The sequence below is a fragment of the Camellia sinensis genome, chromosome 2 (genome assembly GCF_055761805.1).
Source record: "Camellia sinensis isolate YWXY chromosome 2, ASM5576180v1, whole genome shotgun sequence".
Taxonomy (NCBI): Eukaryota; Viridiplantae; Streptophyta; class Magnoliopsida; order Ericales; family Theaceae; genus Camellia; species Camellia sinensis.
The window spans coordinates 23,465,105-23,537,193 of record NC_138962.1 but is presented as its reverse complement, the minus strand read 5'-3'; the positions used below and the strand labels follow the sequence as shown (position 1 = coordinate 23,537,193).

The window sequence follows — 72,089 nt, the reverse complement described above, 5'->3', positions numbered from 1 at the left end:
GCATATTGACTTGAAGACAGTGAAGTCAAAGAGTTGCCAAGACCTTGGAATACTTGCAATTTGAAGTTTTTCTATCATTAGATTTTTTGTTTTAAGTTTCTTGTTATTAGCCAAAGTAATAATAAAGTCTTAGCTTGATTTTTAAACTTGTGTAGTATGACTGACCAGTCACTTGGCGATGTTTCTGATTAAAACATGACAAATAACTTAGACTTATTATATGGCAGAGTTGAATTATACTTGTATATAATAGAGTTGAACTAAGTTGGCAATGTTTCTGATTGAAACATGACGAATAACTCAGACTTATTATATGGCAGAGTTTCTACTTGCATATAATAGGGTTGAACTAAGTTGGCGATGTTTCTGATTGAAACATGACAAATAACTCAGACTTATTATATGGCAGAGTTTCTACTTGCATATAATATAGTTGAACTAAGTTGGCGATGTTTCTGATTGAAACATGACGAATAACTCAGACTTATTATATGGCAGAGTTTCTACTTGCATATAATAGGGTTGAACTAAGTTGGCGATGTTTCTGATTGAAACATGACGAATAACTCAGACTTATTATATGGCAGAGTTTCTACTTGCATATAATATAGTTGAACTAAGTTGGCGATGTTTCTGATTGAAACATGATGAATAACTTAGACTTATTATATGCTAGAGTTTCTATTTGCATATAATAGAGTTGAACTAAGTTGGTGATGTTTCTGATTGAAACATGACGAATAACTCAGACTTATTATATGGCAGAGTTGAATTATACTTGCATGTAATAGAGTTGAACTAAGTTGAGTTAACCCGGACTTGCTATATCAGCAAAGTCAAACACAGATTGAAACTAAAGGAATTTTGATAAGATTAAACAGAAGAACCAAGGTTGGTAAACCTCGATCAGTCTTTGTTTGAATGTTACCTCGGCGACGAGGTCAAAGCCACATGCTTAATGAGAACCCAAGTGGAACTTAAGTTCACATTAGGGGGCAGAGGGCTGGAGAATGATGCTTGGGAGTTGGAATTTACAAGCTAAGATTGGTTTAACACTTGTTGAAATTTTTAAGAAAAGTTTAAAAGTTAAGCCAAAGTTGTATTGAAAGAAGTACTTATGTATTTGCCAAGATTACCATAATACCAAGATTTGGAAAATAATGAAAAATGGAAGTCTTGATAAAACTTAAAGTGAAGTGGCATGTTTTAGATAAACACTTGTGAAAACTTTCTTATAGTGTTTTTCAAGTGTCAAGAGAAGGCCAAGATAAACAAGTCAATGGGTATATCCGAAGTATTTTTCCCTGAAAAGATTGCACAGTTAAGGTGTACTTTGAAGTACATACAACCATACAAGACAGTAAAGGAAAGACAAGCATTCAAACACTTGGTCAAAAAAAAAAAAGACTTGCATTCAAAGGAAAAAACAAAAGACGGCACTTCGGCCTGACAAAAAGATTACTTGTTTGGGTTACAAAGGTGGCACGTCGGCCAAATTAAAGCTAACATTGTTTCAAAAGTAAAGAAAAAAAATACAAGGTACAAGAAATAAAGAAAAGCATCAAAATAGACTACTCGGTGCCAATAGTTGGTTGTGTTCCAGCCTCAGAAGACAATTGTGAGCCATTCTCAGCCGCGAGCTCGGCATCGATCTCTTGAAGAGTCTAGTTGATGCTCTTCTCGACGATAGGCGCGTCAAATGTTGTCTTCTTAGGGGTAGCGTCTTTTAAGACCTCATCCTCCTCATCCTGAGTCAAGTTCAAGACTTGCTCATTCAGAGTTGGAGACTTGGCCCCAGCAGCTTCTTCATTCTTCTCGGCCTTAGCCCGATCCTCGGACTGAGCGCCGTCTTCGGATTGGCTTGAAGAGGGAAAGAATGGCAGGACGAGGTTGCTAGCATTCTTGAGAGGAGAATCCTCGGGGACAGCCAACTCTTTTAAAACAGCCATCCAACCAAGGGTGAAACCTTTGTTGCATGCCTACTTCACTTGCCTCTTGTAGTCTTCTTTGACGTCGGCCGCCCCCTCGGCATATGCCTTCTCATCCGCCGCTTTGATCTCGGTTTCTTTTGTGGCGAAGGCAGCAATGAGCTCGGCCTGGACCTCGGCGGTCTTCGCTTTGGCCTCTTTCGTTTTAGCCTCAAGGACCTTAGCGACGGCTTCAGCAGCTCCTGCCTTCTCCTCGGCCTCTTCTTGGGCCTGTTTGGCTGCCTTAGCCTGATCCATCAGTGTCTTCATATTGACCTCAGCCTTATTGACAGTTTTCAGCAAACTTGCAGCCTCCTTGGTCTTGTTGACCAACTCCTTCTTGATGTCAAAATCTTGCATTGCAAAGGAGTGGGCGTGCTGGATCGCCTAGAAAAAATGAATAAAACAAAAGTTAGTAATTTTTACTAAGTACGGAAAAACAGAGGATGAAAAATACCGAGTGTTAAGGGTTTACTTGTATAGAATACTGCAACATCAGAGCAAAGTTCTTTCATTGACCTCGACGTTACGCTCGAGGTATTTTGGGAGGAGCAAGGTAGTAGAGAGGGCAACACTGACTTCGATGTCAGTCGCGCAATTGCCGGCTCTAATTGGCTTGTCCTCGATTGTTATTGGAGGGGCCTAGGGGGCATTCGATTTTAGGGACCCCGAGGTTGTAGCAGACTCCGACCTCGGCCTCTTTGACCTACTGGATTCGGATGGTTCAGCCTCGGCGGGTCTCTTTTCGGTGGAGGATGAGGTCTTCTCGCCCTCGACCAGCTTTGAAATCGACAAGTTATCCTCAGTATCAATCTGAGTTACCGTTGCCTTGGGTTGGGCTTTCTTCAGCCTCTTTGGCTTTGGCTTTGGCTGAGACTGGGATGGTGAAGATTGTACGGTAACAATGTTGGGGATGTCGGCCAAGAGGTCTTCGGTAACAGCCTTCTTGCGCCCCATCTCATCAGAGGTTGCAGCAACTGTAACCTTTGTACCGAAATGAATTGCTGGTAGAGCTGTTGGTAGGTTTGTTGGGTCGAAAGATGACGTCTCAGCACTTCGGCGTCTTCGACTTCGAGTCCTGCCTGTTGGTGCTTACAGTGGAGCTCAACGTTGGCGTTGGCGTTGAGAAGGTGGAATCAGCAGTGGAACTGAGGTCGATGGCTGTTCTGCTAGATCAGAGGTGAATCACTGATCTGGCCGAGGTGAAGAGATTGTTGTAGAAGTTGTAACAGAAGAGGGGGACTTGCTCTTTTTGGGGACGTCGAGCAATTTCGGTCTGTAGGTTGGGATGAAATTCAGTAGCAGAGGAGCCTTTCACTGGTTAACAGGCAAGTCCAGCAGCTTCTTGAAGTCCTTACTGGGGTAGAAGTTTTTGCGGAAGTCTTTCGGGGGCTGAGGAAGAGCTACAAAGACAAAACGAATGCATATATAAGAATATCAAAGTAAGAAAGACTTGAAAGCAAGAAAAGGTGACACTTGGCTCTTACCATCTCCCTCTTTGAAAACTGTTCGGCTTAGGGGATAGAAGTAAAGATCATCATCTGGTTGAAAACTCCCAATTGCCCGAGACGATAAAGTAATCATCTCCAGTACTCTTGTTTGAGTCTGCGAGGTCGGCAACAAGTTTGTATTTCGTCAACCTCGGCTTAACGTAGTAGATATAACCTTTTTCTGACGTAAGGCCATACATGGTGTAACAGTACTGGATGTCGACGAGGCTAAACCTAGCATTGTTTCTCTTGGCTAAGGCAATTATACCATTGATAACTCGGTAAGAGTTGATGGCTAGCTGCATTGGGTTTAGTTTATAATAATGAAGGACTTCTCGGAAGAGAATATCGAGAGGAAGCCTAAGACCACACTCTAAAAAGGCAACCGCTAGGAAGGGCATGGAGTGGTCCTTGGACATGATGGAGTCTTCCTCCCCTGCCAACCTAAGATGAACGTCGGCAGGTATAGCAAACTCCTACTTAAAGTATTCTAACTTAGTTAGGGTGTTTACCCTCTACTTGAACATACCCATGATGTCGGCTAGAAGGACAATGTGTCGGATTTCAGAAGGAAGTATTCTTTGTCTAAGGTTTAAAGGACCTCGGCATAACCTAAACATATGCTGGGGCAAAGGTATTTGAAGATCTAAATGGAATTTGTTTCAATTTTTCCTAGAGTTTGGAGTTCTAAAGCAAATCCCAATCCTAGAGTTACTAAAACAGAAGGGTCAAATGCAAGAATCTGGAAAAAAACAGCAAGAAAATAGAAACAAGAATATGATTCAGACTTAAGAAAACGAGCAAGAGCTCAAAAAACATTGAGTAAAGCTTGTGCATGTGTGCAAGGCCAATAACAGTGACAAAGTGGAGCGAGTGTGTATGCAATTTGTACATAAAAGTCGAGAATCAAGAACTAATTGGACAAATACGAAATTGCAAGACAGAACATGCTCAAAAATGATGAAGTTTAAATCACAGATACAGACTGAAGAGCATGAATGTGTTCGTTATGTCAAGTAAACAGAGGCAATAGAGTATGAAAAACTAAAATAATAACTCACCGAAGAGAACGGAGCCGATGTGAGGTATGCCGAAGTTGAATGCAGGTGGAACGAGTGGCAGAACGTCGAAAGCCTCGTCGGAGGGAAGGAATGAAGTAGTTACAGAAAGCTTGAAGAACAAAAATGGAGGATTTGGGAGAAAAGGTTAGAAAGAGAAAGTTTTAGAGAAAACAAAGATGTGAAGTGAAAAGACGGAAAGAGGGAAAAGTCTTTTTTTTATCAAAACACGGAAAAGACGGCAAAAATGTTATTGAATGTGCCTTGGACGACGTGCCTATTAGGCGACATACGCAAATGTGACGCGACTTGATAGCGCGTGTCAGGTACGGTTCGATAGGGAAGGGACGCGTGGCAAAAACGGTTAAAATACCTTGCGTGACATCTTATACACGTGTGAAAACTCTTGGAGTTCTTGATTTAATGAAGCAACGATCTCGGTTAGGAGGATGATCTCGGCTAAATAAACTTAAACAAACTTGGTTCTTGGTTTCTAAAACATTGATGCAAACACACAGAAGTGTTTATCATATGGAGGTCGATGTGTGATGACCTCGGTAATGAGTGATAGAGCAAGTTTATCTGACGTGCTATAGGTTCAAATGATATAGGTTCCATCACCTCAGGATGCCGAGGTAATAGAACCTAGGGGACAGTTGTGGGGACATATTTTTTGGATAGCAACACATGGCCAAGGTGGCACCGAAGTACTAACCGAGGTGCCACGTGTCCTTGACTTGACGTCGAGGTAATCTCAGCTAGGCCGAGGTTATCTGCGGAGATATTGGAATCCGAGATGAGTGAATGAGTTACAAGAGTCCTAGAATGAGGGAGGACTTCAACCTGGATAAGGATAAAGCTCTTATAAAGTTTATCTTTATCTATTTGAGAGTCCTGGATAGGCATTGAGCCAGATTCCATTGAAGTTAGGCTTCTACAGGGATCAGGTCAGTGTTGGTTATAAAAGTAAGACGCCCTTGTAGGTCTAAGGTACGCTTTTTGCATTCTGAATAGTGAGTTAAGCACTTTTGCTATCTTTGAGAGATAACTGACTTGATCGTCGGAACGCTCCTGGATGGACGAACCACCGCCAGAATCTTATCTTTCTGTGACAGGTTGTTCGGGCTTAATCTATTCTGCCGGTGCTCTCCAGCTGAGTACCTGTTTGGCCGTGTGGTCGGAAATTGACACATACAGAAAATATTTCCCAATTTCTATATATTGGGATGGTATTCAACTGTGACTAAATTGAACAAATTTAAGGATCGGGTTAGCCTTGAAAATCCATTTAGTTGTTAAGTTTATTGAACATCTGTGACTGAAACCTACACAAAAAGAGAAGATAACTGAGAGAAGATACATTTTTAAGATATTTTTTCTACCTGTGTTACTCCGTTAGTCTTGTACTAAAATTTCTGAGGCCATAACTCATAAAAATCTTGCCAATAGAAAATGTCAATGATTCTTTCAGCTTAACTTATTTCTAAGGAATAAAAGAAGAAAATACAAAGGAAAAAAAGTGCATCAGCAGAAGGCAAAGAGATAGAAATGAAAACAAATTTGGAAATTGATGATTTCTTCTGAGGTGCATCACTATTGACAAAGTAGATAGAGTTGAATCTGCTGTTCTGTTGATTTGATAAACTACCCTAGAGAAATTCTCTCAGTCCAGAGAAATTACTTTCCAACCCAGAGAAATTTACAAAAACTCAGAAAAAATTCCCTTCCAACCTAGAGAAATTAGCAAAAATTCACAAAAACCCAGAGAAATTTCCCTTACATGATTTCCTCAAACATTACGAATATATGCCTCTGTTCCAAGCTATTTTGAGATAAAAGCACATAAATTAGGATTGCTCACCACAATCTAGCGACGCTGAGAATTCACATGTCAAGAAAGTTAAAAACAGCTCACATGACTTGTTTGCAATATATGTTAAAAGAGTTTGAATTCAGTGAAATTTCAATTTTTTTTGCCCTGTTTGAAATTTTCTTTATGATGTGTCCAAAGAAATTTGAAATTTTATCTGTGATGTATCCAGAGAAATTTTGAATTTTCTTTGTGATGTGTTTAGAGAAATTTTGAATTTTCTTTGTGATGTGTCCAGAGAAATTATCTGGGTCGAATTTTTGCTGAATCAAATTTTTTCTAGATCAATGTTGAGAGACCTTAGACATTATGAAAATATTGAGTGTCTTTCATGCCATAAAATCTTAATGCCAAGAACCTCAAAAAAAAAAAAATCCTCCAAAAAAAAATTAACTCCTTGACTTATTTTGATCACATTAATTCTCTTTCCCCCCATAAGAAGCCAATAAGCAAAAATAAATAAATAAATAAATAAATAAATGCCATTTTCCAAAATAGCCACATTTTTCCTTTTGGGAACCAAACAAGTCATGACCCAAGATTGTCAAAATAATCATTGGAAAAACAATCATTGTGTTTGGTTTTAATTTTCTAAAAATTAAGTCTCTTATTTTTCATATTTTTTTAAATTTTTAGTAAATATTTGTAAAATTTTAAATAAATTTTTTATTTTTTTAGGTGCACCTTACTTATATGTATCTAAAAAGTAAATTTTTTTTGTAAAAAATAATATTTTAAAAAATCAATAAATACACAAGAATACGAAAAATGTACTTAATTTTATTTATTTATTTTATAGTTTTGGTAGTTAGTGGTTTTTTTAAAAACAATTACAAATATTATATTTTTTAAATGTATTTGTGTTAGGTGTATCTAAAAAAAAATTGCTTAAAATATTAAAAAAATTCAATAAAAACAAAAAATATATGAAAATAAAAGTTTCAATTTTGCTAAAAAGTAAATTAAAAAAACTCAAACTTAACAAATTGAATAGAATTTGCCACTAAAAAAAAAGATAAAATGGTAATTTCAAGCATGTGCACGAGGGTAATATGGGATTTCACAATATTTACAAAGAGTGTTACTATTAGCACCTCATGAATTATTTTGAACCCCCATCTATTTTATTTTTTTGTAATTCTATTTTTATCCAAATATAAAGTTACATTTTTACCCTTATCCTTAAGATTCTAACCTTAATTTTCCAAACCCTAACCCACCAACATTTTCACCACCATCTCCACCAGCGATCACCACTGCCGCTGTCGCCGACGACCTCTGTCTCTCTCACATCACTCCTTCATTTGTTGCGAATCGCCTCCTCATTTATCTAGGGTTAGGGTTTTGCAGGTCTCATAATCTCCCCAACAATGGCAGCTCCTTTCCTTTGGTTGAGTTAAAAAGACCACCATCTCCATCGGCAATGAGAATCCATAGATTTGATCATACGAACTAAAAACAATCAAAAAATACATTGCATGATTCGTTTTTATGATAATCTAATCATCGATTTGGCTCGGTGAGCTCACACTGTGGGAAAATCTGTATCAAAGATCAAGTTTAGACAAAGAAGAAGAGATTGAAATCAAACCTCGATCGTAGGATTACCACAACCGTCAAAGATCTGTCATGCATGGATAGGCTGGATCGTCGCCATAGATCGTAGTTTAGATATGTTGAGAAAGAGAAAGAGAAACCAGATTTGGAAAAAAAAAATGAAAAAAAGGGTCGCAATGGTCGGAGGTTGTGGAAGGGTGGTCGCCGGTTGGGGAGGTGCTGGGAGGTCGCCGGCGGGGTTAGGCTGCCGGTAGTAAGAAAATTACAGAAAAAAAGTTGGGGTCAAAAAAGATAAGGGGCATAATTGGTATTAAGGTGGGGGTTCAAAAAGAAAAATGGGGGATTCATTTTGCTGGGTGGGGGTTCAAAGAAATTGTGGGGGCCAAAGTAAAGAGGGAGGTGCTAATAACAGCACTCATTTATAAATGATGTCACATCATATTATTATAATTTACAGAAAGTCAAAAAAAAAAAAAGCACTTCCCAAATAAATTTATGACAAAGGTCCACACACAAAAAAAAAAAAAAAGCAAAAAAAAGCAAATAAGTTGCTGTTGTTGTTGTTGTTTTTTTTTTTTTAATAAAAAAAATCTTCCCAAAATAGGCCTTTATGCATAATTAGTTAGGGGCCTGGCTTCCTTCCAGTCTTAGATCAGATTGGAGGGTATTATTAGATCCATGAGTGCCCATTACAGGTTCCGTTTTGATAATTCGAATCGTCAATATGTAGAACTTTTCGAGTATCATATACCTGTAAAAAATCACATTGATCAGATATCGATAGTCACGTGATCAATTTAGTTTTGTATAAAAAAAATGGATGGTGAAAAAATAAACGGTTGATAGAAATTTGATTCGATTAAATAGCTATCGATATTCAATCAACGTGATTTTTTATAGGCATATAGTATTCGACGATTTCTATACATTGAACAATTTGGATTATCGAAATGAAATCTGTGGTGGGTCTCCATTGGTCCAACAGTACTTTGCAGTCCGATTTGGGACTGAAGGAAAGTCAATCCTATTGGCTATAAGTAAAAGTTATATCAAATATGCATAAGTTTTAAGTAGAAATTATATCAAACAATTTGACGTATACTCCCAAAATAATAAAAAAATTATAAACAATTAAAATAAACTGCACTTAACATGCCTTATATATATTATTTTTCAAGGAGCATAGATATTTAGAGTAATTATAGAATTACGTGTTGTATGATTGAGATTCAAATTAATTCTAAAAATTCATTAAAAAAACCTAAAAAGTAAAAAACTATTTAAGAAAAGTTAAAATCACCCGTTATTCACGTTTTTTTTTTTCTTCATATAACTAAAAAAAAGTAATTTTCAAACCCATTAGCTTTTTATAATCTCATAAAAAATCAAAAAATTACTAAAAAAAATAAAAGCCCAAACAAGATCTATAAAAGATTTTTTTATGACAATTATAAAATACAAATAAAATTACAAATATAAACGATACAAAATGTCAATATCTTAGCTAAATAAAAAAAACACAAATGCTTTAAACCCTTAAAATTTTATTAAAAATTTAACATAATACCCACACATTTAAATCTCACATAAGTAGTGTGTATAAATTTTAATAATTTTTTTGAGATCCTTAAAGTGGCTAAAAAAAATAAAAGGGAAATTATTAAAAAATTCATGGCTTGACCATATGTTAAAAAATAGTTTTTTTTAAATTTTTTTTTGTATTTTATCAATTTAAATAGAAAAATTTTGATTTTTTTTAATTTAAATAATTTATATGAAGAAAATTTGATGAAAAATGATAGTTAATAAACTTAACGAAAGATGACAATTAGATATTTTTTTTATACATATAACGAAAATATAAGTTTTTAGTCAATTTTACTTAATAAAATACAAATAATTTAGATTAAAAGTAAATTAAAAGATTAAAATTTATTTATTTATAGACAGTAAGATTTGAGTTTAAATTAAAAAAAATTAAAATAGAGGATTTTATTTGTAATTTTTAAATATCAAAGTAAAACAATACTCATTTCATTCCAAAATATTAATCTCGTTTGGGAAATGAGTTGTTTAGAATGATCTAAATAAGTATATTTTTTAACTTTTTATAAAAAAATGTGCGGAAAAATAAATAAGTGATATAATCTGGGAAAGTCTACAATGTGCACTTTATAAAAGGGCATATGATATGCACTTATTGTGTGGTCCATATCGTGCCACATCATAAAAAGTGACCTACTAAGCCGGTCATGTAACAGGTTCCAGAAAGAATCATGACTTTTTTTCAAATATCATAACAATATTACAATGAATCATAACAATATCATAAGACACTATAAATCATAACAATATAATGACAACTCATAACAAATATAGTTATTTGTAATTAATTATCATAATATTTGAATCGTAATATTTTTTATTATGATTCACCACGACAAATCATAACTTTTTGTAGTACAAATCATAACTTTTACTAATGAATCATAACCCCAACTTTTTTCTCCACAATCATAATAAGATTAACAAAATGTCATAACTTTTACTAATGAATCATAACCCAACCTTTTTCCCCACAATCATAATAAGATTAACAAAATGTCATAACTTTTACTAACGAATCATACCATTACAAGAATTTTCACTTTTGGCGATTAAATTTTTAGTCGCCAAAAGTCAATTTTTAGTCGCCAAAAGCCTTTAGCGACTAAATTTTTTGGTCGCAGAATTAGTAGCCAAAGAGTAGTCGGGAAAGCTAATTGGCGACTAAACTTATTTTAGTCGCCAAATGTATTCATTTGCCGACTAAATATTTAGTCACCAAAAGGTTGGAAAAAAAATTAAATAATACATTTTCGGCGACCAATTTTTTTGTCGTCAAAAGCCTTAATTATTGTTAATGACCAAATATTTAGTCGCGGAAAATGTTTTTAGCTACTAAATATATTAGTCGCTTAAAGTAAATACTAGTGTTTTGGCTACTAAAATTTTAATCACCTAAAGTCAAATTTTTTTGGCTACTAAAATTTTAGTCCGCAAATAGTTTTTATTTTGGCTACTAAAAATTTAGTCGCCTAAACTCTCACATTTTTGGCTACTAAAATATAAAAACCAAATGTGAATAGAAAGTATTCTTTTTACCAATTTCCTCATTAATTGTTTACAAAAGGCACTTGAATAATTCGATTGGATATAAAACTATCCCTACTTATTAATGTCTGACAGTGCCATTTCATTCAGGATATTAGAACATGTGAGAAAAAAAATAACAAAAATAAAGTTCAATCACAAAATGAAATACGTAGAAATGTATGTTGAGACACCTATAAACGGTTCATCAAAGAAAGAATACCTGATATCTCATGAAGTACAAGGCCTCAGAAACACCATTCAGAGTTTGATACTTGTATGAAAGCTTAAATATAATATAACACAATCGTGTACGTTCAATAAATTAATATAAATATAACAAGGCGTATTCGGCTGTATTGAATTTTCGCCCTAAAAACGCCTTTTTTTGAGTAAGTTTTGGGCGTATTCGGCTCTAACACTAAACCGATGGGTCCGAATAACATTCCGTCAGTTGTCACAAGTCCTATTTGTAATAGGGAAGCTGCCCGTGAGAGTCACAAGGTGGTTCGGGGGTTGTTTTGAATTTTCGCCACCGAAACGCCATTTTTCAACTAAGTTTTGGGTGTATTCGGCTCTAACTCTCTACCTACGGGTCTGAATTACGTTCCGTCAGTTGTGACAAGTCCTATTTGACATGGGGAAGTTGTCCGTGTCAGCCACACGGTCGTTCAAGGGCTGTTTTGAATTTTCGCCCCCGAAACACCATTTTTCGACTAAGTTTTGGGCGTATTCAGCTCTAACTCCCAACCTACGGGTCCGAATAACATTCCGTCAGTTGTCACAAGTCATATTCGTCATGGGGAAGCTGCTTGTGAGAATCACATGATGGTTTGGGAGCTGTTTTAAATTTTCGCCCTCGAAACGCCCTTTTCCGAGTAAGTTTTGGGTGTATTCGGCTCTAACTCCCAACCTACGGGTCTGAATAACATTCCGTTAGTTGTCACAAGTCCTATTTGTTATGGGAAAGCTACCCGTGAGAGTCACACGGTGGTTCGGGGGCTGTTGTGAATTTTCGCCTTCAAAACACCCTTTTCCGAGTAAGTTTTGGGCGTATTCGGCTCTAACTCCCAACCTACGGGTCCGAATAACATTCCGTCAGTTGTCACTAGTCCTATTTTTCATGGGGAAGCTTCCCGTGAGAGTCACGTGGTAGTTCGGTGGTTGTTTTGAATTTTTGCCCCCGAAACGCCATTTTTCGACTAAGTTTTGGGCATATTCGGCTCTAACTTCCAACCTACGGGTCCGAATTACATTCTGTCAGTTCTCACAAGTCTTATTTTTCATGGGGAAGCTATCCATGAGAGTCACATGGTCGTGGGAGGCTGTTTTGAATTTTCGCCCCCGAAACGCCATTTTTCAACTAAGTTTTGGGTGTATTCGGCTCTAACTCCCAATCTACGGGTCCAAATAACATTCCGTCAGTTGTCACAAGTCATATTTGTTATGGGAAAGCTGCCCGTGAGAGTCACACAGTGGTTCAGGAGCTGTTTTGAATTTTTGCCCCCAAAACGCCATTTTTCGACTAAATTTAGGGCATATTTGGCTCTAACTCCCAACCTACGGGTCTAGATTACATTCCGTCAGTTGTCACAAGTCCTCTTTGTCATGGGGAAGCTGTCCGTGAGAGTCACACGGTCGTTCGAGGGTTGTTAAGAATTTTCGCCCTCAGAAAGCTCTTTTTCGAGTAAGTTTAAGACGTATTCGGCTCTAATTCTCTACCTACGGATCCGAATTATGTTCCGTCAGTTGCCACATGTCTTATTTGTCATAGGGAAGCTGTCTGTGAGAGTCACACGATGGTTCGGGGGCTGTTTTGAATTTTCGCCCTGAAATGCTCTTTTCGACTAAGTTTAGGGCGTATTCGACTCTAACTCCCAACCTACGGGTCCGGATTGCATTCCGTCAGTTGTTGCAGGTCCTATTTGTTATGGGGAAACTATCCGTGTGAGCCACATGGTGGTTCGGGGGCTGTTTTGAATTTTTGCCCTCGAAACGCCCTTTTTCGACTAAGTTTTGGGCGTATTCGGCTCAAAAAAAGATTATTTGATTGGATGGACTATTGAATTATTTTTTTGATAACTCGGTATCCAGCCTATTCATCTATTTGACTATTGGATTTGGATTATTGTTATTGGGTTTTCTTATCTTCATAAAACCATTATGTTGTGTTTGGATCATGAATTTGAGTAAAAATTTAAAAGAAAAAAGATAAATGTAGGTGAAATGTGAATTAAATATGATTGCATTTCACGCACTTATTCCCTTTCCTTTTACAAATCCTTAACTAAATCCATGATCCAAACATAACATTAAGGAAATATGTTGTTTTCAACGTCATAAAAGCAAAGCACATTTCTTTCTTTCTTTCTCTCTTTTTTTCTTTGTTGTCTTATTTAATAGTACAAGTTGTAGTTTAGATTGTATAAGCATATCTGTGAAAAAGTTGTATTTTAATAGCTATTTATGTCAAAAATTGTATTTCCTTCTTTCAATAGCTGTTTAGTTCAATTTAATAGCTGTTTAGTTCAATTTGTAGTTTAGATTGTATAAGCATATCTGTGAAAAGGTTGTATTTTAATAACTGTTTAGTTCAATTTTCTTTTCTCCAGTAATGTGATTTGACGTGTATCACTATTGTATAAATCATTTATCTCTTACTCTTACTCTTCCTCTTTGTCAACATAAAGCCATTGGATTTTTTAATATTATACATTGGTTATGCTGGGCATCTGTTGGTATAATAAAGAATGAATTTTTTTTCCCTAAACTTACACAGAAAATCATTGGTTTCGCCAGTCATTATGTATTACATTGAGTTGAATGTTAATAAGAACCTACTCAATATGATGGAATTCCAAACAAATATAAAATTACTATTAAAATAATATGTGCATAGATAATGCACCAACAACATCCAATCATGAGAAGAATTGCATATCAATCAATAAAAATCCTCAAATGTATAGGTAAAATATGCAACTACTAATCCAGAAGGGAAATATTACATTCAATGATAACCTAAAAGCACCATTAGCAGAAGTATAACATAAGAAGAAAAGAAGAATTAAAAACATAAACAGATTTCAATAAATAAATAATTGCAGTCTCGTATCAGTTACATGAGTACATAATTCAATTACCCACACATCAGATTTCACAAACTCAACCAAAATTTCAAGATATATCTATATATATGGAGTCAAAACAACTACCAAATCGAAAAACCATTACAAACAAAAGCTATTCATATCATCTTTTCCAAAATTTAAAATCCAACCACTCCAAGTGAGTTCACAAATGTGAAAGGGGCATTTTGAAGAATGGGAAACAAGAATTGATACAGGAAATAGGGGTTAACAAAAGGGGATTTCGAAGAAGGGAATCAAAACAACGACCAAAGTAAACAAACATAAAAAACCTAAACCTAATATTTTCTTAATTTTGTAACTCACTGGAGAGAAAGATGAGGATCTTATTTTTCTTTGTTTTACAATTAAACAAATTTGGAATTCTGGATAAGACAAAAAGTGAAGATAGTAACAACTTTCTTCATTGTTTATTAGAAAAGAAAAAAGAAAAAAAAAAGGATTAAACACTACAGGAAATTTGCTTTTTAGCGGTGTTTTTAAAACGCCGCGAAAAACCTGAAAAACGCCATAAAAAGTTACAGTGACGTTTAAAATTTTCGTCACTGATATGGCCGCCGCAATAGCTTTACAACGTTTGAAAACCGTCACTAAAACTATAATACGATGTTTTTGAAAACGCCACAAAATGTTGACGTCCGCTTCTCTTAAAAAATTTTATTTTTTTTTCACTAGAAGTTCCTACATTTTGGTAATAATTCCATGGGACTGGATGCTAAATAATCACTCCATCTGAAACAAGATGCAAAGATCCAGGCTTTGGAACAGAAGTAATCTGAATACTACTAATATTTTAAATACCAATGGAGGCCAGATGCAATTTCCACAAAAAAACAAAAAACAAATCTTCCACTAGACTAAGCCAAATACATTATAATGAAATCTAAAAAAACAAAATTCAAATTCATACTCAGAAGAAATAAAAAATTCAAAGCCATAAGATACTTCAAATAACACATGAAATCAATGGCTTTCAACAGATACCATAAGATACATCAATTCCACAAGATCCAACAGATCCATCAATATGGAAAATGACAGATCCTTATAACAGTACTGTTTCCAGTCATTTTCAAGAGGAGTACTCCAACAGATCCAACAGATACATCAATTCCACTAGATTTTTGTAGTTTTCTTCTTGAATTGGACTTTATTGGTACCACAAGACTCTGAGCACCTTAGAGGACGAGATCAATGGCTTCTAATAAGCTGCAAAACAACAATGGAACATAGATAACAAGGCAAATAGATATTTCCATCGCAAAATCAATATTTCCATCACATATGTAGCAACAAAATCAAAACAGAGAAAAGCTGAGCATGCAAATAGAATTGAAAACAAGCCAGCTTACTCCTAACAGTCAACAAGGCAATACATACCTACCTCATCAATGGGATGTCAGATCATTGCTGCCCCACACATTACACCAAAGTAATAGACACAATGAAAAGATAGACCTACCATCCAATTAGACAATAAAAAACAACAAACTACAATGAGGATGGTTTTCATGTTTAGATCTCTAAGAAAAATGAATCAAAAGAATAGCCAAAAAATAATTCTATTTAGACAAACTAGTTGATGCATAGGCAAGCCATTTGTATGCTTAAAGGTAGACACACCAAACCAGATAGCTAATCTCAAGCGGTGAAATACATGATTATCAATAATACATTCAAGCAGTGGAGAAAGCAATTACAGTGGTCTCTCCCCAAACTACGAAAAAGATGAAAAACTCCAGTGTGGGCTTTATTCTGTTTTTGCTGAGTGGGGTTTTTTTTGACTGATCTGAACTTTGTTCTCTTGGGCTCAATACAATGCATAAATGCTTTCCAGATTCCCAATGGTCTGAAAACTCAATGTATTAAAGAAAATGAACACAAGTTTTCTTGCCTAAACTTAGGGGATGCTAATTAATTTAACTTCATCATGATGTGGCAATTGCATAAGTTGTTGGTTAGTTTTGTAATTTTTTATAGATTAGTATAATATAAGAAATTAAGGGAGAGAACCCTAATGTTCTCATTCTTTCCTATTTTCATATAACCTTATATCTCTTCTCTTTTTCATTCTTAATTCTCTATTCAAATTTGATAAAACTTTCCCTGATCGACTAGGAGAGTTCACTTACCCTATATATTTTGTGTTTCCATTGGATAGGCCTTACTCTGGTTTTTCCAATTTTTTCTTACTTATAGCAAAAAAAATTGAGTATTTTCAGATCTGTCCATTGAAGCATTTTAGGAACAATTTTATTGGTTATTCATTAAGAGAGGGGGGCGACTTACACTCGGAATAAAATGTGGTTTCTCAACAGTCAACAATCATTGGCTACTTCTCTCCAAACTGTAACGCATAATCCTACCTTACAAATTACCATGGTAAAGCTTAATGGGCGCAATTATTTGTCTTGGTTTCAATTAGCCAAGTTGTTTATCAAAAGTAGAGAGAAAATAGGGTATGTAACTAGACAAATTGTGTAACCAAGGGACAATAACCCACTTTATGATTACTGGGACTCCCAGAATTCTACTGCCATATCATGGCATCTCAACTCGATAGAGCCTGAAATCAATTGTGGTTATTTTTTCATGGATACCACAAACGATATTTGGGATGCAGCTGCACATACCGTACCCAAAGGAAGGGAATATGGCACAAGTGTACGAATTGAAATGCAGGATTCACAATACTAAGCACAGTTTTGAAAGGCGAAAGCGCAAGGCGAGGCATTTTACTCTTGAAGATGCGAGTCATAAACCCTTTGAATTCTGGTTTTTTTTTTTAATAAAATATAAACTTATAAAACTAGGGAATAACAAATAAAATTCATAAAAACCGTTTCATACATATACATAAAAGCAAAAAGAATTAATAAATCAGACAATATGCAAGACAATAACACTAAAAAATAAATAAATAAAAAAGAGACCAGTTATGCAACAAATACAAGAGTCCAACCAAGGTCATTTAGGAAAAATAAATACTCCACCAAATACGGAGTTTGGGGTTTTTATGAATTTTTATCTCAGTAGCATACACACAGCAGCATACACACAACAATGATAATAACATCAACAGTAGCATACACACAGCAATGATCTCTCTGACAATTTACATATGTGTACATGAATATTTAGAGAGAAAAGCAGTGTTATATTACAAAACTAGATAGATATATCAGCGCATACCTATTATAGAAGCACAATGCATATTCGTATAAGATTCGTCTCCCGTGAGCAATTCTCACATGACATTAGTCATATTCATCTTCACTTTCGGTACCAATATTCCTGAAGTTCAAGTTGCAATAAACAGTTCAAGGTAAATAAATGACTAAGAAGTTCAGTATAAAGATAGCATGGGTAAAAACATATCAAACATGAAAAGAGATGCAAAAATTCACCATGGAAAGAGTGCTTAGGCAGAAGATTGCTTCTGTAAACATACATGATGTTAACTAGGATTTCTATTTCAAATGTTTAAGAAAGGTTACTCTGGATTCCAAAGTAATTCAAAATTGATATTCGGAGCCCAACATTTATATTAGCCTAGTGATGATGAGTATTCTGTCACTTCCATAAGAATACAATCAGTGGATATGTTTCAAATTCTTATACACCTGAAATTCTCATGTAATCCACTAATTATGAGTGTTTTTAAGGACAATTAACAAACATTTGAGAACAGAGGATCTTTCACCACTAAAATTCAGGTTGGAGAAAGGAGAAGAACAACACAACAATACCCAAAACAAAGATATTAAAATACTTGGAAAAAATGCTACTAGCAGTAGAGAAGTGGCAGGCTTTCAGCCATCGCGATTGGTCTCACAGGGAGCAGAAAATCCTTACAAATAAGACACAGAAGTATCTAACAATGTAAACCACAAGCATAATAAATGGAAATATATACAACTACCATAAAAAAAATGATATCACAGTACACGAATCCAAAAAATAAATTAAATGAACTTAAATATTTACATGAGTTGTTACAACAACCAAACAATAAATGGCTTTACATCCAATCCAAATGCAGCACACTTACTTCATGAATACCTGCAAACACAAAAGCACACCAAAAGAAAATTATATTCAGTCCCTTCAAGCAACTACCAAATCAAACAAACATTACAAACAAAAGCTATTCATATCATCTTTTCCTAAATTTAGAATCCAACCACTCCAAGTGAGTTCACAAACATGAAAGGGGCATTTTGAAGAATGCGAAACCAGAATCGATACAGGAAATAGGGGTTAACAAAAGGAGATTCCGTAGAAGGGAATCAAAACAATTACCAAAGTGAACAAACATAAAAAACTTAAACCTAATATTTTCCTATTTTTATAAACCAACCCAGTGAGTTCACAAACGTGAAAGGGGCAGTTTCAAAGAAAGGGATTGCGGTCTAGGGTTTCATAGAATGGAGATGGAGAAAGGGAGAGAGAAAAAAGTTGCACAGAGAGAGAGAGAGAGACATACCTTCAGGCGAAGTCGAGGGTAGGTCGTGTTCGCAGGGATGGTCTTCGAGGGCGAAGAAGAGTGTCTGAGTGGTGTCTCAAAAACAGAGGGGCTTTGGGAAAACAACTGAAGAAATTTAAAAAAAAGGTAACCGGTTAAAGAGGTAGTCAGGATTCCTAATCAAATTATTTAGTGACTGAGATTAATTTGTAAAAATCTAATGGCTTAAAATAAATTTGTATATGATGTGCACATCTTATTGAGGTGCACATCTTAACATCTCTCGGTATAATCTAAAAAAGATAAAAAGTGTGCTGATAAAAAAGTGTGCTACCATAGATCATGCGAAAGAAGCTTTTAATTTTTAATTTTTTTATAGCACGATTATTATACTTTAAAAAATATAAACTTTCTAAAATTTACCTGTTATTGTTTTTGAGAAACATCAATAGCAATAATTAATGAATTTAAAAGAATGATAAAATAAAAAAATTTAAATTATTTTAATTTTTCGTTTTTGAAAAGTATCTAATATTTTGAAATAATAAAAAATAGGGTAAATTACAAATACACTCCTGAGATTTGATTAAAATATAAATCGCCCTCTATAGTTCTGGGAAATTATATTCCATCCTTTGAGGTTTTTGATTTCATAATAAATCGTCCATTTTATTAATGGAAGGTGAATTACACTACCGGTCCCTATAATTTGGGGCTCGTGTCACTTTGGTCTCTAACTTTTCAATTGTGACACATTTGATCATGGATTTTGAATCTTACTCCAAATAAGAATAATTGGAGATACCATTGTTCAATTTTAAAGGCAAAATCATCAAATTGATAAAATATAAATTAATTTAACAAAAATAAATGTCAAAAAAAATATTTTTGAATTTTTAAAAATTATTTATACCCGTTAAAGGTAAAATTATGTAAATTTGATAAATCTTTTAAACATTTATTTATTTATTTATTTTACTAAATTGATTTTTATTATGTGTTTTGATGACGATCATGTAATGAGTGGTTATTTTTATTTTCATTAAAGTAGTTTCTATTTTTTCAAAAGTTAAAAATGGTGACAACTTTGATATCATTGTTAAACCAATCCATTAAATCGAAAAATTCAAAACTAAAAACATTTCATATATTAAATATAACGATTACACATTGAAAGTCTAACAACCACCTATTGCATAATCGTCATCCAAATACATAATAAAAAATAATTTGGTAAATAAGTAAATATCTAAAAGATTTATTAATTTTACATAATTTTATCTTTGGTGGGTAGAAATAATTTTTAAAAATTTAAAAATATTTTTTTGATATTTATTTTGGTCAAATTAGTTTATATTTTATCAAATTGACAATTTTGTCATTGAAGTTAAGCAATGATAACTTTAATTTCTTTATTTGAAATAAGATTTAAAATTCAGGGTCAAATGTGTCACAATTGAAAAGTCATGGACCAAATTGACACGATTTCCAAATTACAGGAACTGTTAGTGTTGTTTGTCCATTAATAAATTATCAAGTCAATTAACAATTTTTAATAATATTATAAATATGTTTCAATTAATAATTCATGTAATTTTATTATTTTATACAAGAGGGATTATGATTTTTTTTAAAAGTTAATTTTGTTAAATAAATTTTTTTAATAAAAGAATATTTATAATTTTTTAAATTATAAAAAAATAATCTATATTAGTAGAGGGTATGAGCGATATACACATCAATTTGCAAGGCGAATGCGATTCTCTCTCGATACGCGCGGTGTGTGTGTCGACTGTTACTGTCCACACGCACCAACTAATTGGCACCTGTAAGGGTTTCTCGCCTGCACCTGTTCATCACCCCTCTCTCTCTCTCCTCCTTCCCCCACTGTCTCTCTAAAAACCCCCATTTCTCTCTCCTAAAATCCCTACGCCATTGTTCTTCCTGCTTCGTTTTAGCCTAGACGAGAGAGCTCAAGCTTCGTGCTCGACAAGGTCAGTCATTCTCACTCTTCGTTGACCTCTCTTTTCACGCCAATTTTAGTTTTAGTTTTTTATTTTTTAAAATTTTTTTCCAGATTTTTTTGGTTAGGGTTTTAGTTTTCTTGCTGATTTTAAGGCTCAAAACGATGATGAACAAGCATTTTCTGGGCCTATAGTTATGTAACTCGATCCGTACAAATCATTGTCATTGAATGTACCTGATCAATTGAAGTAATTAGCTTTGTTGTTTTTGTGGAATGTAGTGATCATGGAGTCAGCATTCGGAGGCTGGCCAAGCAATTATGCCAGCCCACTAGCAGCCAAGTTTCCACCTTATAGCCCCACTGGTATTCTCACTCTTACTTACCTCTGCAATTGTTTATTTGAAATATATATATATTTTAAATTTTGTGGATCTATATTATGTTTTTTTTTTGTTGTTGTTGTGTTTTTTTTGTGGGTTGGGTGAGGATTAAAACGGTAGATGAACTGTTTAATAAATATATATATTTTTTTGGGGGAGAATTACCCATCTGAGGTATTGAAAAAAATGATTTACAAAGAAATGGTAAACATTATAAATATTAATAATCAAAGTCATTAAAATTTTCATTAATGTGTAATTCCCCCATTTTTTTTAGGTGTTGCATTTTGTTTTCACACTCAAATTACACATAAATGGGATTCATTGATTGTTATAGGGATTGTGACTAACTTACCAAAATTCTAGCAGGAGTGTATTACAGGGAACGGAAGAGAACAAGATCACCTGGTGAAGAAAAATTGAACGGGAATGTGGCACGTGATGAACCCAAATTGAAGAAAGCAAAAACTTCTTCGAAAGTTATTGATTATTCTGATCCATTTGCGGTGCCGAATTTGTTAGAGTCTCTTGATAGTGGTAAATATGGTAGTGTTACCAAAGAAATAAAGGATCTAATTGATAGGAGGAGGCAAACATTAAATACTTATTTTGGATTGGATCCGACGCTTATGGACGTAGAAGTTAACCTGGCAAGGGGGGCTTCAAAGGAGAACCTTCCGGCAACTCCTTCGGCTCAGAAGGATGTCATTGACTTGGTTGACGATGATGTTGCAAATGATGTTCCAGTTGAGAGATTGCCGATTGTAGTTATTGATTCGGATGATGAAGAGACAGGAGACCAGAAATCGTTGTACCCATATCGAGAGATTGTCTTGCCAAAGCCAGCTGGGGAGTTTCTAATGAAGGATTTTCTGGTAACTTTTTTTTCCTGCAATTTAAAATTTTGAGTATTCAGATATATAGAGATTAAGAAGTACTGAGTTCCAGACATAATGTCAAATAAATAATCTTTCTCGTTGACTGCTGAACCATATATTTATATAAAAAAAAAGTTCATCATTTGCATTGACATATCCATGTATGCAGTTACACATGAAGAGAAAGCCCTGTTGCTAGTTTCAATAGATGTTATTTGGGAAGAATTGCAAAACCTAAATAGTACTTAAAAGAAAAAGAATGGCAAAAGATAATTTTGGTGTTGTTCTTCTGCTATTGGAGGTTAAGATCTTATGGGATTTTTAGCAACAAATAATTGTAGTTTAAAACTGTATAGTGAACTAGTCTAAATTTATCACAAGTATGTTTTCTGGCTGTTTTGTAATGAAGGGAGATTTAATGGATCCTTGACAAACTTGGTACTGTCAGCTTGACAAGTACCAACCACTCTGGATATGTTACCAAAAGAAAGTCACTCTTGGTGACAATTATTTATAATAAAAGGCGGGGATATGTCATAATTCTAGTTTGGTTTAAAATGGTAGATGAGGTATAAATGGGGATTTCCAAATTAGTTTGCTCTTTAGACATCCCAAGTCGTCAAAGAATATTTCCCAATGAAGATGGGTTGTGCAAAGCCACTTCAATCTATTCCCTGCAAAAGGACCTTCATCACAATTGATAAGAATAGTACAGTGAATGAAAGGTGATTCGGAGTTTAAATATCTCTCCTAGATTTAACACAAAAGCTATGTAAGGTTCTAGAGCTTTTTATTTGAACCATACAAATTGCGTTTTAACTCTGCCCACAAGATAAGCAAAAGCTTCAACTTTCGGAGACACCTTCAAGCCCCAAATTTTTAGCTGCTTTAGATTGTTGTAGTTATTGAAAAATAGAGAAAAAAGGTTTGCAAGATGAGGTCCTAGAGGGATTACAGGGTCACATGCAAATATCTAAATGAAAGGGAAAAATAACAATGTGTTTCATAATGCCCGACAAAGAGATGATTTTTGTGTGTCTGAGATCATAAAGGTTATGGGAGAAGTCAAAATTAGATCACCCAATAGATTGTGAACCTGAGGGTAAGCAAGTAGATGGTTATGAAATTTAGTAATACGAGAAATTGTGGTATGTTGTAAAAGGGGACCTTCACCCCTCCAAGCATTCTTCCAAAAATTTAATTGTGGACCTATTAGTTACAAAATACTTAGCAATCTTCGTAACCTTGCAAGAGAATGATTACTTGCTTGTGTTTAATCGTTGTAATCTTTGTGTTTAATTTAATCTTCGTGTTGCTTGTGTAAAAAGTGGAGGAGGCAGATGATCACTGCCTTTCTTTTGGTGAGGTGCCTTGTGTTCACTGTGCTTGTTATTTTATATTTTTGGAATTTGTTGGATCATGCCTAAGCTCTTGATATGATGGGATATTGGCATATGGGTTCTGTGAGCAACAGATATAGACAGGCTTGGATGACGGTGCCCTTTGGTTGTTTTGAGGATTACTTGTTGAACTTCGTGGAAAGAATAATCGCATATTACTTTTATTTGTTTGTGTATATATATACATTTATGTTTTGGAGGTTGAGGAAGTCCTAATAGTCTTTTGTAAGTTCTATGGGAGATTTGAGTTATTTGGTAGGGAGCTTTTTTTTTTTTTTGCTGGTTTGCATCCCAAAATTTTTTTGTGTGGACTTTTCTTGCTATGGAAAGTGGCAAGGGGAACTGTTTCACTATAGTTTCTAGTGAATTTCTCCAACCAGTTTCCAATTAAGGCTTTGGTCTCGAGGAATGCATTCTGCAAAACGAGACCGCCCTAATGCTGAGAAAAAAAACTAGCAGCTTGTTTGGTTTTGGTGTTTATAAAACACTTCAGAAAATTCTACATTTTTATTTTTTGCATTTTTTTTTGTTTTCAATGAATTTTTTAATATTTTAAGCAATTTTTATACACACCTAACATAAATACACTTAAAAAGTATCATATTTGTGAAAAAATCTTTAAAAAATTCAATAAATACCAAAAATACAAAAAAATAAAATAAAATGAAAATTCAGTACATTTTTCGTATTTTTTTATATTTATTAATTTTTTAAAATATTTTTTCACAAATATTTTACTATTTAGATACATCCAAGTAAGGTGCATCTAAAAAAGTAAAAAAATTGTTTGAAATTTTAAAAATATTCACTAAAAACAAAAAAACACGAAAAACAAAAAAACTCGATTTCTAGAAAACTGAAACCAAACACATTAGTATTCCATTGCACACAACTTTGACTACCAAATGGTGCCTATTTTGAGGAAATAAAAACAAAATTAAGCTGGCTATTTTCTGTTTATTTATTTATTTATTATATATATATGCATATAAGCAGAGAACTGCCGTAAATGCCCTTGATTCTCAATTTGCATTGGGTCAAACAATGCCTTAGACTAATTACATATATGAAAAATGGCACCATATCAAAATTTTGCATAAATATCACAAGAAGTGGTAGATATTGGGTCCATGATATTTAAAATACAATCTTTTGTTTTGCAATGCACCATACATATGCTTATTTGATTAAACACTTGCACAAGTGGCTGCTCTTAGTTCAACGGCCGTCTCAAACTGGAGTAACCACAGCATGAAACAAGGATCCTTTGGTATTCACAAATCCAAACTCATCTATTTGAGGCCTAAATCATCGATAGTATGGCCAGATATGTAAGCTTACCCATTTTGTGGTTTCAACAGAAGCTATCATAGGACTTAAGCTCTGAATGCAGCAGATAACTGTAGATTCTAAATAAAGGATACTTAGTGCTCGTTCGGAAAGTGACTATTTTAGTTGGGTTTTTGATTGGGTGTTTTGGCTTTTTGGCTATTTTAATTATTTAATTTTTTCTGTGATGTGAAGCTGTAATTACCCCTTCTGTATTATTTTGGTAATGACAGACATAAAAACTTTATTTATTTTGGTGAAGATACTTCTTTTGATGAGAGAGTTAGGTTTCCTTGTTCTTTTTTCTCATGCCCTTTTTTTTCACCGTTCTATATTTGATAATTCAGCACCAAGACACACTACTTGTCATTGCCTTTTGATATTCTTTACATTTCAATGCAAAAAATTTGACTGAACTTTGCTTGTATACATTTTATATGGTGATGAGTGTTATTTGCTGGATCAGGTTAATGGAAGGTGAATATGAGATACTGATTATTATATTTTTGATGGGAATATGATAAATACTTTTGCCTTCAATTTTTACGTTGATTCATTGTTTTAATTTCATTTTATGCTATCTGGTAATTGCTTCGTGTCACTATGATGTACAGGATAGGGATTCTGCTCAAAACCGAAGTTTCAAAAAATCCAATGCAAGGCTTGCTAGTGAGGATGAAAGCACAAAAGATAAGGGTGTTCATGTTCAGGTAGAGGATGCTATGGAAGGTGAAGATGAAAGAACGAAAGATAAAGGTGTTTATGTTGGTGTTGAGGATGATATGGAAACTCAGGAAGGCAATGATTATGATGGTCTGGACGATATTTGGAAGGAAATGACTGTTGCATTAGAATGTTCCAAGGTACTTTTGTGTTTGACACTGGAAAAGTTCCAGTGTCATATATTCATTCAAATTCACTTCTGAAGAGTTAATGCTTGCTTCTTTCTACGTATTCTGCCAATTCTTTTCCCTCTAAGTTAGTTGCATGTTTGTGGTTCTAAGAATCTGTGACGCAGCATATTTCAAAATCAGTGCTATAATTTTTACTGTTTAGTTAAATCTTATATTTTAATTAGTTTTTTAATGGGCAATATTTATCAAAAAAATAAATAAATAATGGGCATATGTGTTGTTGCATGCTGTTCTTGAAACACATTTACTTACTAGTAAGATGTTTCTTAAACAGGGTACTTAGAAGGAAAGCCAGAATAGTTTTTTTGTTCGTTTTTAATATTTGTATTTTTTAAGGTTTAAAAGGTTTCTTTATGCGGATTAAATGGGTTCAAGGGCTGGTTTATACGCTAGTTTGTTGAACACCTTTAGAAAATGAAGTGGAACAGTTCACAGATTAAGGACAACTAATTCCCATTTCCGTTAAACAATCAGCTTTCAATCATGCTTTGATTGATGGGATATTGTATCACTCATGCTTTATCTTAGTTGCAATGATGTATTTGATTAAGTAGTAATTGTTTAAGAAGATGATTAGCTTCAAAGAACATGAAATGCAGCATCGAGTAAAACTTGGTAATGAAACAAAAAGAATTATTTGAAGGAGTTAGAGGCGCAATCATGCTCTAGCATGTACTTAGGGAAGAAGGGCTTTCTTTGAGAACACAAACACAATTAACAAAAAGGTCTTCTTGTGGGTTAAATTTAAAAAAGGAAATAGCCTTTTCGTGGACTAAACAAAAAATATGGAAATAAAGCAAAGTAGTACGAGAAGAAGAATCTAGAGGAGATGGACATAGCAACTCAAGTTTTCATTAAAATAAACAAGTTTTTGTTAACAATTCTAATGGCTAGTCTGGAACCAAAGAAAACAATAGAAGTTGAACCCAAAGAAGAAAACCAAAATCTACCTCGTAGAAAAATGAAAGTTCTAAGGAGATAGAAAGTTCTTTAAAAAATCAATTCTGGTTAAATATGTAATTGACTCAAATAATTCTCATTATCAATAGGAACCGGAAAATGGCGTAAGCGAACAAACTTACTAAATTGTGACTTAAAAATGATAATTTCAAGGTTACTAGATTTCCTTTTGTTAATAAAATACTAATCTGTGAATTTGGTTTCAGTTTTCTGGAAATTGAGTTTTTTGTTTTTTGTGTGTTTTTGTTTTAGTGAATATTTTTAAAATTTTAAGCAATTTTTTTTACTTTTTTAGATACATTTTACTTAGATGTATCTAAATAGTAAAATATTTGTAAAAAAATAATAAATACACAAAAATACGAAAAATGTACTGAAGTTTCGTATTTTTTTATTTATTTAATATTTTTGGTATTTAGTTAATTTTTAAAATTTTTTTTCACAAATATTATACTTTTTAAGTGTATTTATGTTAGGTGTGTCTAAAAATTAAAAAAAAAAATTGCTTAAAATCTTAAAAAATTCCATTGAAAACAAAAAAATACGGAAAATAAAAATGTAAAATTTTCAAAAAAATGTTTTCTGGAAACCAAAACAAAACAAGCCGAATAATGTTGTCATAAAAGCTATAGCATTATGCAAACTAGAAACTAACAACTCAAGCAACTCCACAGGCTATTTCTTTTACCCTAAAGACACACTTTAATTGGCTTGTGGACAATGGTCGGTTATGGTGCTTAGATATCACGACTCCTTCCGTCTTTCACTACAAGTTACGAAATCAAGGACCCTAATAACTTGACTAACATGTCATAACCCTTTGCTATGAACATTTTTTAATCAAGTTTAAACTTTATGAAGAAGTTGAACTCCTCTGTTTAATTTCTCCAATATGCATTGTAGCATAAAAGTATTCTATTCAAATTTCGTAGTTGTTGTTTTTATGTTTCTTTTGACTTTTTCTTTCATACAATCCTCAACGAAGTCTTATCCAAATGGAAGTCAGCCTGCTTTCATTTGAATGGCTGATAGACTTGTTGCAGATGTAATTTCTGTCCATGCCTGAACACATTCCTAATGTACATATTTTTTAGTTATGTTCCCACTTCTATCAAGTTTGTGCTCATGCTTTACGTCAATGTTAAATTGTATTCAATACCAGCACCTAGTAATCTTGATTCCAGTGTTTGAGGTTGGCATTTTTACATTTATTACAAGGTTGTTAAACTAAACTAGTGAATTCTGAAACCCTTATTGCAGAACCATGTGTTAGTAGATTCATATTTTCATTGACTTTGATAAAGTTTTCTCCTATTTTCAAACTTGCCGTGTTAATTTCTACTTTATTTCGTCTTTTAGGATACCGCAGACGGTCCTCCAACTGATGAACATGTAAAAGAAGATCAAGATGAGTGTGACCATACTTTTGTGTTGAAAGATGATCTTGGTTATGTTTGTCGAATTTGCGGAGTGGTTCAGAGAGGAATCGAAACCATAATTGAGTACCAGTACGCAAAGGTATTTATGCCCGTTCTTGGAAATTTTCCATGCAAGTATGTGTGCTCATCATTATTATTCTGATTCTGATGTTAGCTGCTTAAATTAAATGTATGAAAGCTACTATGAAGTATATATAATGCATCTGGCAGTTTCTGTTCATCCTTGTGCTATTATACAACATGTTTGGTCTGTTTTCACTCCCTGCCAAAGGGTGCAGGAGTGTCATAAGGTACGTGTGGTTACTGAAACTAAACTCTGAACTAGCTCGATGGAAAGATTTCATGATTTTCCATATTGAGGTTTTACATGGACATACTTGCATCCTATGTTGCATGAACTCTTCTAAAAGTACTTGTGTAAGACACTTGATACTTGGGTAAGGCCATAGGGTATGGGATATGTATTTGATATGCTAGTTGGAGAAGCACCCAACAAATATGTACAAGTAGTTGAATGCACTATATAACTATGCATAAGACTTCCATTGTACAACATAAGTATTTGAAAACTGTGAAATATAGACGTATCCTACTGACCTTGACATAAGAATCAGATTAATCTAACATTTAGACTCATATATGCACCTGGCACTCGTACTTGAGTCCATATAACATGGCTTACATCAAAGGGCTGGAAGTGACTAGCCTTTTGAGTTGTGATGGACCTTCAAAAGAGCATTTTTGTTCAAAGATCATTTTATGAAGGAGAATGCTATATATAATCCTATTTCTTGCCTCCTTTTCTCACACCTAGACACAAGTGAATGGGTCCCATGTGTATTTATTGATGTGGGCCCCATTGCTTTGTGTCTTGGAGTGAGAAAATGAGGTAAGAAATACGATTATGTATAGCATCACTCTTTGTTGGCATCTCTATTTTCATGAAGTGCATGCTTTGTGTCTTTCCTATTACTGATTTGATGTTCAAATAATGAACACTAAAAAATTCTGGGTTTATTTCATGTTTGATTATCCTACACATTCAATTTGTTATGTACGTCCTAAATTGTCTGCTTCAGGCATTGGTTTAGTGACCAATTTTTAAAGTTCTTGTAGTTAGACTTGGAGATAAGGTACTTCTAGGTTTTTCCATGGTCTATAAAGGTAGTTGCTAAAGTAGTAAAATATGCTTTATTTGCTTATTTCTTTTGCGGCTGGGAGGCAGGGGTAATGATTTTTAGTGATTGGTTTTTGGGGGCTTAGGTTAAATTGGCTTGGGTTTGGGTTAATTTTCATGATTTAGGAAATTTTTCCCATTTGTTCATCTTGGGTAATTCTTCCTTTTAAAAAAATACATCTTGTAGTCAAACTATTAAAAACAAATGTATTTGAGACAAGCCGAGCTGAGCCCTAGTTTTTAGAATTTTTGCTCGAGGCTTGAGGATTTCTGTCAAACTTGAGCTGTCTCATGTTTCTCTGACTGAAGCTTGAGCAGTCATATGCTTGGTTTAGTTCGGCTCCTTTAACATAGTATGGGTTGACCAAACCACACTTAAAAACTCTTAATTGAACCTAACCCTCAATGACATACTCCTTATTTTTAGCCAGTGGATATTAACAAGATGTCATTTCTTCCATTTATAAACCTGAATTTTTTTATAATAATAGACCTGAGTCTACGAAGAAACGACTACAAAAAGATAATTCCTTGTTAATCGAGCTAAAAATATGGAAAATAATAAAAAAATAGCAAATTTGAGTTAAGCTTAAATTTGAAGACTAGAAACTTAAAGTAATTTAAAAAATAAAGCGTTCTTAAAACAACAAAATTGCAAAATTGGGGGCCACGATTGAACCTACTCAAAAAGTGACTTACATCATGATAAAACTGAGAGTTTTGACCATCAGTTAGTTTCCAATCAAACATGGGCCTTTTTGGAGTTAATCCTTAGCTTTAGGCTGAATACTTATCCAAATAGGCCAAGGTGGCCAAAGCTAGTAGATTTGCATCAAAGACTGAGGTGTGGTTCCTTGATTTGACTTGTAAGGCGCACATCATAGTCCATGCGTGCACAACACATGGTGGGGTAAGAGATATCCACACCCTCTTACAAGCATATCTTCTTAATCACTTGCTCAACAGTGCTATAACAAAGATAGCCAACCTCCTAATACCCAAGCCCCAATCTCATTGGAGAGCAAATTTTATCCCAATCAACAAAGTGATATTTGAATTCTTCCCCAACTCCACTTCATAGAAAATCCTGCTATAACTTCTCAAGCATCTTTGCCGTTGAATGGGAATAGTATGCGAAGACATAAAATAAGTTGGAAGGCTTGATAGAGTACTTTTAACAAAGTCAATATCCCTTTGACAACTACTGGTTCCAACTTGCCAACCTCTTCTAAAATTACTTCACTACCTCGTCCCATGCCACCTTGGCCTTAAGGCCATGTTTGATTGCCCGATTAGGTTGATTGAGATAATGAGTATGGTGAGATTGCATGACGGGATTATTAGTGTGGTGATATTAGGTTGGAGGTGTAAGATAAATTACGTTTGTTTGTGCACTAGTGTGGTGGTATTAATTAGTTGGGATTAAATCTATGAAATTATGTCAAAGGCCTCATTATGTAAAAGTTAGCTTTATTGTTTTTGTAAAGTGGCGGCAAAATAATCTTTTTACCTTTGGTCCCATGAGATAGGATTAGCAATCCCACCCACCCCATAGGAAACATGATTTTTGTGGGCCCTACAGATTAGCAATGAAATCCCCCCTCCCCAAACCAGTAAACAAACATGGTGACCCCAAAGGTAAGCCAATTTATGAAATTGGGAGAGCCCGAACCATGTAACCAAGGATGGATGCGAATTCTAGCATTTGAGACTTCACCCAATAGGAACAAATTCCGACTTACTCAAATTGACCCTCAAACCCTAGACAGCCTCAAAACACAACTGAGTGCCCTTTGACGCAACTGTAATGGATCAGCCGCACAAAAAATATTTGTCGTCTGCATATAGTAGATGTGACACTGAAGTGAATTACCTTGCTCCACACCAACATGAAAACCCTGCAGGCCCCTGAACGGCCATAACGAGGATGAATAGAGTAGCAGATAATGGGTTCCCGTACCTGAGCCCCCTCGAAGTTTCAAAACAAAATATAAACTGGCAGGAGAATCATTTACCAAAACCAATACCCAAATTGTCGAAATACAAAACAATATCTATTGTCTCCACCTGAAGCCAAAACCCATCCTTTGCATCAAGCACAACAAAAACTCCTAGTCCCTGTGATCATATGCCTCAATATCGAACTTACAATTTGTTAAACTTAGTCGATGTGTTTATCATCCTCAACAGAAATGAATAGCCATCATCTCGTGGGCCATGGAAAGATATCTCTCATGTATTCAGAACAATCATATCGTATTCTAGGTAATTTTGATTTAAAAGTTTAAATAATTCGACCTTACTAGACTGCATTTTTTTTGTAAGTGGAACTTTATGCATTCTTTCATGGCTCAAAATCCATTTTTAGCTCATGCACCTAGGCCTTCTTGTATGGTGGATTGTTGCTCACATTTTTGTACAATGTAATGGATGCTTCTGTTCCTACTGTCTCTGAAAGAGAAGCTTTCACATTTGAGGCTAACTTATTGATATGTATCTATGTGTATTTGGATCTATGTCTGAGTAGTCTGACTAATTCACCTAAAATTAGCAACTGGCACTTATAAGGTAGCTAATTTTTGTAAAACCAAAGCTGGCCAGGTTATACGATATCGTTGTCTATTTATTTCTTTCTTAACTGTTAATTGGTAGGTTATGTATTATTTATTTATTTCTTTATATGTTCAGTAGCTTTACAACGTTGCTAATTTACCAGTTTCTCAATTTTCTTCATAATTTTTTTTGTAGGTTAGCTACTGATTTTCTCTCGATTGGATTTTCTTTGACTAATTTGCTCCATTTTCTTTTTGACTTAGGGCACAAGGTCTACACGCACATACTTTTATGAAGGCCGGACTATAAAGGACAAGGAAGCAACTGAAATATTTCATGATGGGGTTAAATTATCTGGACAGGATTTTGCTGTCACTGAAATTGCAGCTCATCCTAGGCACAAAAAACAGATGAAACCCCATCAAGTTGAGGGCTTCAATTTTCTACTGAGTAACTTGGTTTCAGAGAATCCAGGTGGCTGCATCATGGCCCACGCTCCTGGCTCTGGAAAAACTTTCATGATAATAAGTTTTATGCAGAGTTTTTTGGCCAAGTATCCCCATGCTAGACCATTGGTGGTGCTGCCAAGAGGCATTCTGGCTACATGGAAGAAAGAGTTTTTGAGGTGGCAAGTTGAGGACATTCCGCTATATGACTTCTACTCTGTAAAAGCCGATAATCGAGCACAGCAGCTTGAGGTGCTAAAACAGTGGGCAGATCAGAGAAGCATACTTTTTTTGGGATACAAGCAGTTTTCTTCAATTGTATGTGACAACGATACCAACAAGACTGCCACTGCCTGCCAAGAAATACTGCTAACGTACCCATCCATTCTCATTCTGGATGAAGGTCATACTCCTAGAAATGAGAATACAGATGTCCTAAACTCGCTGAAGAAAGTCCAGACGCCCCGGAAAGTTGTACTTTCAGGCACCCTTTATCAGAACCATGTCAAAGAGGTCTTCAACATTTTTGATCTCGTTCGCCCAAAATTCTTGAAGATGGATACTTCTCGTGCGATTATGAGGCGGATCTTGAGCAGAGTGCCGAGCATGAGGAGGAAGCATATGAAGGCAAAGGGCTTGGACAATGTGTTCTATGAATCAGTAGAGCGAGCACTACAGAAAGATGAGAATTTCAAGAGAAAGATTACTGTCATTCAAGACTTGCGTGAAATGACAGGCAAGGTTCTCCATTTCTACAAAGGAGATTTTCTTGATGAATTGCCTGGGCTTGTTGACTTTACTGTATTTCTTCACCTCAGCCCTAGACAAAAGCGTGAAGTTGAAGAACTAAAGAACTTAGTTAGGAAGTTCAAAATTAGCTCGGATGGGAGCGCACTTTATGTGCACCCACAGTTGAGATCTCTCCTAAAGAGTTCACCTAGAGACACGTCAACTAGAGAAAGAGAGGGGCTTGATGATGCCCGGATGGACCAGATCTTAGAGAAGTTGGATATTAGAGAAGGAGTGAAGGCAAAGTTCTTCCTTAATCTATTAGGCTTGTGCGAATCAGGTGATGAGAAGCTATTGGTTTTCAGCCATTATCTTCAGCCACTTAAGTTCTTGGAAAGGCTTGCCATGAAAGTGAAGGGTTGGACTCTGGGAAAAGAAATGTTTGTAATCACCGGTGATTCCAGTTCTGAGATTAGAGAGTGGTCCATGGATCGTTTTAACACTTCCCCAGATGCTCGAGTCTTCTTTGGATCAGTAAAAGCGTGTGGGGAAGGAATATCTCTAGTGGGTGCCTCACGAATCATCATCCTGGACGTCCATCTGAATCCATCGGTCACTCGTCAAGCAATTGGGCGTGCCTTCCGACCAGGTCAAGAGAAGAAAGTGTACACCTATCGGTTGGTTGCTGCTGGCTCGCCGGAAGAGGAAGACCACATGACTTGCTTCAGAAAGGAAACTATTGCAAAGATGTGGTTCGAATGGAATGAGTATTGTGGTCAGCAAGAGTTTGAAATGGAGACTGTCAACGTGAGTGACTGTGGCGACCAGTTCTTGGAGACCTCGAAGTTGAGTGAAGATATAAAAGCTCTGTACAAAAGGTTAGTCAAAATTTATACTTATTGAGCTAAACATATAAATTTAAGGGAAAATTACTTAACAGTTGGACAGAGAAAAAAGAAAATACACAAACATGGAGGAGTGCAAGTGAGACTTGCACCCCCACATCTTTACAATTGCACCTTAAGGTTTAGAGAAAATACAGTAAAAGTCTTACAAGTTAGACATAATTACATTGGGTTTGCTTAAAGTTTTGATTCACATAACATTTTGGCGGAAGTTAGTGTAATTTACCCAAAATTTTATCATGATTTACGTCTGAATTCTTTTCTTTTCTTTTTTGTAGGTAAATGGTGATGTAGGTCTGAGGCATGGGCTGTAGATGTAAATTTTTGACATGTCCTCGTTACTGATTCTCAGGCTGTAATTTCTTCACAGTATGGAACTCTGACAGGCAGTGTAGGATGGTTTCTTTGTAGCAATTTTGTTTTAGATGCTTGTTGAGAATCAGACATATGTTAGGTTCTGTGGAGCAAGAAAAGTGTTTTAAGTTTATTAAGATGTTCATTTAAGGTTTGTGAATGTGAATTGAGAATGACTCTCTTTTGACTCTTTCTGGAATTGTAAAGTTTAGGACCCTTCTCTCTGTACAGGGCAGCAGCTCATTTCAGAAGTGAAGTTGTAAATACATGCTTTATGAAAGTTATGCTTGCAGGATAGATTGTTTTTGTGTGTTGTGTATTTTCTGCATAATTTTCATGCAGTTTTCTGTGATTAATGTTGATGTATACTTGTATTTGAGAGCGTGAAACAGGTTAAGCCAAATTTTGATTTATTTAGTTTCATAGTCTAGAACTGTAGTGCTCGTTTGGAAACTTGGCTTTTGTGTGTGTGTGTGTGTGTGTGTGTGTGTGTCTTTTTGGTTCTATTATGAGGTAAAAAAATCAATGGTAGCGTTTAGTTTAGTTTTAGAATTATGATTTGAGTGTGGAGTTATATTTTGAATTTGTGAGTTTTTGAATTATGATTTGAAAAAAGAAATTTGTTTGGTTATAAATTTTGAATAGAGTTTTGAATTGAAATTTGAATTGAGTTTTGAATTTGTGAAATGAGTTTTAAAATGAAAAAAGTTGTTTGGTTATGAGTTTTGAAAAGAATTTTTAATACTTTATTCAAAAATTTATAATTCATAATTAAACATACAATTTAAAACTTTTTTAAAAATTCTATTCAAAACTCATAACTAAATCCTTTTTAAAATTTAATTCAAAAAAATAATTGTTGAAAAAATAATTTTTTTATTTAAAAATTTTGAAAATATTTTTTATTTAAAATATTAAAAAAATTATTATTTTTATTAAAAAAAATATTCAGTTAGTGTTTTAAAATTATTTTGATTGTATATTTGGTTGGATTTAAAATTATTTTCTATATTTAAAAAATATCAGAAGTAAATATATATGGATATTTTTTCAAATAACAAGTTGCAATTGTAAAAAAAAAAATACTGTTTTGGTCAATCGGCTGAACATTCGGGAATGTCCGGGCAGATGACTAGGTAGGCCCAATCCGTAAATTCAAAATTCAAAAACTGTGGCCTCAGAATCAATTTTTAAAAACTTAAACTAAACTTAACATTCAAATATCTGGGTAAAAAATTGATTTCAAACTTAAACCAAACACAGCCAATGTGTTTGGAATGGTTTTTTTTTAGTTGAACATGTAGCTGTGAGGGGAAAGGTGTCTGTGATTTTTACTAACGGGGTTGAATTTGTTAACATTTTGTTATTTTTTTATTTTTTTGATGACTTTTTGACCTTTTTTCAATAGATCTCTTGTCAATGGGACATTAGCCGTTTTTGTAAAACGGATTATATTGCTTGAAAAAGCATAAGAAAAATTGCCATGATTTTGTTTTTGTTTTTGTTTTTGTTTTTGGATTTGGCAGAAAGTTTGGGACTTCTTGTGTGCCATGGTTAGATAATCATGATAGTATGGAGTTGTTTCAGATGTTGATAGTTGTTTCTATTCTATTTACTGCTTTCTTGTGTCATTTGTTTGAGGGAATATCAGGATATCCCTTTCGTTGACATTTTTTAATTTTGTTTTTTTTAAATAACGAATTATGCTGTTCAAATGTTTTGTTGCTCGGATTCGAGAGATGGCCTTCCAAAACAACAGACCTTAGGAGAAGATAAGACAGATGCAACGCTCGTCCCGATGGATGCGAAGAGAGCTGGTAATGTTAGAGGTGTTTTTGAAGGAAGAGAATACAAATGTTATTTTATCTTCAAAATTGTTGTCTCCAATACACTTCAATCCTCGAAATATAAAAATCTCAATACAGATACAAGTGTATTAGGAATAGGATGCCATAAATTTTAGAGACAAAGGAGGCCAGTGATTAGCGGAAAGATCAAGATCATACACAATGATCTAGCTTCAAATGGAACAAACTTTCTTTGAAGATCAGAAAATGAGAGCTTCAAATAGAACAGAATTTCTTAGAAAGAACAGAAAAATGAGAGATACAAAAATGCAGTAAATAACAACATATGATGGTATTATCAATATCAAAAAATTCAAAATGACACAAATTCCTCCTTCATACATCTTTATTTCAAAATAATATGATCATAATCCACATTTTCAAACACCAAACTTGAAGAAGTAATATTACAAATTCCTCCAACATATATAACAAAAAAAATACATGTATCATCTTTACAAATACGCAAACGCCCTTCCAATCTTTCATTATAATACATCATCTGTGTTCCATATATTTTCCATATTCAAAGGTACTAAGCTTCATCTTTAATCAATTTGCAAGGAAAATTAATGTTCTTCATAGAAAAGTTTGAAGCCTAGCTATTTCTATCCCTTGTTCCTCTTCCCCACCTTTAGAAGAGCACAAAAATCATCTGTGCTAGGAGTACAGAAGAATTTCACAGAATGAAACACAGATGTTAGACAAAAGGGTGGGACTCGCATGTTGTCTCGTATCAACGCCTCATTCTGTGAAATTTCTCTGTGCACTTCGGCTTTTTTTCTCTCCCAAAAATTCACCAAAGTTGCATTTCTTATGCTACAAAATCATGTAAAAGATGGGATGAGCTATATCTGTGTTGCCGGTTTCCAGAATCCATGGTGTCAAAATCTGATGTCTGAGGCCCCATGGAGGAAGATGCGGTATTGTATACCTCATCCCCTCGGACAGAAACGAAACCGTGATGATTCTGATCGACGGACATGGGGATGCCACCACCACCCTCACAATGCTGCAATCCTAAAGTGAGTGACACACCGATCCCATTTCCAAACCGCCCCAACTCTGAGAAGTGGTATGCACTTGTCATATACCTCCCAGTACCTCCATCAGACTCAACAATTGTATCCGGGAAAACACTACCCTCATCCACACTAGGCCTTGTTTTCGCTACCCCATATTCAATTTCTGTTCCTCCATGAGTCCCGTTTTGGAAATTGGTATTGGAAGTTGTTCCCAACATTTCTAAGTCAGGAACATGGTCGTGTTTGGAGTCAAGGAATTGTTGTCCAGTGCTACATTGTTCGGTTGCTGTGGAAGTTGCACCATGTTGTAAATCTTCACCTCTATCCTCGGATGCACTGATATCATCGCCGTTCATTGCTTTAGGTGCAACTTCAGATGAAGAATTTGAGTCCATCTCTGCATCACCGGCTTCTTCTTTGTACATCTCTTCAACCATGGGCTTCCAGAGACGCACCCGTGCATTTATAAACCAGTTTGAGACCTTAGACAGACAAAAAAGATGAATCAATATATCACAGAAGTAGAACAAATAACAAGATGATCAATAAATTTGAAATGCTTTCGATGAAACATAAAGAAGATAACCAACTACCCATATTACAGAGGAAAATGATATTCACTGTTGTAAGATTTCTTTAAGTTATTGAAAAAACCCACATGATCATTTTTTTTAATCATGTTCAAGTCAATATTAATACCATAATTCAAGAAATAGTTCATGAATTTAAAAGAAGCCCACATAACCAATTTTTTTCATGTTCAAGCCAATATTAATAAATGTTGTGGGTGTCTCGTATTCTATCCACCTGCGAACCCCGTGACTGGTAGGTCTGACCCGATTCTTGTTGTATTCGGATCTTAGTATATATTATGGGTTATTTTGGGGATTAGGATTATGTAATTAGAGAGAACTCTCATTATAGACGGTTTTGAGAGAGACAGCTGCTTTTTGTATACTCTTTTAATAGTGTGAAACCTTCTGCCATCAACATATCTTTGTATTCTTACGTGATTGCTCTCTAGTACTTCTCATTTTCATTTGTTCTGTCATAACAATACTTTTCAACAAATCGTTCACCCTTAGTTTTTCATTCCCAAAGACTAAGTCCAAATCTAAGTTTTATCAGTGATTTTGGTCGTTTTGATGCAGCAAAAAAAGGAAAGGGGGGTGATATCAAAGGTCAACCAACTGAAAATTATCCTTTTATATGCCTCCATAAATCCATTGAAGATCTTAATATCTTGCACATAGCCTTTTAATACTTAACAAAGTTCTTTACCTGACTTCTTGTCAAGCCTGTCTGCCTTGCCAGCATGATCTTATCAGAATCTTTAGGATAGCTGCAAAATAAAATAAAATAAATCATCATTCCAATCAATTGAATTGCACAACTCAATAAAATAAAATAAAATAAAAATTGAGATTAAAAAAAATTAGGTGATTTACGGATGAAGGAAATGTTCAAATAGCCAAGCACGAAGAACAGAAACCGAGCTTTCAGGCAGCCCCCTCTGTGGCCGCCACGCGTGTTGTTGCATCATACCAAGTTGTTGAAGCGCTCTCTGTTGCCTGAGGTGTTGATCCACATATCGAAGGCGTGAAATTCCAACGCCTTTTCCATTTGCTGAAGCATCTTGCTCTCCAAGGCTTCTCCTCGACACTCGAATCTGGCCAGTTATTGTGTCGCGCAAGCAACGAAAGTGGCGTGAAATTGTCTGCAGGGCAAGTGCAGTGTATGGTTTTGCTGCTCCACACCCTGCTATGACATCGAATGATGATACCACAATTTGCATTTGGTGATAATATTGCTTGTACCTTCTATCAACCTGCAAAAAGAATGATCAATTATTTTATAGAAGAAGACCACGGACATGGTTCTCAAACTTCATAACCTTTCAAGACCTAGAACCATCACACCATCATGCAATAGTTAGGTTACAAGATAGCAGAGAAAGACAATTTAAACCATGCTAGTCTGATTAGTCAAACAATAAAGTAGAAATATAGAATTACGACTAAATCAATCACTAGTTAACGAATTGATGTTAGGGAGGATTTCACATGTCTTTTATGGCATTCGACGTTGTGCCTTGTTTTTAAAGATGTCGGACCGTCATTGTGTACTCAACTAACATCATAAAAAGTCTGCCTCCAGCAAATACAACTCATACCTTGATGGCGAGAGTGATGAAGTAAATAAGAACTATAAAATATACTTTAGAACATTAAAGGAAGCATTAACCAAAACTTTTGATAATATTAGGCATGTTTGATTGGCCTTTGCAATACAAGAGGTCACATGTGCAGAGCTCATTCAATTTTATTATTGATTTCCAATGTCTGGGACTTTGTCCTAAAACAAGTTTTGCAAATTTAGGAAACAAACTACTTACCTTATCTAGCAGAAAAGTTGTCTATTTTCAGAATATAGTCTCGTATTAAAATTCCTTCTCGAGTCACAAGTCTTAATTAATGAAGACCAACATCATGGTTTATATCTCTAACTAAATTAATACTAAATTACCCTAAAAAGGGACCATAACCGCATTTCTTGTAGCCCTAACAGTTCTATCACATCTAGTTGTTTGCACTTTATGCATATGAAAATGAACTCTATACCCTACTGCTCTAAGAAGGCTGGAAAATTATCTTTTAGTAGAATCAGCACTATAAATCCTTATGTACACTGCAAAATCGTGTTTGCGATCGAATGGACTGCAAGTTCCCGGTTGTGTGCATAGACACATTCTTTCAATTAATAGTAACTCTGTGTTGATTGAATTTCCATGCTGGAGAAAGTTCACAGCCTTCAAACTATCGACGAATGAGAATTTTCAGATGCTAACAATCGTTCACCATGTGTTCAAACCACCAAATCAATTCTGAATTCCTTATCCACTTGCGAGATGAAAGATACAAGTTTATGTTTGACCTTTTTATTTTTTATTTTTTTGATAAGCAAAATACCAAACCCCAAGCAGCAACAAATAGTACAAAACTGTATGAAAATGAAAATAAAAGAAGAAATTTTATCACAAAAAACAGAATATATATTTGAGAGAATTGGGGAACCACCCAATGATGCAAAAGATAAAACTAGCATTGGCTTTACCTCATCCAACATGGACAAAAGCTTTGTCAACTTGTTCTGCAGATCCTGTTTTTCAGCTGCTGAAAGCTCGCTAGGCGAGTTACTGGCAGAGTCTTGTGGATTCGAAGACACTCCTCCACTCGGCAACGTGGTTTCATTCTTTGATCCGCCATGATCATCTTCTTTCAAGTTGTTTGTTGGGCCTTTCTTTGAGTCCTGCTGTTTCAGAGCGTTCCGTACATTAACCACCTCATCAAGCAGTTGTTGAGCTGCTTTCAAGTACTTTGAATTGGGAATAATCCTTGCAACACTAGACATTCCATAAGCAGACATATCTGGTTTCATTGAATCTGAATTGCCTCCGAGACCTTCCCCTGAAATCGACAGAGGGTTCAAGAACGAGGAAAAACCTGAATTAGGACCCCGGTACTCCATAGAAGGCACTTGCCCCGTGGATGGTATTTGGGTACTTAGGCTAAGGGACAGTCCTTGACCCTGCAAATTTTGCACACCTTGAAGAATACCAATGGCACTACCCATTGAGGGCATAAATGGCATTTCACCTCTACCATTGCCCCATCCATTGAAATCGTGCTCTCCAATTCGGGACCCTCCAAGATTCGATAGGATTTCCTGATGTGGCGGAGTGGAAGCAGAAGCGGCCCCGGGGGGAATGTCATTGGAATTCCCTGCCAACGTGTCGGTACATGGCCCCGAAGAAGAAGAATAGTTGTTCATATACATCATCATGTTAGAAGGAATGACCGGTGATTCGGAGTAAGAACTTGGTAATGATTCCCTCAAGTAAAGCATTGGAGCAGCATATCTTTGGTCATTTGAGTTGGGGAAGAAAGTAGCCATTGATCCTTTTCTCTCTATTCAGTCTAAGAACTTGATATGTGTTGGATTACCTAGTTGCTCCAAGAGCTAAAAATGATTAATGAGAAAAATGAGTTCGACAATTTGATTTCTATATCAAAATTGGTGCTTGAAGCACTAAATTTAAGGGAAATTTGACAATAATAATTGAATTCTAAGAAAAGAGATTTGTAAGTCAACATTCAATAGTGAGATACTCAATGCATCATCAATAACAAAAAGAACCACTTTCATCAAAACATGAATAGAAAATCATTGAAATTTTCAATTTTCAAGTTTGCATTTAACTGAAACAAACATGAAGTTTAATCAAGTAGATTTTTGGAAACCTTTAACTAATTAGAGTTGACACGAAATATATCAATGATGAAGACTTATTCAATAAATGAATTATTCAATCCCATTCTACTCATACAAGTTATATTTAAGTCTTTATCATTACACGATACAACTTAATACTTTTTTCTAACTCATACAATTGTAAAAAAGATTAAAAAATCAAGTAGATAAAAGAAGCTACCAAAAAAACCAAAACCCTAGAAAACTAACCCAAAAGAAGCCAAAAATGAGTCTTGAAAACCCAAAAGAGAGAATTTACAAAAAGTAAATAATTTTTTTGAACTCTTGAGGAAAAAAAATGTTGAAAATTATTAGGATAAGAAGTGAGGAAGACCCATTACCGAACAAGCCATAAACATAAAATTACAAAAAACAAAAAATATATTTTCAATCATCAACATCATCTACTCCTGAAAACAAAGCCAGAGAGATAAAAATGAAAACAAAACCAGAGATATAAAATTAAAAAAATAATAAAAAATAGAAGAAAAATGTACCTGAAAACGAGCAAGAGTTGTGGGTATTGTGGGGAACAGAAAAGCTCCGATCGGCTGAACAGAGACAAACCGATCCCGAGAAACAAAACAACCTCTTTTTCATCAAACACACACACAGAGACAAACCAATCAATTCGTGAAAAAAATAAAATTGAAAAAGAAAAAGAAAACCCAGAAAATGAACTTTATATATAAATATATATATATATTAAAGTTCTTCAAAGTACAAAAATCATAAACCCTTTGCTCGTTTTACTAATCAATCATATATTCTCTATCCATCACACCATCAATACCCACGTGATGACGAGAGTTACAGACACAGACACCCAATTCTCTCTCTCTCTCTCTCTCTCTCTCTCTCTCTCTCTCTCTCTATATATATATATATATAGAGATATAAATTTGTGTAAAAAGGGTTTCTTTTATCAGAGGAATTCAAACCCTTCTCCAAAAGAAAATCATAACTTTCTTTTTCCAATCTCTGTTTCTCTCTCTCTTTTAATGGATTCTCTTTCTAGCTTTGCTTTCTTTCTATTTTTCTTTCTAAGTTGGTGGTGATGCTTGACCTGGTTTTCTTGCTGTTGATGGTGTTTGGTTAAGGAGTTCAATCTCTAACTACCAGTTGGTCTACCTAAACCCTCTCCCAAAACTCCTTCCTTCCCCCCTTCTCTCTCTTACTTTCTCTCTCTACAACTACTAAAATGTCTCTCTCATCTTAAGCGCATGGATGGGAGGTCTGTATGTGTTGCTGCAATATCCACACCATACTTTTATATTTTATTTATTTTTTTAGTGTTTTATTTTCTTATTTTTGTTTTTTAGTAGTGTATGGTGCACCATTTGGGTGCCCAAATCACTACTCATTTGTCTATTTTCCCAACGAATGTTGTGTTCTTGCAATGGACTCTCTAGTTTTGGTGTATTATCATTTCTGCCCCTGTTTTTGTTATTTTCATATCCGCCTCACAAAGAAATATTTGGTGCTTTGTCACCGTTACGTTAGATTTAGTCCCGATCAATCATAATCGACTATGCGAGTAAAATGAGTTGTTTGGTGCAATCTGTTGCTTTGTTTGAGAAGTTCATTATTTTAGTGAGTTATTTATTTATTTATTTTGATTATTTTAGATTGGTTAAAATAATTGTGTTTTAGAAATTGGTTGATTCGTTTTTTTTTTTTTTTGATTGATTTGAGAGAAATGATTATGGGTTGGAGGTAATATTTTAGCTTATTTTGAAAAGATAGTAAAAAGTGACTTTTTGACTTTTAACCAAGTTTTTGGTTTTTTTAGACAAATGATTTGGGAAGTTGGTAAAAAGTGACTTTTGACTTTTTTTATTAATATTTATTTATGATGTTAAATCATAATAAAATGACCAAACTACCCTCATTTAGTTTAAAATATTTACAACTTTACCTATGTAACACATTTTGACCCATGAGGAGTAGAATTGTAATTTCATCATTGGCTAAAAACCAACTTCCCAAATGAACAAAAAAATAAAAAAAAACCAACTTTTGACTTTTGCTACAAATCAAAAAAAGTGGCTAAAAGCCAACTTCCCAAAATAAGCCTTTATTTTATCAACAATGATTCATCCCACTAAAAACACCATCACTAATAGCACTAATACATTAAAAAAGTAAAAAAAAAAAAAGTATATTTAGGTGTCGTTTGGGAAGAGCTCATTTAAGCTCTTTTGACTCTTTGAGTCACAAAAGACAGAATAGATTATTTGAGCCACAACAGACAAAACATCACATCTAATCCATAATCATTACACTCTTCTCTCACAAAAAAAGTTAAAAAAGCCAAAAAATCAAAAAGTCCTTCCCAAACCAACCTTTTGAGCCCAGACTCAAATAGCAAAAAAATTCAAAAAGCCAACTCACTTTCCAAACGGAGGCTTAGAGCCTCATTTTTTTATATGACTAGTTATAATCGGTTAAAAATCAAACTTGACGTGATGATTCAAAACCAATAATATAATTACTCTATAATAATAACCTATGCTATTACAGGAAATTAGGTTTCTAATGGTGTTTTAAAAAGCCATTTATTCTAAGTCTTCGTTTGACATAAATTAAATGGAGACTTTTTGACTAAAATAGTCATACAAAAAAAAAAAAAAAAGACTTTTTAGCCTAGTAAGACAAAATGTCACATCTAATTCTTTTATAAAAGTCAAAAAAGTCAAAAAAACCTATTTCAAACGAGATTTTTTAATTCCAGACTAAAATAGTAAGAAAGCTAAAAAATTAAAAAATCAACTCATATCTCAAACGAATTCTAAAAGTGCTGATAAAACTTACAGCGGCATTTTTGTTAGAACACCAAAGATGCCAACGTCTTCTCAAGTTTATGACATTTTAGAAATGTTGTCCAACCGTTCTTGCTGATGCTTTTGGAAATGTCATTTTAGAGTTACCAGCAATTAACTCTGGGCTAGCAATTCTCATGAAAGATGATCTTAAAATAGTGAAATTTCGAGTTTTGTTACTTTTCTAATGCAGTCGATAGTAATTGATTTGAGATTAAACCTAATGTGGGTGGTTAAGAACTAGTGGCATAGTTACTCCATAGCGAAGCATCATTGCCTGGATTTCTTTTCAGAGGAAACAAGTACCAAACTTGCTCTGTTTTATGATAATGGCACACCATAACCCACTTTACTTGCCACTTTAAGTTAAGCAAAATAGTTTTCTAATTTGATATTTTACTTATTTTAGAAGTTTTTTTAAGGGTTTAGTTTTTGTGTTAAAGCCATGCCCATCATATATATTCAGCCTTCATTTGTGATGTAAGTTTGGTTTATTTGACTTTTTAATTATTAGTACTAGCATATCACCCGTGCTATGCACGGATTGTGTTTATAATTATCTATATATGTGAATTGTGATTTTTAAATGTCTTTTTTTTTTTTAAATGTCTTCCTTTTTTCCTTTTTTATAATATATTAAAGTTTAATATTTTGATAATAATCATATGTGTTAGACTTTTCAATGAATTAAATGTCATTTATTATTATTATTATATTATATTAAAGTTTAGTATTTTGATAATAATCATATGTGTTGGCCTTTCCAAGAAATTTTTTTTATGCTTGTTTTTAATGCATTAAAGTGTTATTATGAGGGATAGTAATCATATGTGTTGGGACTTTTCAAGAAATTCATATGTGTTGGATTTAAAAAAAAAAATTTTATGCTTGTTTTTAATGCATTAAAGTGTTATTATGAGGGTAAGGCTTAGGGGTTGGCAAAAGTTAATAAATGCTAAGTTTTTTTTTTTTTTAAATCAAAAAATTAAGAAATTTAGATTGGGAGATTGGAACTCTCACAAGGCTTGGGGTTAAAAATCTCCTTTTGCTTAATATATAGTATAGATAGAGTTAAAAAGTTTCATTTGGGATGGATTTTTTTATTTATTTTTTATTTTTATAAAAAAAAATAATTATGATTTGAATGTGATATTTTATTTTATTAATTTTTTAATTTATTTTATATTTTTATAATTTTTTTAACCCAAATCTTTTATGTCAAACGAAATCTGAAAATAGGGTGAGGGTTTTGTAATTGAAAAGAGGGCCACCCCCTTTGAAAAAAGTAATGAGGAGGGGCAAGTAGAAACTAAAAGATGAGAGAGAAAAAGGAACACGCAAACTCAATTTTTAAGTAGAATAATTTTTATTTCTTATAAAATTTTAAGGAATTAGCTGAATAATAAAGATTTAGAGAAAAAGATACAAAAATGTAAAATTTGAGTCACCTCAAATGGTTACTGGAAATTTACCCGATCGTTAATTTCAAAATTATGAGATTAATTGAGATGTGTCTACAAGTTGATTCGAATACCCGATTATTAAAAAAGTACAATAAACTTTTTGTTGTAAGAAAAATATTAGATATACAAATAATTTTTTATAAAATGATGTGATTATCATATTTTTGCAATTATGATAATCCATAGTAGTTGACATTTTGGTGTAAATGCTTCTCATTTAATTAATGTGTTGAATTTTCTTTCATAGGTTTTTTTTTTTTTTTTGGCAAGGTTTGGCAGAAATGTTTCTCATTTAATTAATATGTTATAATTTATTGGGAGATGCACCAATAAATTCCAAATCCTTATCTTCTGATCCATTTGGTTCTATCTTTTATCTTATAGTCTAATAAGTCCCAATCTAACGTTAATGACAAAATAACCTGTGTTGTACTCTGTTTGGCACGTAGTATTTAGGGTAAATGTGGAATGCCCCAATGTTGAATTGACTAATATGCCCAAAACCCTTACCATGTTGATGTTTCTTTTCCCTCAAAGAAGATCAAAATCGAAGAGACGTGTATGAAAATTTTAACGGTATACCGATGTTAATGGCGTAATGTTGGGTAGGGTAGATCAAGATTCGTAATTAGCAACGTTGAATTCTTGTGGATTGGGACAATAGAATACAAATTTGAATTTTACCCTAAAACCTAGCAAATAAGCAATCGTTTCCCCATTGATACGTCGACACCAGTGGCTTGGGTGACTGGGACGCTGTTGTGTTTTCGTACGGTGACTGGAAAACCTTCATACTCCGGCGGAAGTGGCTGTGTTTGACAATAATGGCTCCAGGTACGTTAATCGTTTGTGTACATGTATCTTGATTCTGTTTGTGCTGGTCCAGTTGATTTTTGTCAGAAGGGTGATGTGTGTGATATCCAACGAAACTCACATTATTGTGTAATTGATATTGTGTTGCTGAGAATGAGGATTTTTTGACAAATGCAAGGTTGTTGCATATGTTAGTTTGTTAATGTTCGTATGGTAAATGTAAGTGTTATGGTAATGATATGTTGTGATTGGGGATGTCCTGCCATTTTGGGCTTGATATTTTGTTGTTGGTGCATATTGTCCTGACGTTTGGTGTTTGTGTTTTTTGTTACATTGAATGCATGTAGTAATGGTGTTCATGTAAATGTGTGACTGGTGTACTCACTTATTTGAGATGGGGGTTAGTTTGTCTGGAGTTTTTATTTTGGTGTGGTGAAGGATTACGTCATCAAATGCGAGGTGTTGTTTATTGGAGCTGGCATAGTCATATTTGGGCAATGTATGTGGTGGCATTAGGTTTTGTGTGGGGCAAGAGTTTGATCTAGCCGAAGATATGCTAATTGAGGGAATCAGTTAATGTCATTCTGATGGCTAGTTCAAATCTAGAAATAATAATCGCACATGTATGGTTTTTGGATTGATGGACGTGATTTATTAGCGTTAGTGTAATGTTGATTGGTGTGGCAGGGGATGTATGTTTATGGTACATTGGTTTTTTGTGTTATGTACTTAAAAATAGTTAATTTAGTGTGTTGGAAAGTGAAAATGTCTTGTTTTTGTATGGTGTTGCATGTAATGGGTCAACGTGGTGTGTTATGGATTGGAAGGTGTATACTATGTTGGGGTGACGTGCTAATGGGGTGTTTCTATTTTTCGTATGTGTACTAACATGGTGCAATTTCAGTATGAGTGAATATAGTGTTGAGTGTGGTGATGAAACGTGTGGTGGTGGTGTTGGGTGGGGTTTGATTTCCCCGGTATGGTGTAATAATGTTATGCATGATCTTTTGCGTGTGTTGTTGTTGGTTTTAGTTTTTCCCTGACAGTTTGCGTGTAACCCATGTTTTAGGTACCAGCGGCAATCGCAATGGAAAACGAAACATTGGCAAAAGGTCACCACAAACGTCGACCAGGTTGGCCACGAAAAGGCAATCCAGACTTCCATTTAAGAAACAAAAAGGGGGCAGTGGTACTACTATGAAACTTGATGTTGATCTGGTGAGGTTAATGTATCGATCCAACATATCAGGAGTGATTAACATAGTGCTTGAATTAGAATTACGTGACAGGCAAATTAAACAACTGCAGAAAACCCCATTTTGGGTGATGATTGATGCTATTCGTGTGAACGAGCTTGATTCGAAATCGTTCAAGAAGTGTGATGCCACGGTATGTCGCATTATACAAACATACAACTCCAAAGATGAGAAGTTCCACATTGGTGGAGCTAAACTACCATTGTGGAACACCGACATTAGGTTGATATTTGGGGTACAATGTGGGAAAGAGAAGTTGGATTTGGCACACGGTGGTAAAGGGCCTTCCGATTTCATGCAAAGACGTTGCGCAAATGTTAGCTGGATATCTTCGAAAGTTATAAAGGATTTGTTGAGCGAAGCAATCTGTGGTCGTACAGAACGTGACGAAGAAGATGTGGCGAAACTGGTGTGCCTTTACATTTGTGCGAAGTTATTTTTCGCAACTACCGGCGAGCATATAGTATGACTGGATTGCAACGATTCGGAACACGCTGATTGGTTCTCTAAATGAGATACACAACAGGCCGGAGAGGGTTACTGGCTGTGTCGTAGCGTTGTTAATATGTACGATGAGCAATGTGCCAAACACATACATCATTCAAAAACCAAACAGTCATACGTTATTTGTGGGCTTATTTAATGTCCTTTTTGATATGTTGATTTCAGTTTCTCATTTGTGAACATTTGAGCATCATCACCCCAGAAAGGCCTAATGTGACACCAAGGTTTTGTCGATGGAACATTAGTGCAGTTGCGGGGAAATTGAAAGGGATGAATTTGTCGGCAGAAGGTTGCTTTAAGGTATGGAATGAAAGCGTTGGTTTTTTTTTTTGGTTTGCATCACATGATGTTTATGTGTGTGTTAATTTGGATTTTTCATAAGTGCAATGTGGTAGACTTGTTGGAACAATTATTGAGTGTCATATTCTGAAGCTGGTTGCTGTTGCGAATGAAACAAGACAAGTTGGTCGAACTACGATGAATGTGGATCTAGCTAACGCGTGCGATGAGCGTAGAGCTGCTGCAGAGATGAATGACGTGGGCAGTATGGAGCCAAGCTTCAATTGTTAGCAGGTTGATACACCTCACGGTGGTCTCCTCAAAATGGAAGGGGTAGATGATTATGGGAATAACAATAGTGGTACACTAACAAGTAAGGAAAAAGTGGGTTGGAAGACGTGTGCAGGCGGAGATGTGTAGCCAGTATTATTTCCAAATCTTTTAGACCTGTCCAGCACTCCAGATGGTGAAGCCGTTGGTACAAAACCTGGAGGGGTGAATAATGAGTTGAGAGCTGCTAAAGTGAGAATTACTGAGTTGGAGAGTGGAATGAAGAATAAAGACGTACGGGTACATGAATTGGAACATCGTGTTGAAACGTTGAAGACACTACTTAGGAGGCATGCTGGTAATTTGTTTATAGACTTCAATAGTGTTATTGCCTAGAAGGATACTGAAATTGCACACCTCAGAATGTTGGTTGATCAACTGGAGTCGAAAATAACCAATTTGGAGGATAATCTTGATGATCGTAAGGTGCATGAGGTAACGCAATATGTTGTGAAAGATGGATCCAATCTGCGAACATCGAGTAACAGTCGATCGGGGAAAGTGAGTGGTTCAAGCAACGTGACAAGTGGCGAAAGTGCACAGTAGTTTACGTGTCCTACAGATGGAAGGGAAGACGTTGGCATCCCCGCATTGGAAATTGTTGAAGATGAAGTTAGGGTTGAAGATTTGACGGCTGACTTTCCCAATGGATATGTACATTCAAATATGGCAAGTGTGGAGGTTAGCTACAGTCCCCGTAGTACACAGTCAGTGAGTGGTGCAAATGTAAATGTTTGCCCAGCTGTCCTTGGCGTACAAGCTGGTTGGGAAGACACAATTGCTGTAGACGTCACTGGTTAAACGGGTGAAAAACAAACCAAGACAGGAATTTAGGTTTTCTGACTACGAATATCCCGGCATATTTGAGCGATAAAAAGTAAGTGACAATGTAAGGCTTGGTAAATCATTTGAGCTCGGAGTGATTTACAGTGTCGAGAATGTCGAGGTGGAGCGTAAAACCTGGTATGGTTTTGATATGAATAGAAGGCACACTGTGTGGAACATGTTGAAAGATGACGATAGGCAACTGCTAGAGAGAATGTATAGTTTAGAGGGTAACGGGTAAGTTGTTCATATAGAATGTTGTGCTAATTTACGTTTACAAAGTTCTGAATGTTGTATTATGGTGATTGATAAATTTGATTTGTGATCTGCAGGTTAATAGTTTGGGACGATGGACACAATGAAATACAAGTGCATTTCACAGACATCAAAGACTTGGTACAGTAGAACTCCATACATGGGAATGTAAGCTATTCACATAAAATGTAACGTAGAGGAGTTGTTAATATTTTAAAACTCCTAACACACATGTCAACATTGTTCCAATTGTATCGTGATATTTAATAACACACCATTACGAATATGTAAAATGCATGCACTTCGACATGATGTTAATAAAATATTAGTAACACATAGTTTACAGAAATTTAGAAAATGTTATTACTAGTGCAATGGAATACGAATAGGTAACATATGGTGTAGGTATTCGATGCGTACGCTGCCATGTTGATAAAAATGCATAAGATAGTGTCGGGGAGAGCAGAATATATGGGCACAACATACATTTATAGTAGTGTGTGTTCGGTATGTGACACAACTATTGATTGTTTACACGAAACTTGAAATTTATAGTTGTTGAATGAAATATGATAGGATTGGGTTTGTTGTGAACAATTGTGCAGGCTATGATGTGGAACAGCAACGCTGTGTCACGAACGAAGTACTTGAATGTACACATAAAGGCAACGTGAGGTCGCAGATACACACTTTTCCCTATCTACAACGCCAACCATTGGACAGTCATGGTACATGATTCAAAAAGCAGGAATTGGAAACATTACAACTCTATGAGGCCAAGACGTGGGGTGCGTGATGAGCATTACAATGAGGCTTTAAAAGTTGTAAGTACAGCAGAACCAATAGTAGTTTGTACATGACTGTTTGACAAATTGTAGTGGTGGTGCAATGGTAGTTTATCAAACTAAGTTTGTAAGTGCATGCTTGACGAATTGAAATTTTGGAAGCTTTCATATTGGCCCGTACGCAGCTAAACTAACCTATGAACGATGAACAGAAACAATGGGTGGCAAACCACCACAACAAATTCGTGAAACCAAGAGTTAAAACTGAGGGCGTTGGGCAGATGTTTATGATAGCAGTTTTGTATCTGTTGTGGATTGCCCGCAACAAGTTCCAGAGTCGTAAGTAATGTTTATATTACATTAAGTTTATTGATTTGATGATGTATTGAGTATGTGATGTATTGAGTTCATTGATTTGGATGATGTAGTGTCTGTGAATGCAGGTCAAATTGCGGGATTCTCGTGTGTTTCATTATTAGGCAGTACATTCGTGGGGAAGAAGTTGATACAACCATGGACGATCTCACACCCACTGGGCTACGCGCTGCGATGGTGGACATGTTCTTGAGTGACCCAGAAAGAGGACTCCATGCGTGGACATTGTAAAAGGTGTTCACCATACTCGTATCAGAAGATGCAACAACCTAATTAGGGTGTTTTATTTTTGAAGTTTTGTTGACGTACATAATTGTTTTAGTAATATGCGACAACAGAACCTTAAGAGAGAAATAGGTGGTCAAATAGTTGGGCTATGGTGCTTTAAGATTATGTTGAATGATGGAACAATGTGTTTAGCGTTTGGTACAATTTGTTTTTTGTTTTTGATGTTAACGTTGATATTATTTGCCTAGTAGTTCAAGTGGTTAATTCTATTACATATTATCAGCTTCGAACATTATGTTAGAAAAGGTTATTCTATATGTTCCTACTAATGCGTCATCGTCCTTATGAATGGTTATTGGCTAATTTGCAGTGGTAGGAGTCTGTTATCATATTGTTGTATTGTGATGGTAATGTTCGAGTAATGAAAACAGAATGTTATATTTTTTATGTGCATGTACAAAATATTGCTTCGCAATGCCATACACACCTATGTATGTAAATATGGTATGAGCTACATGGAAATTGACATGCCGACAGTGTGTGTTTGAGAAACATGTTTCGCCACCATGGGATTAAGCATGGTTTGATGTCTATGGAAGTTGACATGCGAAGACAAAGCGCATCATGTCAACATGTTAGTTAAGAATTTGTGTTTGATTGTATTTTATGTCAGGAAAAACAACATGGATTGGTTTGATATTCAATGTTTTACGTGTTGTTGATGAATGTGTATTAAATTGTTGACCATGCAGGGAACAGGTTACCTCCTCGTAAGTACGGGATATTTGTTTGGAACTGTATTTGTGTGTGATATTCGGTATAAAAATTGATTTGTAATCGTGTTTGATATTATGGTTATTTACGGTGTACACAGCTCAACCTACAAACTGAAACGCACAGTCATGTGTATTCCAACCATACTGAACGACATTCAACTAATACCAAGCGTACGAAATTAACCCGTCCAACAAGCACATACGTTGGGATTAAATTTGCCCAATGAATGTTAACTTGGCCATGAGTGATATTTCAATAAGTTAATTTTGAAAATGAGCACCACAAAAATAGAAATTGGATTTACAAAACATCATGAAAGTCATGATGTAACGAAGATACACTACATACCCACCCAAGCTAAACACCTGGTACCGGGAAGACAATTTATATCCCAAAAATCTGGTACGTAAATTAGAAAATATGCACAAACCCTTTACGTACGGTAAGTAAAGGAATTTGAAAAAAAAAAAAAAACACAACCATTAAACACCATTACCATTGTCAATGTATAAAAAACAAAACCCACCATGTATGTACCCTTACAAGATCATGATAATGAACACCAATACGAACGACAGAAAGACTATTCCCCCCACCCAAAAAAATATGGCACCACACCATATTAAATTGGCATTGGCATTGGCATTATAATTAAAATTATGGAGAGACCATCTCACGTTGATATAATATTCCACAGTGGGTTTTGGGTTCATGTCTGTGTGTGATGTACACAGATTGCAAACAAACCACACCCATTGGTGTTACAGTACAGCAACATGATAGTGAATCCATAATATAATGAACCCGAAGGTGGGGTATTAAAGCTACCGTATGTGATTGTGTAATAGTGGGAACCAAAATGATAGCTGAGGTAAATATAAGTATGTCGCACCAAATTTATTAAGTTTGAAACATAAAATGAATGACCGATTAAAAACTATTTGACAAACAGTTCGAACAACAAAAATTAAATCATAACACGGTAGTCCAACACAAACCCAGTTTGTTGGAAACAAAATTAAATCATATGGCAGACCGTCTATAACGGCTATTTGCATGTCTTCCAATTGTGATTGCCCAATTTTTCGCAACGCCCGCAACAAATACGTTGCACTACCTCGCCCTTTGACGGGATTCTCTTTTTTTGGACCTACCAGGCGGACGCTTCACCTTCGGCGGTGCTATCAAATATTCAGTTGGGTTAAATGTCGGCTTCTCAACTGTTGGGATGGGATATATTGTCCTGCTGTGCATAGCTCAAAATGTATCGATGTAGAATGCACGGTCTATCGAATCATAAATGTTTCTCCCACTATTACGAAATGCGATAACGACATGGGAACATGGAAACCCATTTATCTGCCACTGAAAACAAGAACATGTTTACTTGCCGACATCAACCAACACCGATGGGTGGGAGTGAACCTCGTACGCATCATCATTAGCCTGGCTAACACACCATGCCCTACTTTCATTATACGCCTTGACCAATTTTTTCTCCATTTTTGGGCATATTACACCTGGCCATTTAGTGCATTTAACTCTATGTTCCAACATCTGCTCCATTATTTGACCCTTTATCATGTCAACCAATCTAGTAATAGGAAGATGGCGGGCCTCACCTACCCAATTGTTAAACAATTCGACAGCGTTTGAGCACATCTCACTGTATCGTGGGCCCCTACAAAAATAACCAATGTCAACATGTGCGAAGGTTATCAACGATGAAGAGAATAAAACATACAAAAGAAAAATGACGGGGATTAAAAAAGGTCAAAGCCCATTAGGTGGATCATGAACTACCTGAAATATGTGTTAGACCAGTGTTTTGGGTGCAAGTCTTTCATAAAATCTTCAATCACAGCCGGGTTGGACTTCTTCAATAACTCCGATTTCTCATTGAAGCAATTAACAATGGGCGCGTAGGCGCATTCCCGCAATTTACGCATCAACCCAATTTTGTGCAATGCATTTACATATTTCATTCGATCCCATAAATTCATTTGAAGATGCAACAAACAATACGCATGATGCGCCTAGGGGAAAATTATTGGCATGGACTATAATAATTCGATGTGGCAGTCAGATACGAAAGTTAATGTCCTTCTGGCCCCAACGACTTCTTTCAAATTGCGAAGAAACTATTCCCAATTGGCTGAATTCTTAGATTTAACAATAGCAAAGGCGACAGGAAATAATCCTACAACCAAAAATATGCAACACAAATAGGTTGCCATGTGTAAAGTTTTAGAACCATGGAAAGAGAACATGTACAACACATTTTGAAGAAAAAATGAATAAGCATAACACTATATTTGACATTACCAATTAGTGTCAAATGGAGGACATTCTATTTCAAAGTGGGAAAATATATTTAATGCAACTTCATATGAAAATGGAACTACCTGTTTTCTAGTACATCAACAAAATATGAAATAAGAGGACACACTATTACCTTGATTGGCGTCTTTAGCAGTTGCGGCAAGCAAATTACCTCTGAACCTATCTTTCAAAAACATTCCGTCCAAGAATAGCAAAGGCCGAGAATGATTGAACCTATCTATATAAGCGCGTAATGATATGAAATACCAAACGAACCTCCCAGTTTTCTGGTCAAATTCAAGGTTAATGTAACTGTTTGGGTTTTTTTTGCAAAATGGAATCACTATACCACCTAAGTTGGTTGAACGACATAGCATGATCTCTGTACACTTCGCTTCTCGTTTTCTTAACACCCAACCATGCCACCCGGTAACTAATCTCCAACCCATACTCGATTTTCAAATCAAACACCACATCAGTAAGGCGCGTCAATGGCTGATCACGCACCTGATCCGTAATAACAGTCGACACCAAATCAAACCCCGTACGAGGGTTCCTATAAGTACGTACAGTAGCCCCACAAGTGTGCACACTGTTGAACCTCTTAATGCATAACACCCCGCTTGATGGTAATATCCTCGCATGAACTGACCATGTATAATCTGTTCACGCCATAAACTTACACACTACTGTAATTCGAACAGAATTATTTTTAACGTATTTGAATTGAAATCCACGTTCCACGGCGTACTTACATAGAACTTCGCGGAATTCAGTTGCTCCACCATCGAAACATTGTCCCACATGGATATTCCCATACGCCCATTGGGCCGACAAAAATGTCTTCGATCTATTTGGACAATACGTCAGCAACAAATCCATCAGGTTGTCCACACAATCATTCCGCGCATCATCCTGGGAATTTCCCCCATCCTCACGGAATCCACTACACCACAATCACCCCCCACCGGTTCCTGAATGAGGACGTCAATGTGATTTATCCTAAACGACTTAGTAAGGCACAACATGTTTTGAATATCGTCGTCGCTATCCACCTTAAACTTCTTATTCCCGGGAACATCAAACAACAAACACACGGCCTCTGACACCAATCCATCGAACTTCTCACAAGTATGACCAACAATCTGTACGAATATCGAACCGTGATGCAACCGAATAGCAACATTGATTAGAACACACCAACAATATCCCTTCGTCCATACCTGTGCGCATTTGTTGAACCCATTACTACGGCAACAATACACCAGAAATACAAAACTTAATTATTATTTTTTTTTTACATAGAATTGGTGTAATTAATTGAACCCAACCCATTGATACAACAAACAAACTGCAATTTAACACAACAAATCAATCATCGCAGCAATACCTGTAGATGAAAAACAATATCGAAAAATCAACACCAACCAACACCAAACACATAAATGAGAGACCAAAAAAACAAACAAACAAACAAACAAACACACACACCTGCTACCCTGTGATTGCGTAACCCTACCGGTACAAACACGTCAAAACAACACCTCGAAATGCACAGATACAGTGCGATGAACAATGGTGCTCACTGCAAATAATGAGATGAAATGGAGCTCCTCGTTTCCCCTGTCCAAAAAAAATGAAAACAATGTTAACCAATCAAATATTCTCTCCCCCATACGTTAACATTGCCTATCCCAAATCAAAACAGAATCAAATGTTTAGGGAAACAATCATGCAAAGGGTATTCATGTAAAAACAAATGGGATGAAATCACACCCCAAAAAATCTGCCAAACAAATAGGACTAAATGGTTTAACTTTTCTCTATATAGGATTTATGGGTAATTTTTCCTAATTTATTCTTATAGTTAAATATCCAATTTAACATATTTCTTATGTATTGATATTTTATATTTTAAAAATTGAACCAAAAAAAAAAAAGAAAATAAGACAACAAAGTACCCATAGAATGGCCATTAAAAATTGACTTTTTGTTTTTTTTTGATTTTTTTTTTTAAAATATGTAAAAAAAATAGAGAAAGAATGTGATCCAAAATAAGTTAAAAGTCAAAAAGCCAAGTTCCAAAATAGGCCAAAGTATCATACAAGTAAAATGAAATAAAGAGTGGAAGTGGGAGTCTCATTACTGGTAAAAAAAACTATATAGGAAATTCATTTGGGAGATTTTATTTACACTACAATTTTATCTTTTTACGTTTATTTTCTCATTATACCATTAAAAAATAATTGAAATTCTCATTACACCATTTATAATAATAAAATTAACCCTACATTAAATCCTTTTCAAAACTCTTATAGATTTTTCTCATTACACATATTCCATTTAAATTACTTCGGTATTATGTTATCGAACAAATTATATTTGTCTACCCATCTGTTGCCTCATGTTTATAAATTCACTTTTCTTAAAACATCAGTTTTTTTCTAAATTTTTTTATGGGCATGTATGATTATATATTGCCAAACAATATGGATTATTTATGTACCATGTTGCCAAACAAATTAGATTTGTCCAGCCATCTATTGCCACAAGTTTACAGATTTACTTTCCTTAAAATAAAGGGAACTTTTCTTAAAAAATTCATGTATTGATCAATTTTGTACGTTTGTCAACTTTAATGTAGTAACTACCGAAACTATTCACATAAATGGATTGTGATAACATCTTAATGTATTTTTATAAATATTTATATTGACAAATTTCGAGGTATTAACAATCATGGATCGAATAAAGGGAATTTTTTTTAATTTTTTTATTAATTATATGGTGAAAAAGATCAAGGGTCATATTTTATTATATTGTTATGGTTAAGAGTGGCACAAAACAGGTTCTTATTGTAACCAATGGACCCCTAAAGTGAGGCATTATGGATGATGATGATAATGCATTGGGTAGTGATGGAAAGCTTTAAGATAAGCTCTAGTGAGGTGTCAAATAATTAAAAAACAAAGAAAAAAGTTAAAACATTACATCATCATGTAGGACCTACCATTAGAGCTCTGTTAGAGCTCCCAAACATTATTGTAATGCATTATGGGTCCTATGATTTGTATGGTAAGGCTTAGCAGGTGATGTATGTAGTTTTTTTTTGGGAAAATTTCAATGTAGTGCAGACTTTTAAAAAAAAGACTAAATTATAAATATATTTTTTTGAGATTGGTTTTAAAATATAAATTATTTTTTTGTGGTTTTAAAAATTATATTCCACCTTTTTAAGTTTATAATTTCATAACAAATAGTCATTTTTATTAATAAATCATTAATTTAATTAATAGTTTTTAATAATGTCACAAATTTATTTCAATTAATAATGCAAGTAATTTTATTATTATATAGGAGAACAATTAAGAATATTATTTTTTTAATTAATTCTATTAAATGAAAAATTATGACAAGGGAATCACATGAGATAATTCATATTTTAAGCAAATATTAGATAATGTATTTGCAATTGATTCTAAAAAAAATTACATATAAGTAATAATTAAAATCATAATTTTTTTTTGTTTTTTATAAATCTGTAATAAAATTTTGATAGTACAATTGAGGAGTAATTTTTCATTTTTCATTTTTTTGTTTTTTATTTTAAGGTACAACTGCAAATTAGAATTCTGGTGCATCAATTTTTTCATCAAATTTGAGTAAAAATTTAAGGAAAGAATCTCTTTGATATCAAGTGCTCAAATAGAAGGTTTTGCGGCTTCGTCAAACCACCAGTCGATCGGGTGGATGTCCAGCCGATTGACCGCCCAGTGCAAAATTTTCATAATTTTTCTTCTTGAGGAGGTCATCCGGGGGGTCAACCGAGAGGATGATCGGGTAGTTGACCGGCCAGTATAATTTTTTCACAAACTTTTACCTTGAGATGGTCATCCGAGAGGACATTCGGGGGAACATTCGATGGTGAAAATCTAACAACAATGAATATCAATTTGATGAAAGGCACATTGGTCCTCAATTTGATGAAAGAAAAGTGAAATCCTGTATTTGATATCGACTTGATGAAACGTTGGAGCTGAAAAAGGAACCATTTTTCATCAAATTCAAATTTGATGATAAGTTTGATACACGGTTGGAGTGAGTCTTAGAGAACATATTAATGATTAGGGAGCTGTATCATCTGACAATACTAATATACTATACTATGATCGCGACCTAACTAACCACCCAACCAAGAATCACTCTCTCATCAGTTTAAATTGTTACTATCCATTAGCTATTTGATTTTCATTCCTTATTGTCACATTCTATTTTTTTTTTTTGTTAATCAGCAAAAAAGAACAAACTTTATTAATGGCAACAAAACATACAAAAAGTATGGAATACATTAATAAAGCAAGATTGAAAATAAAGTACCAAGAGCTAACACCCTACAATTTGCTAGGTTACACCACAGAGTTGGTGAGAGGCCAACACCAGAAGAGAAACACACAAACAGAGCACAAATATACAAATCAATTAGTCAATAATACGCCATAACATCCCCAACTGCAACCTATACAATCTGTAGGTCATTCTAGGACAACACACTCCTCCTAAGACCATTCTAATGCACAACCCAACAAACTACAACAGCCAATCAAGTACTCCACCAAAGCATAACTCAAAAGCAACAAGGCTAAGTTGCACCTTTGATCTGCTGCAGGTTACATATGATCTCTTGAACTGAATATGGACACCTCTTTGAATGAGCTTTAACCTATAATGCAACTCTCACCATGATCAACTCACACAGCTCATTGAGTGGATGAGGTGATTGGCGAGGCACAATCTGTTTTTCTTGGGGAAAGGAATATTTTGGATAGGGTTCCGATTACTAATGAAGTGGTCGATTGGTGGAAGAGGAGTCGTAAAAAAGGTCTGATTCTAAAACTAGACTTCGAAAAAGCCTATGACTTTGTATGTTAGGATAGTTTGTTGTCTATGATGAATGGGTTTGGGTTTAGGGCTAAATAGAGAAAATGGATTAAGGAGTGTTTGACTTCATCCAGAATTTCAGTTCTTGTTAATGGGTCTCCAAAACCGGAGTTCATTCATGAAAAAAGGCCTAAGGCAGGGGGATCTTATGTCACATTTCCTGTTTAATCTTGTAGCTGAGGGCCTAAAAATGTTACTACAAAAGGCAAGCGAAAGAGGGCTAATATCAAGGGCTATGATAGGCCATGGTAATTCGATTACAACAGTATTACGTCTTTAATTCGCAGATGACACAATAATCTTTTGTGAGGCAGATGAGGAGGAGGTTTTAGCAATCAAAAGGATTTTGAGGTGTTTCAATTAGTCTCAAGTCTAAAAATAAATTTCCACAAAAGCTATGTGTGTGGAGTAGGAGTGTCAGAGCAGGTGGTGGAGGACCTTTTCAAAGTAGAGTGTGCAGAGTCAAAGGCTTTTTCGAAGTTTAGGCCAAGTTTGGGGACTTTAAAAAAAGTCAAAAAGCCAAAAAGTTACTCAAAAAGTTAAAAAGTTAACACTATTTACCAAAAGTCAACAATTACGGCTGCACAATTCCCAATTCAATTTTTTTCCCTACAAATCAATTTTTACAATTTTTTATTACACATTTTTCAATAAAAAGTCAAAAAGTTAACCCAAACATCCATATTTTCAATCTCAATTTTTTAGTCCAAAAAGACAAAAAGTGCACTTTTTTAGTCTTCCCAAACTTGGCCTTAGTTTTAGAATCAAACCTTTTTTACCACTCCTCTTTCACCAATCAACCACTTCATTAACCATTAGAACCCCATCCAAACATTCCTTCCCCAATTACATTCTATGATTTTACAAATAGTAATAATAATAATTATTATTATTAAAAAAATCAAAATAAAATGAAGAAGATAACATCATCATATTAAAGTTAAACTTAAATCAAATCAAACTGACAAAGTCTTCGAGAAAGCAAAATTTAAAAATTAATTTCCTAACTTTTATATAACTTAATTTTTTAGCTTATCAAAAAGCTAATTTGGTTTCATAACTCATAAGTTATAGTAGAATCTGCACCAAATAAAATATTATTTTTAAACTGTTGAATCTTGAATTTGTTTGCATAAAATTTTTAATTTTTTTCTTTCTTTTAATATACTGTTCCCACATTTTAATAAACATTTTGCAAATATATGATATTAATTCCATTGAGGGTTGATAGCATTTTCATAAATCATACCCTCTTACTTTGGTCCCATGGTAATTCGATTACAACAAGGAAAATGTCTTGTAACTCAAATTTTTGTTCTGTGCTCAAAACGACGTCGTTTTGGCCATTTGAGCCACTTTTGAGCCATAAAATTTGAGTTACGTAACATTGTCGTTACAACAATATCACATCTTTAATTCTCAAATGACACAATAATCTTTTGTGAGGCAGAGGGAGAGGAGGTTTTATCAATCAAAAGGATTTTAAGGTGTTTCCAGTCTCAGGTTTGAAAATAAAATAAATTTTCACAGAAGTTATGTGTGTGGAGTAGGAGTGTCAGAGCAGGTGGTGAAGGACATAGGCTTTTTCATAGTAGAGTGTGCAGAGTCATAAGCTTTTTCGAAATTTAGTTTTAGAATCAGACCCTTTTTACCACTCTTCTTTCACCAATCGACCACTTCATTAATTATTAGAATTCCATCCAAAATATTCATTCTCCAATCACATTGTATGATTTTACAAATAATAATAATAATAATTATTATTATTATAATTATTATTATTATTATTATTAAAAAAATAAAATAAAATAAAGAAGATAACATCATCAAATTAAAGTTGAATTTAAATCAAATCAAACTGACAAAGTCTTCGAGAAAGCAAAATTTAAAAATTATTTTCCTAACTTCTATATAATTTAATTTTTTACCTTATTAAAAAGCTAATTTCGTTTCTTATCTCACAACAGTCGAATCTGCACCAAATAAAATATTATTTTTAAACCCTTGAATCTTGAATTTGTTTGCATATATTTTTTTTTAAACTCTATTTTTTCTTTTTAATATACTGTTCCCACATTTTAATAAACATTTTGCAAATTCATGATATTAATTCCATTGAAGGTGGGTAGCATTTTCGTAAATCATATCCTCTTGCCCCATTTGAGAATTGATTATTTTAATTAGTATTTAATTTTTTACAAAAATATATAAAAAAAATAAAAAAGTGATATAATAATTTATATTATTTTTTGACCATTAATCCAAGTCCCCAAACAATCTTCTGGCATTTATATTTAAGTTTTTCTCAAAGCGCACCTATAATCTTGTCTATTAACTTTGTTAAAAATATTTAACATATGGTGCAAGTCTTATTCCATATGACTACTAAGGCACCGTTTAGGAAGATAGTTTAGGAGTTTTTTTTGGCTATTTTAGTCATAAAAAAATAAAATAGACTATTTTAATCACAATAAATAAAACATCACATCTAACTCATAATCATTATACTCTTTTCTCACAAAAAAGTTAAAAAAATCAAAAAATCAAAAAATCAAAAAGTCAAAAAATTCTTCCTAAACTAAATTTTTTAGCCCAAACTAAAATAGTCAAAAAAATCAAAAAATTAAAAAACTAACCCGCTTTTCAAACGACACCTAAGTAACTTATAAACTAAACTATCAGATATCAATATATTTTTAAACTATTCAATGTAGAAGTTTTGTGTAAAGCCAAGCTTTGAACCCATATAAGGGGAAAAAAAAGAAAAAGAAAAAGTAGTAAAGCCCTTGAAGCTTTATTTATTTTTAGAGATAGAACGAAAAAAATTAATAGTGAGGGGATTAATAATTAGAGAATTAATAGTGAAGAGATTAAATAAAATTGTATTTATTTTAATGATAATTATTAGTCTGTGAATTGTTAAATTATTATCCTATAAAAGAAATATAAAATATTAAAAAAATTAAGTTATGATTTTTACTTAACAAAAAATTCAAAAATATTAAATATTAATGTTAAAAAAAATACCTAACATGTAAAAAAAAAAAAAACTAAGTCGGAAGATTAATATCCTAATATCACCTTCACCTCTTCCATTTCAATCCCAATATCAAGATCCATCCTAATCCTATTAGATTATGAAACTCCTCTCTATCTCTTAAAATTAATACAATAATAATAAGGCTAAGTTTGGGAAGTCCCAAATAAGTCAAAAAGCCAAAAAGTTATTCAAAAAGTTAAAAAGTTAACACTATTCACCAAAAGTCAACAATTACGGCTGCACAACTCCCAATTCAAATTTTTCTCTACAAATCAATTTTTACAATTTTTTATTACACATTTTTCAATAAAAAGTCAAAAAGTTAACCCAAACATCCATATTTTCAACCTCAATTTTTTAGTCCAAAAAGACAAAAAGTACACTTTTTTAGTCTTCCCAAACTTGGCCTATCTCACCTCCATTTCCCATTTACACTCCTTTCTCTTAAAATAAACGGGACTATGAGAAAAAAAAAGCTTCCAACCTCAATCCAAAATGTAAAACTGGAAGAGGGTAGGTGAGCAATAAATTCAAACTTTAGGGACTGAAAATGAAAAGAAGAAAAAGCTGCCAGTGCAGAGGAGCAGGGAACATGGTTCCGGTTAGAGAGAGGGGGAGATGCATGGGATGGGATGGGCAAGCGGGTCGCGGTACTGAGCCTCGGGATTCCCAAAAACAAAAATCCAAATCTAAGGTTACATTATTATACTGAGCCACTGGATTGGCTGAGCGCTGTTGAATAACCTGAAAATTTGCCGATTCGGTTTCAACGTTGGTAGTAGTAAAAACTCTCCACCCATTTTTAGCTTTCGGCTTTCGCTTGGCTTGCTTTTGTTTTCAGTGAGGCCTTGATTAAAATAATTAAGAAAAATTTAAAATATCAAATTTTCTATTAAATAAATAATTATTAATTTTATAAATTTCACACTCATGTAAAATATTTGATCATTTATTTAATAAAAAATTTGAGATTTATTACATTTTCTTAAAAAAAAATATCACATCAATAATGTTTTGAAAAAATAATTATAAAATTTCTTTTGTGAAGTGTAAAAAAAAAAAAATTATTAATTTATTTATACCATATTATTTCTTTATTTTTTATATGTTTTTTAATAAATAATTTTTTTTACATTTTCTAAAATAATTTTAAATTAATGATTTTTTATATAAATATTAATAATTAAAATTATAAAAAATTTCATAAATTTATATTTTTTTCCCTCACATTCACTATGATGTAATTACCTCAAAAATTAATATAAAAAATAAGGTAGTTTTTTTATATGTTTTTAGGAAATAATCAAAAAACATTTAAAAATAATTTCTAAACGAACTCTAATTTCATTTTAAGATAAGTTGATGTAATTTATCCACCTGCTTTAATTTTTATCTTAATCACTAAGAGCATCTCCAACGCTTAACTTCTTTTTTCATCAAATCTGATGAAAAAAATGACGATTTTTTCAATTTGATACGAGGCGCTCCAACGGTGAGCATCAAAGCAAAATTAGGGAGGTGGTCGACCGGGTGGTCGACCGGCCGGTTGACCAACCGGTCGACCGGTTTGGGCAATTTTTATTTATTTATTTTTTTTTACCTGTTTGAACCTTTTTTGACCGGTTTGAACCTAGTTATTTCAAAGGGAACCGATGTATCTCTTTCAACGGTCAGTAACAGTGATTTGGTAAAATCCGGAACTTGTTCTCAGTTTGATACTTTTTTTGCTGATTTCTCATTTTGATATTCATTTGATGCAACGGTTGGAGCATGGAAAAGTATATTTTTCATCAAAATTTAAATCTGATATCAATTTTGGTTCACCGTTGGAGATGGTCTAAAACAAAATGCAAAGATTTTTTTCTTTTTAGATTAATTCATACAAACAGAAGGTTAAAGAAAATATATATATATATATATATATATATATATATATAAAATATTCCTTTCAAATTAAAATATTTATCAAAGTAATTTATTTATTTTCCAAATATAATATTCATATAATTTTTATTTTATTTTATTATATAAAATGTATACTTATAAATTATTTACATTCTTATTTATTCCTATGTAGAATCACGATAGTTAATAACCCATATAAAATTGACTTTGTTAAATAAAACAAATATCCTATCATAATTCATTGATTAAAGGTAATGTTAATAACAGCTCAATAAACTGTCAATAAAAAAAAATGTTAAAAGATTTACAATTTAAATATATTTTTTATAGGCTCAAACCAATTATATATATATATATATATTACATTTTACCAAGAATATTTTGACATATTTTCTTTGATTAAAAGGATAGAATTGTACTAGTTTACTGCTCCATAAGACCATAGACACCAAATGATTGTATGAAAATTATAATGAGTGTCTCAATCAATATCCTTATTGAAAACACAAAGTGATGTCAATCTTTTGCACCAAACACAAATTAATTAAACTTTGTGATAAGCGGCGGCCGGCATGTAGGACTTATAGTTAGGACTAACCAAAATAAAATCAATAAAAAATTCTATAAAAAAATTGTAATATTACTTCAAAGAGTAATGATTCATCCCTCTTTTCCCCCACCCCTTTGACCCCCTCTCTCTCTCATTGGTTACCTTTTCTTTTTCTTTTTCTTTTTTTTCCTGCTCCACCAATCACCTCCTGCCACGTGGCAAAGGGGGGGTGAGGGGGTGACCCCCAAAAGGGGGTCCCAAGCATTATTCTTACTTCAAAATTAGTGAGTCGTGTACTAATCTATTTTTTAATCAAACTAATTTGAAACATTATGTGAGTGTCTAATGAAATTGCCAACTGTAATTATTCAAAATGAAATAGTTGGTAACCGATATATTTATATTATGAAATTTTATTTTTAATTTAAAAATTGAATCAAACATTTTTTTAAATTTTGTTGGTTCGAATTAGTTGGAATTAGTGGGACCAAAACACCAACCAAAGCAAAACTGAACAAGCACCCAATTTTTTTAACCAAATAGAATTATTGCTGTTAGGCCATGTTTGTTTGGGCGGACTGGATTAGCATTCCTATGACTAATAGTCCTAGGACTACGAATCCATTGGATTATGTATCTTATCTCAACTAATAATCAAGTTTAAAATAATTAGTCCGTACTTCAATTGTTTAACCAAATATCGGATTAATAATTTTATTGGACTATTAGTCCAATCCCAAACTCATGTCCACCCAAACAAACATGACCTTAATGTATAGGTAATTATTAGATACTCTCGAAGCATTTTTCCAAACTAGTGAGTAGTGAAAAAATTAACACATAAGACAAAATAACTCAAATTTGTTATAGATAATTAAGAGATAAGAAATGATTAAGTGTAATTCCGTTTTCTTAATATGTTGGGATCACCACATAGACAATGAGATTACCTCATGATTTGATATCTATTTTTAATGATAAGGAACTGGAACTATTAATTACTGGACTTCCAAGGCATAGATTGTGAGTTTGCTTTTATTAAATTGATTATTTTTACTTTTCGTTTCTCAATCCCGGGGAAGTTAAGGGATACTTTTTTCTAATAGTATCATTGTTTTTCAGTGGATGACATGAGGGTGAATACAGAGTATTCTGGTTATAAGTTAAGCTCCAATCTGAATTTTTGGTACTCCCTCCGTCCCAAAATAATGGTCCCTTTTGAGAAATTCAACTTTTTTTGGTAGTACAATTATTGCATTTGAAAAAAGTTGATTTTCCAAAATTATCCTTTTGATAGTACATTTTTTGGGAATATCAATGCATAATTGTACTTTTTATGTTGTTTATTAATTTAAAAGAAGGGTAAAATAGGAAATTTATATTATTTTTATACTTGATTTTTGAAGAGGGACTAATATTTTGGGACAATAAAAAATGGAATAAGGGACTAATATTTTGGGATAGAGGGAGTACTAAAGATATGCCTTAATTGAGGCTAAAGAAGTTGGTGAATTTTGTTATCTTTTGTTTGAAAGTCTTTGAATTTAACTATGGCGTACTGGTAGTATTCGTACTCTCTTTGATCTTAACCGCCCGTCTACGGATGGCTCTGGTATTCATCCTCTCTTCTTTTATTAATTATTTGAACTTCATATTTCATATATATATATATATATGTATAATATGTGTGTTGCTGATTTGAGTGATTTGTATATATATTATCATTACCAAGTTTATGGTGATGATGATATATATATGCATGTATATTCATATTTATCTTTTGGATTCATAAATTGGGTGTTGTTGTTGTTGATTTGGGTGTCCTTTATGCTACAAAATCGACCTTTGAAATCCTGAGAATTTCTCTATAAAGCTAGAAGGGAAAGATGAAGAGGAGGGTGGTGGTGGGTTTTGAAGATGTTGGTTCCAGAGAAATTCATTTCATCTTTTTCAATCTAAGCTCTATCAAATTTTGATAATTGGAGGCAAGTAATCAATTTTTGTATGGAGTTCGCTTTTGAATCCACCTCAATTTCATAATTTTCTTTGAAATCTAGAAAATTTCTTTGGATTTCCAGAGAATTTCTCTAGAAAGCCAGAGGAGAGAGATGAAGATGATGGTGGTGGTGGTGGTAGGTTTTGAAGAGATGAAGATGGTGGTGGTGGTGGTGGTGGTAGGTTTTGAAGGAGTGGGTTCCAGAGAAATTCACTTCATCTTTATCAATCTAAGCTCTATCCAATTTTGATAATTAGGGGTAAATAATTAATTTTTGTGTAGGGTTTGCTTCTGAATCGACCTCAATTTCATAATTTTCTCTAAAATCCAAAGAATTTCTTTGGAAAGCTAGATGGGAGAGATGAAGATGAGGGGGCTGGTGGTGGTAGTGGTGGTGGTGGTGGTGTTGGGTTTTGAAGGAGTGGTTTTAGAGAAATTCATTTCATCTTTTTCTATCTAAGCTCTATCCAATTCGTAGATTTCTCTGGAGAAAATTTCTCTGGATTGATGTTCAAGGACCTTAGACATTATGAAAATATTAGATATCCTTTATGCTATAAAATCTTAATACCAGAGACCCTAAAAAAATCCCCCATTTTGTATTCTGCTTAATATATACTCTAATAACACTATTTACTTGTAAATTTGATTTTTAATGTAGTCAGTAAAGGAAGAATATCTCTATTTTTCTAAAGGGAAAATTAAAATTCAATGCATATTTTCAATTTTCAATTAGTGATAAAACTTAACAAATTTAATAATCGAAGTTGTAAATTTTTTCATGACTTTATAATTTTTTTTCTTCTTACAACTTAGTCACAATTTCTCATCATCTAAATGTCTTTCTCACGGGAGATGCTAATTTTGAAATAAATTCGCTAAAAGTGTACACATGATAGATAAATTTAAATAGTATTTACTTACTACAAATACTTTTTGCTGAATTTAAAATAATTTCATTGAATTTAACAAGTAACACATTCGTCTCTCTCACTATCACCACTTCATTAATATCTTATCATCGCCATCACTATCATCACTGATATTAATATAATTACCAATAAATTAATAATAGTGCATGGAAAATATTTTTTTAGATATAAATATTTAAAAAAAATCATAAAAAACTATTTATTTTTTTCTACTTTTTCCCGAAAACAGAAGAGTGTAATATTCCCACCAAAGCTTCCGTTGACAATGGGCATACAAAAAACAAAGGGCTTTGGCAATGGTTGATATTAGTGTGGTTTTAAAGCTTTTTTAAAAGTAATTTTGCTTTCAATTATTAATTATGTGGGGACACGTGGGACCCATATTAGCGTTAGAATCAATCTGAAAACTGATTCGCTGGTGTAATGCTTTGCTGTACTTCATTGGGGATCAGTTCCATTTCGTGGTGGAGAAATTATTGATTGGTGTAAGAGTAATGTGACGTAATGTTTTATATGAATTGTAATTTGTAAAAGATTTAGGACTCGTTTCGAACCTATCATTTTACTTAAAAAGTTAAAAGAATTATTAAATTAGTTAAAAAGTCAATAGTTCATACTAAAAAATTAAAAATTTTATTTTATCTTTATTTTTTATATATTTTTTTGTAAAACGTTAAAAAATTATCCAAAATATACTAATTTTTTTAGCTCATATTTTAGCTAAATAGCCAAAAAGTTACTAAATTAGTCTGTTCCTAAACGAGACCTTAGGGTGTGTTTAGTTTGTGTTTGTAGAGTAATTTTTTAGATAAAAAGTACGAAAACTTATTTGATTTGTCTTTTTTCAGAAATAGTTTTAGAAAATTATTTTGAAAAGAGAATTTTAAAAAAAGTAATTGATTTGATGTATATGAGAGAGAGAGAGAGTGATTTTTGAAAGTAGATAACCAAATAAAATTTTGAAATTTTTTTAGAAAATATTTGTTTGGTTTGATTATCTTAAAAATTTGTTTATAAAGAATTTTTTCTAAATTTTTTTTGAAAAACAAACCAAACAAGCCCTTAACATTTATGATTTTATATTGTATAATTAAAAATATCAAAAAATATAATAATTTATGATTAATCAAATATAGCTTGATTGTGTTCCTCAACCAACTAATTATTTTTCGTCTGGTGATGCAAGATGGGAGCCTATGACGTGAATGTGGGGCCATTTGGGATAAAATAATGCTTGTAGGTTCCACGTTGGACACAAAGTCTATGATGTATTTTGTCCTACTGTGTAATTTTGTAATGTATTTTTTTTAGTCTTTATTTATTTATTTAATTTTTTTAAGGAGGTTTCAGTTTTAGTTGAGAGATTTGAGAAGAGATTTAAAAAAAAAGTAAATAAAATATGAATAAAATATACCTATATTTTATCTAATTTCATAAAATTTTTCTTTTTTTCTTTCTAAATCTCTTCTTAAATCTTCTAATCAAACACAATATAAAGGAAAAAAAAGACAAGATCAAACTAGCCTATTAATGACTTTTTAAAATTATTTTATTATAAAATAAAAAGTATTTTAATTCAACTAGCCAATGAAAGTATATTTTAACCCATGAGTAATTATCTTATTTTTTAAAAATTTTATATTGACGGTGTATCTAACTAATAGCAAGATTTATAAGAAGGAAAAATTAGTGAAACATCTCTCTAACTTTGTGTACTAAGAGAGGTTCAATATATTTTTTTATTAATTAAGGTCTCTCGATGAAATTTCTCCGTGATCATACCAAAGAAATTTCAAAATTTTTCTGAGTCGAACTTTCTCTGTAAAAATGTTGAGGAACCTCAACTATTACGAAAATATTATATGTTATTTATCTTATAAAATCTTAATATAGCGATCTTAAAAGAAATTTCCAATTACATGGATTTTAAACAAAAAAATAATAAAAAAATGACATGATCTTATTGGATCGATGAACAAGTAGTCACGTGATCTTCTTACCTATGCAATAATTTCTGTCAATTAACACTATTTTGAGTCATCCTTAAATTTATTTATAACTAATAAAAATAAAAATATGTAAAAATTACTTAGTGGTGTTTTGAGAAGTTGGTAAAAAATTGACTTTTTAGCTTTTTGATTTTTTTGGTGATTTTTTTGACAAAAAATTGGATTATTTTGGGTAAAAAAAAATTTGATTTTTTTGACTAAAAAAATTAAAAAATTAATTTTTTTTAATGTCTTCCCAAAAGAACCTGCGTGTCACTTACAATAATATCACAAATACACCCTGATTCACGAATTCAATAGTTAAGATATATTTTTTTACGTCAATATCACTAACATCAAAATAACTACTAAAAAAGTAGTGATTACAGCTGAGATTAATTATTGAAGAAGGACAGGATATGATTATTAACAAGTTCAGCTTTCTCCTCTTGGATGTAATGATGGCCATCATCAACAACGACCACTTCCATGTTAGGTACATGGCTCTTGCATTCTTCTCCTTCTATGTAATCCTTCGTCCCAAATGATTGAAACCCTACATCCTTGTTCCCAACTATGAACTTTGTAGGTACTTTGATTTTGGCACCTTGCCATGGTCCCAAGAGCTCCCAATTTCTACACTCATGTCATCAAAAAAAGTCATCAAGTTGAAAAGCAAAATTCATCAAATCTAGGATACAAAATTTAGGTTCATTTGGTATTAACTTTTTTAATTAATTTTTTTTGTGTTGAGATTTTTTTAATTTGACATTTTTAGTTGTATTGGTTTTTGTTTTGAGATTTTTTTAATTTTTATGAAAACAAAAGTATAATAATTATGGGTAAAAAATAATATTTTTTCTTATTGGCTTCTATAATCAATTATCTTTTTGTGATTATTTAGCTCTAATACAAATGCCAAACCAGGACTCAATCTCATAAAATGACACAAAAGTCACTTTTTGACTTTTAACCTATTTTAGGTCACATTATTTCTTTATTTTTTTTTATATTTTTTCAAAAAATAAAAGGAGTAAAAAAATCAACTTTTAACCAATTTCCAAAAACAATTCTTTATACCATTTTTTATTATTGGATTGTGTATCCTTATTATTGTTAAACAAAATCATTTATAAATTATAAAATAATATATGAGATGTATGCTACGTTTTGAATCTTGAATTTTTGAAGAGAAAAGAAAAATTAAAATACCTTTACATGTTTATATTTGGAGGAATATCAAACAATCATAAATGCAAAAAAAAAAAAAAAATTCACTTGTTCTCCATTGATTTGTAATTTTTTTTCCTTCCTATTTTTCATTTATTTGATAATCCCCCCTTTAATTTTTTGTGGATAACTAAACAAAACAGATATTTTTTGACAACTATCTATTTATTTTCTTCTCATTTATCTAACCCAACAAAAAAAGAAAAAGAAAACGAAAAGATTCTTCTACTTTTTTTGTAAAATTTATTTTTTATTTCAAATTTAATATAACCTTACTTGGAAAAAAAAAATATAATCCCACAATGATGAGAGTAACCTTACATGTCCATGGCACGGTAGTAGTTCAAAGCACCAGTGAATCCTGATTTTTCGAATTTGCTAGCTCGGAGTTGGAGCTCATCCTCTGTAATCCATGCAGGTAATGAAGATGGAGTGTCAAGAAAATCTACAATTTCAACACCCGGAGGAGCTGCTAGAAGATCAGGACCATCAATCAGCAACAACTTTTTTAGAATTGTTAAACAGTTGTATTGAGAAAATGACTTTTCTGTCCTTCCCGGCTCCTATACCACAAAAGAAAACACTCAATATATGTTATGAAATGCTTTTTCACAATGGAAATTAACAAAAAATTCACAGACAGATTGTTACCTGAAATTGAGAAATGTAGAACCCATCTCCAAACATTTTGGTGAAGAATTCAGTTGGTTTCATAGGGGAATTTGGTCTGTATGGAACACCCAAGTTAACAAGAGCCTTGACTCTATCTGGTTTGAATAAGCAAAGGTACCAAGCAACTTGAGCACCCCAGTCATGTCCTACCACAAATGCCTATATAAGAGCACAACAACACTCTGTTACATAAACTTCATATACCAAATGATGTGCTTGTAGCATTGAACTGAATGTGGGCTATATGATAACTAATCTAGATTTTTATGCCTTTAGTTGAACCATGGGGTATGATTGTGGTACCCAATTTTGCATGGTGATAGAACTAGGGTCAGACTTCTCTATAATTACTTGACCACCTGTTGTGAAAATTACCTTTTCTCTTACACGTTATAAGTCCGTGGTAGATTGGATGATCACATAGACTGGACTGGATGATTCTATGATTTAAAATAAGTGAAACTCTAAAACTATTTCTTGAATTGGCCTGGTTTGGTTTGAGT

At 33.6% G+C, this 72,089-nt stretch overlaps 3 protein-coding genes and 1 long non-coding RNA gene across 5 annotated transcripts in view; 1 reads left to right on the top strand and 3 right to left on the bottom strand.

Moving 5' to 3' along the window:
• Window positions 1–14,981: 14,981 nt before the first annotated feature.
• On the bottom strand, window positions 14,982–18,840 carry LOC114282982 (uncharacterized). Its single transcript, XR_003636455.2, has 4 exons — window positions 18,710–18,840; window positions 18,211–18,285; window positions 17,416–17,517; window positions 14,982–15,432 (listed from the first exon to the last, which is right to left on the bottom strand). It is a non-coding gene; the product is annotated as an uncharacterized LOC114282982 (long non-coding RNA).
• Window positions 18,841–20,395: 1,555 nt separating this feature from the next.
• Window positions 20,396–34,415, top strand: LOC114283047 (protein CHROMATIN REMODELING 35). Of its 2 annotated transcripts, none has more exons than XM_028225871.2 (7): window positions 20,396–20,682; window positions 20,934–21,017; window positions 21,404–21,909; window positions 25,256–25,504; window positions 27,875–28,033; window positions 31,948–33,737; window positions 34,043–34,415. In XM_028225871.2, exons 2-7 carry the CDS (start codon window positions 20,939–20,941, stop codon window positions 34,044–34,046), a joined length of 2,787 nt encoding a protein of 928 aa, XP_028081672.2. In that variant the 5' UTR covers window positions 20,396–20,682; window positions 20,934–20,938; the 3' UTR covers window positions 34,047–34,415. The 2 variants fall into 2 exon arrangements, with proteins under 2 accessions (XP_028081672.2, XP_028081671.2); XM_028225870.2 differs by having other exon boundaries at window positions 20,426–20,682; window positions 21,401–21,909.
• Window positions 34,416–36,284: 1,869 nt separating this feature from the next.
• On the bottom strand, window positions 36,285–42,566 carry LOC114283046 (BEL1-like homeodomain protein 7). The gene is made up of 5 exons (XM_028225868.2): window positions 41,799–42,566; window positions 40,105–41,010; window positions 38,439–38,818; window positions 38,272–38,332; window positions 36,285–37,472 (listed from the first exon to the last, which is right to left on the bottom strand). Exons 2-5 carry the CDS (start codon window positions 40,942–40,944, stop codon window positions 36,780–36,782), a joined length of 1,974 nt encoding a protein of 657 aa, XP_028081669.2. The 5' UTR covers window positions 40,945–41,010; window positions 41,799–42,566; the 3' UTR covers window positions 36,285–36,779.
• A 27,423-nt stretch (window positions 42,567–69,989) lies between these two features.
• Window positions 69,990–72,089, bottom strand: part of LOC114283045 (epoxide hydrolase 1) — a 3,011-nt gene continuing 911 nt past the window's right edge. Inside the window, exons 2-4 of the mRNA XM_028225867.2 lie at window positions 71,566–71,745; window positions 71,236–71,477; window positions 69,990–70,320 (exon numbers count right to left, since the gene is read on the bottom strand). Of these exons, the coding sequence (XP_028081668.2) occupies window positions 70,080–70,320; window positions 71,236–71,477; window positions 71,566–71,745 (663 nt within the window). The 3' untranslated portion in view covers window positions 69,990–70,079. The remainder of the gene's footprint in view (window positions 70,321–71,235; window positions 71,478–71,565; window positions 71,746–72,089) is intronic.

Coding starts and splice junctions, on each gene's coding strand:
- LOC114283047 (XM_028225870.2), top strand. CDS start 20,939: ATGGAGTCAGCATTCGGAGGCTGGCCAAGCAATTATGCCAGCCCACTA. Junction 21,910..25,255: donor TTCTAATGAAGGATTTTCTG/GTAACTTTTTTT, acceptor TATGATGTACAG/GATAGGGATTCTGCTCAAAA. Junction 25,505..27,874: donor TTGCATTAGAATGTTCCAAG/GTACTTTTGTGT, acceptor TTCGTCTTTTAG/GATACCGCAGACGGTCCTCC.
- LOC114283046 (XM_028225868.2), bottom strand. CDS start 40,944: ATGGCTACTTTCTTCCCCAACTCAAATGACCAAAGATATGCTGCTCCA. Junction 38,819..40,104: donor TTTTGTCCATGTTGGATGAG/GTAAAGCCAATG, acceptor TTCTTTTTGCAG/GTTGATAGAAGGTACAAGCA. Junction 38,333..38,438: donor TTTGAACATTTCCTTCATCC/GTAAATCACCTA, acceptor TTTATTTTGCAG/CTATCCTAAAGATTCTGATA.